The sequence below is a fragment of the Heterodontus francisci genome, chromosome 36 (assembly GCF_036365525.1).
Source record: "Heterodontus francisci isolate sHetFra1 chromosome 36, sHetFra1.hap1, whole genome shotgun sequence".
NCBI lineage: Eukaryota > Metazoa > Chordata > Chondrichthyes > Heterodontiformes > Heterodontidae > Heterodontus > Heterodontus francisci.
This window is the reverse complement of record NC_090406.1, coordinates 51,494,456-51,566,544: the sequence shown is the minus strand read 5'-3', so window position 1 is coordinate 51,566,544 and position 72,089 is coordinate 51,494,456. Positions and strand designations below refer to the sequence as shown.

The following is a 72,089-nucleotide window of genomic DNA, read 5'->3' as shown; positions in this document are numbered from 1 at the left end:
CCTTAAAATTATTCAATGACCCCGCCTCCACAACCTTCTGAAGCAGAGAGTTCCAAAATCGCACAACCCTCAGAGAGAAAACATTTCTCATCTCTATCCTAAAAGGGCGACCCCTAATTTTAAAACAGTGCCCCTTAGTTCTGGATTCAACCACAAGGGGAAACATCCTCTCCACATCCACCTTGTCGAGACCATTCAGGATCTTATATACTGCAATCAAGTCTCCCCTCACTCTTCTAAACTCCAGTGAAAACAAGCCCAGTCTGTCCAACCTTTCCTCATAAGACAACCCGCTCATTCCAGGTATCAATCGAGTAAACCTCCTCTGAACCGCCTCCAACACATTTACACCCTTCCTTAAATGAAGAGACCAAAACTTCACACAGTAACATAACTGAAGCATAACATCCTTACTTTTATTTTCAATACCTCTCATAATAAAGGATAGTATTTCATTAACCTCCTTTATTAGTTGCTGTACCTGCATACGAACTTTTTGTGACTCACGCACTCAAACACCTGGATCCCTCGGAATTCTGCAGTCGTTCTCCATTTAAGTAATACTCTGCTTTTTTTTATTCCTGCCAAAGTGAACAACTTCACATTTTCCCACTTCATACTCCTTCTGCCAGATTTTGCCCACTTACTCAACCTATCTATATCGGTCTGCAAGCTCCTTATGTCCTCTTTACAACATCCTTTCTTTGTGTCATTTGCAAAATTATCTACCATGCCATCGCCCCCCTCATCTAAGTCATTGATTTCTATTTCAAAGAGCTGGCATAGAGACGATGGGCCAATTTTTCTATTAACTGTCCATGGAATGTGAATATTGCTGAGATGGCCAACATTTATTGCCCATCCCTAGTTGCCATTGAGAAGGTGGTGGTGAGCTGCCTTCTTGAACCGCTGCAGTCCATGTGGTGCAGGTACACCCACAGTGCTGTTCGGGAGGAAGTTCCTGGATTTCACTCCAAGTTGCTGAAAATCTGATCTGTTCCAGCTTGGATTTCATTTTCCATCAAGTGAACAACCTGCCTTCTCCAGCCCCCCTTGTGGGTCTTCACCTTATGGATCTGCTTATTAGTCTGGTGGGAGAGCGTCTCCATTCTGGGCACAGGTAGATCGAACATGTGCTGTCTTGATAGCTGGGGCAGAGGCTGAGGGTGACCCAGCGAAGGTAAAGGAACAACAATATAGTTCCAAGTCAGGATGATGTGTGACTTGAAGGGGAACTTGCAGGTGGTGGTGTTACCACGCATCTGCTGCCCTTGTCCCTCTAGTTGGTAGAGGTCGCAGGTTTGAAAGGAGCTGTCGAAGGAGCCTTGGTGAGTTGCTGCGATGCATCTTGTAGATGGTACACACTGCTGTCACTGTGCGTCGATGGTGGAAGGAGTGAATGTTTGTGGATGGGGTGCCAATCAAGCGGGCTACTTTGTCCTGGATGGTGTTGTGCTTCTTGAGTGTTGTTGGAGCTGCACTCATCCAGGCAAGTGGAGAGTATTCCATCACACTCCTGACTTGTGCCTTGTAGTTGGTGGACAGGCACTGGGGAGTCAAGAGGTGAGTTACTCACCACAGAATTCCCAGCCTCTGACCTGCTTTTGTAGTCACAGTATTTATGCGGCTGGTCCAGTTCAGTTTCTGGTCAATGGTAACTCCCAGGATGTTGATAGTGGGGGATTCAGCGATGGTAATGCCATTGAATGTCAAGGGGAGATGGTTAGATTCTCTCTTGTTTGAAATGGTCATTGCCTGGCACTTGTGTGGTACGAATGTCACCTGCACTTACCAGCCCAAGCCTGGATATTCTCCAGGTCTTGCTGCATTTCTACATGGACTGCTTCAGTATCTGAGGAGTCATGAATGGTGCTGAACATTGTGCAATCATCAGCGAACCTCCCCACTTCTGATTTGTGATGGAGGGAAGGTTATTGATGAAGCAGCTGAAGATGGTTGGGCCTAGGACACTACCCTGAGAAACTCCTGCAGTGATGTCTGGGACTGAGATGATTGACCTCCAACAACCACAACCATCTTCCTTTGTGCTAGGTATGATTCCAACCAGCGGAGAGTTTTCCTCCTGATTCCTTTCGACTTCAGTTTTGAATCATAGAATCATAGAAAGTTTAAGGCACAGAAACAGGCCACTTGTCCCATCGTTTTTAATTTAAATCAATCAAATATAAAATAAGATTTGATCGAATCATTAGTATAGAAATTAAAAACTAAGGTGGATTTTATAACTTATAATACAGAGTGAGAAAGAGAAAACCAGCAAGGACTGTATTAGTTCAAATTAGGACAACTTAAAACATAAGCTGTATTTTTAGGGTTTATTTGTGTTCGTAAGGTTTACTAATCATGGTAAAGTTTGAGTATTGGCAAAGATTTATTAGCATTGGTAAGGTTTATTACCAGTAGAAAGGTTTACTTATCTGTATATTCAAGAAAAGTATAACTTTAGTTGTAGGTGTTACTAACATATAATAAACACAGTAAATTCAACTATACACAGGAATTATTCTATATTAATTAAGAAAGTAATTAAAGTATATTAATTAATCGCATAAGTAACAATGGCAGGACAGGTGTTATGTTGCAGCTGTGGTATGTGGGAGCTTTTGGATGCCAAGTGTAAGCAGCTAGAGGAATTCCGGATCAGGATTATTGATCTGGAAGCCAAACTGCAAACACTGCGTAACATAAAGAAGGGGGAGAAATACCTGGACACTCTGTTCTGGAAGACAGTCACACCTCTTAGAACAGGGTCATCTGTTTTGATCAGCAGTGAGGGACAGGAGGATGTGACCGTGAGTGAGGCAGGTAAAGGGACCGAGGAGACAGTAAAGGAGGAGCCTCAGGCTTTGCAATTGTCAAACAGGTTTGAGATGCACTCAAGCTGTGTGGACGAAAGTGAGGTCTGCAAGGTGGATGAGCAGACTGGCCATGGCACTGTGGTACAGGAAGCTATTCAAGTGGGGGGTGCAAAAAGGAATGTAGTGGTAGTAGGGGATAGTATAGTGAGGGGGATCAACACTATTCTGTGCAACCGAGATCGTGAGTCCAGAAGGTTGTGTTGCCTACTCAATGCCAGGGTTTGGGACATCTGCTCGGGGCTGGACAGGAACATGGGGTGGTGGGGGGGGAATCCAGTTGTCGTGGTCCATGTAGGTACCGACGAGATGGGTACAACTAGGAAAGAGGTTCTGCAGAGTCAGTATGAGGAGCTAGGCACCAAATTGAAGAGCAGAACACTCGAGGGTAATAATCTCTGGATTATTACCTGAGCCACGTGCCAATTGGCAGAGGGCACATAAGATTAGTGAAATGAATATGTGGCTCAAAGATTGGTGTGGGAGAACTGGGTTTTGGTTTGTTGGGCACTGGCACTGGGGAAAGTGGGGGTGGTCTGCACCTGAACTGTGCAAAACATCTACTGGTTCCCCTTCATCCACAGCACATGTAGAGTTTTCGGGATAATATCTTGGAACAATATGTTCTGGAGCCAACAAGAGAGCAGGCTATACTAGACCTGGTATTGTGCAACGAGATAGGATAATTAATGACCTCATAGTTAAGGCACCCTAGGTAGCAGTGATCATAATATGATTGAATTTTACATTCAGTTTGAGGGAGAGAAGAGTGGGTCCAAGACTAATATTTTAAACTTAAATAAGGGCAATTATGAAGGCATGAAAGCAGAGCTAGCTAAAGTGAACTGGCAAATCAGGTTAAGGGATAGGTCAATAGAGATGCAGTGGCAGACATTTAAGGGGATATTTCAGAATGCACAGAATAGATACATTTCAATGAGAAAGAAAAATTCCAAAGGTGGAATCCACCATCCGTGGGAAACAGTTAAAGATAGTATCAAACCTAAAGAAAAAGCCTATAATTGTGCAAAGATGGGAGGCAGGTCAGAAGATGGGACAGCATATAAAAAAACAGCAAAGAATGACTAAAAGATTGATAAGGAAGGCAAAATTAGAGTACAAGAGAAAGCTAGCTAGAAACATTCAGACAAATAGTAATAGTTCCTATAGATATTTTAAAAAGAAAACAGTTAACAAAGTCCGCGTTGGTCCTATAGAAAGGGAATCTGGGGAATTAATAATGGATAATAAGGAGATGGCAGATGAATTGAATAGATATTTTGCATTGGTCTTCACTATTGAGGATACAAATAACATCCCAGTATTAGCTGTAAGTCAGGAAATGGAAGTGAGGGAGGAAATCAAGAAAATTACAATCACCAGGGAAGTGGTACTGAACAATTTGCTGGAGCTGCGGGCTGACAAGTCCCCGGGTCCTGATGGACTTCATCCTAGGGTGTTAAAAGAAAGTGGCTAGTGAGATAGTTGATGTGTTAGTTTTAATTTTCCAAAATTCCCTAGATTCGGGGAAGGTTCCGTTAGATTGGAAAATAGCAAATGTAACTCCTTTATTCAAAAAGGGAGGGAATCAGAAAGTAGGAAACTACAGGCCTGTTAGCTTAACATCTGTCACAGGGAAAATGTTAGAAGCTATTATTAAAGACATTATAGCAGGGCATTTAGAAAAATTCAAGATAATCAGGCAGAGTCAACATGATATAATAAAAGCAAAGTACTGCCGATGCTGGAAATCTGAAACACAAACAAGGGCGGCACAGTGGCGCAGTGGTTAGCACTGCAGCCTCACAGCTCCAGCGACCCGGGTTCAATTCTGGGTACTGCCTGTGTGGAGTTTGCAAGTTCTCCCTCTGTCTGCGTGGGTTTTCTCCGGGTGCTCCGGTTTCCTCCCACAAGCCAAAAAGACTTGCAGGTTGGTAGGTAAATTGGCCGTTATAAATTGCCCCTAGTATAGGTAGGTGGTAGGGAAATATAGGGACAGGTGGGGATGTGGTAGGAATATGGGATTAGTGTAGGATTAGTATATATATGGGTGGTTAATGGTCGGCACAGACTCAGTGGGCCGAAGGGCCTGTTTCAGTGCTGTATCTCTAAACTAAACTAAACTAAATGCTGGAAATACTCAGCAGGTCTGGCAGCATCTGTGAGAGAGAAGCAGAGTTAACGTTTCAGGTCAGTGACCCTTCTTCAGAGAGTCTTGTGAGAGTCAACATGGTTTTGTGAAAGGGAAATCATGATTAATTAATTTATTGGCGTTCTTTGGGAGAGTTATATATGCTGTGGATAAAGGGGAACCCCTGGTGGATATGTTTAGTTTAGTTTAGTTTAGAGATACAACACTGAAACAGGCCCTTCGGCCCAACGAGTCTGTGCCGACCATCAACCACCCATTTATACTAATCCTACACTAATTCCATATTCCTACCACATCCCCACCTGTCCCTATATTTCCCTACCACCTACCTATACTAGGGGCAATTTATAATGGCCAATTAACCTATCAACCTGCAAGTCTTTGGCATGTGGGAGGAAACCGGAGCACCCGGAGGAAACCCACGCAGACACAGGGAGAACTTGCAAACTCCACACAGGCAGTACCCAGAATTGAACCCGGGTCGCTGGAGCTGTGAGGCTGCGGTGCTAACCAGTGCGCCACTATGCCGCCCCATATATTGTACTTAGATTTCCAGAAGGCATTTGATAAGGTGCCACATCAAAGGTTATTACAGAAAATAAAAGCTCATGGTGTAGGGGATAACATATTGGTGTGGATAGAAGATTGGTTAGCTAACAGGAAACAGAGAGTAGGCATAAATGGGTCATTTTCTGGTTGGCAAGATGTGATTAATGGTGTGCCACAGGGATCTGTGCTGGGGCCTCAACTTTTTACAATTTATATAAATGACTTGGATGAAGAGACCGAAGGTATGGTTACTAAATTTGCTGATGACACAAAGATAGGTAGGAAAGTAACTTGTGAAGAAGACATAAGGGGGCTATAAAGGGTATATAGATAGGTTAAGTGAGTGGACAAAGACCTGGCAAATGAAGTATGTATATAGATAGGTTAAGTGAGTGGACAAAGACCTGGCAAATGAAGTATAATGTGGGAAATGTGAAATTGTCCACTTTGGCAGGAAGAATAAAAAAGAAGCATATTATCTAAATGGTGAGAGATTGCAGAGCTCTGAGATGCAGCGGGATCTGGGTGTCCTAGTGCATGAATCACAAAAGGTTAGTATGCAGGTACAGCACGTAATTAGGAAAGCTAATGGAATGTTATCGTTTATCGCGAGGGGAATTGAATACAAAAGTAGGGAGGTTATGCTTCAGTTATACAGGGCATTGGTGAGACCACATCTGGAGTACTGTGTACAGTACTGGTCTTTTTATTTGAGGAAGGATGTAAATGCGTTGGAGGCAGTACAGAGAAGGTTTACTAGATTAATGCCTGGAATGGACGGGCCATGTTATGAGGAAAGATTGGACAGGCTAGGCTTGTATCCGCTGGAATTTAGACGAGTAAGAGGTGACCTGATTGAAACATACAAGATCCTGAGGGGTCTTGACAGGGTGGATGTGGAAAGGATGTTTCCCCTTATGGGAGAATCTAGAACTAGGGGTCACTATTTAAAAATAAGGGGTCACCCATTTAAGACAGAGATGTGGAAATTTTTTTTCTCTCAAAGGGTTGTGAGTCTTTGGAATTCTCTTCCTCAAAAGGTGGTGGAAGCAGAGTCTTTGAATATTTTTAAGGCAGAGGTAGATAGATTCTTGATAAGCAAGGGGGTGGAAGGTTATCGGGGGTAGGTGGGAATGTGGAGTAATCAGTTCAGCCATGAACTTAATGAATGGCGGAGCAGGCTCGAAGGGCCGAGTGGCCTACTCCTACTCCTAATGCTTATGTTATGTTCATATGTACTCCTCATCTAGGCTACCTCTGCCCTTCGATTTTTCTAGTCTATGTGTAGGTTAAGATCCCCCATAGTTATCGCTGTACCTTTCTGACAAACTGCCATTATTTCTTCCTTTATACACCATCCTACAGTGTGGTTAATGTTAGGTGGCCTGTACACCACTCCCACAAGTGACTTCTTGCTTTTATGATTTCTCATCTCTACTCAAACTGCTTCTACATTCTGATCTCCTGAACTTAGGTCACCCCACTCTATTGCACTTATAACGTCATTAATTAACAGAGCTACACCCCCACCTTTTCACAGTGTAGGACAAAGTGTACAAGAAGAAATATTGGGTGCTTGTGATAAAAGGACGGCAATAATCATGGGTGATTTTAATCTACATATAAACTGAAAAAATCAGATTGGCAATAGTAGCCTGGATGAGGAGTTCGTAGAATGCTTTCGAGATAGTTTCTTAGAGCAGCAAGTTCTGGATCCAAGCAGAGAGCAGGTTATATTAGAGTTGATTTTGTGTAATGTGACAGGATTAATTCATGACCTCAGAGTAAAGGCACCTCTGGCTAGCAGCGACCAAAATATGATCGAATTTTACATCCAGTTTGAAAGAGAGAAGAGTGGGTCTAAGACTAGTATTTTAAACTTAAATAAGGGCAACTATGCGGGCATGAAAGCTGAGCTAGATGATGTGAACTGGGTTACTAGGCTAGGAGATAGATCAATAGAGAAGCAGTGGCAGGCATTTAAGGGGATATTTCAGAATACTCAGAATAAGTATGAAGAAAAATTCTAAGGGGAGGACCCACCATCTGTGGTTAACTAAAAAAGTTAAGGAAAGCATCAAACTTAAGGAAAAAGCATATAATTGCGCAAAGGTGAGTGGCAGATTGGATAATTGGTCAGAATATAAAGAACAGCAGAGAATGACTAAAAGGTTGATCAGGAAAAAGAAATTAGAATATAAAAGGAAGCTCGCTAGAAATGTAAAAACAGATAGCAAGAGTTTCTACAGTATTTAAAAAGGAAAAGAGTAAGTAAAGTGAGTGTTGGTCCTCTAGAGAGTGAGAATGGGGAGTTAATAATAGATAACAAGGAAATGGCAGATGAACTGAACAAATATTTTGCATCTGTCTTCACTATAGAGGATATAAAATACATTCCAGTAATAGCTGTAAATCAGGAGGTGGAAGGAAGAGAGAAACTTGGTGAAATTACAATCACCAGGGAATCGGTACTGAGCAAACTGATGGAGCTGTGGGCTGACAAATCCCTGGGTCCTGATGGGCTTCATCCAAGGGTCTTAAAAGAGGTTTGCTAATGAGGTAATAGGTGTGTTGGTGTTAATTTTTCAAAATTCGCTGGATTCTGGAAAGGTTCCATCAGACTGGAAAATAGCAAATATAACCCCTCTATTCAAGAAGGGCGGGGGCGGCGCGGGAGAGACAGAAAACAGGTAACTATAAGCCAGTTAGCTTGATGTCTGTCGTGGGGCAGGTGTTAGAATTGATCATTAAGGAGGCTATAACTGGGCACTTAGAAAAACTCAAGGTAATCGGGAATAGTCAGCATGGTTTTGTGAAAGGAAAATCATGTTTAATCAATTTATTGGAGTTCTTTGAAGGAGAACCTGCGCTGTGGATAAAGGGGAGCCTGTTGAAGTACTGCACTTGGATTTCCAGAAGGCATTTGACAAGGTGCCACATTAAAGGTTACTGTGCAAAGTGAGAGCTCATGGTGTAGGGGGTAACATATTAACATGGATAGAAGATTGGCTGGCTGGCAGAAAACAGAGAGTATGCATAAATGGGCCCTTTTCTATTGGCAGGATGTGACGAATGGAGTCCCGCAGGGGTCTGTGCTGAGGTCTCAACTTTTTATATTTTATATCAATGACTTGGATGAGGAGAGTGAAGGCATGGTAGCTAAATTTGCAGATAGCACAAAGATAGGTAGGAAAGTATGTTGTAAAGAGGAGAAAAGGAGGTTGCAGACCGATATAGATAGGTAGAGTGAGTGGGCAAGAATCTGGCAGATGGAGTATAATGTGGAAAAATGTGAAGTTGTTTACTTTGACAGGAAGAATAAAAAAGCAGAGTACTACTTAAACGGAGAACGACTGCAGAATTCCGAGGTACAGAGGGATCTAGGTGTCCTAGTACAAGTCACAAAAAGTGAGAATGCAGGTACAGCAAGTAATAAAGAACGCTAATGGAATGTTATCCTTTATTACACGAGGAATTGAAAATAAAAGTAAGGATGTGATGCTTCAGTTATATAGGGCATTGGTGAGACCACATCTTAGTTTGTTCAGTTTGCTTACCCACTGTTTTTTTCAGGTTGTTTTTCTTCAGGTTTGCACTTGCTGCTGTTCAATATTCAGTATATTCACACCTAATCTGTACTAATGCTTTGTCTTTCAACACACCATTAACATATTGTTTGCCTTTGCTCCGTGACCTTTTGGTCAGCTATGTGGCCTGGTCCAATCTGCACCTTCTCCTTTGTTATCTCTTGCCCAACCCCCACCTCACTTGTTTATAATCTGTGACTTTTCTAATATTTGTCAGTTCCAAAGAAGGGTCACTGACCCGAAACGTTAACTCTGCTTCTCTTTCCACAGATGCTGCCAGACCTGCTGAGTGAATCCAGCATTTCTTGTTTTTGTCTCGAATACAGTGTGCAGTTTTGGTCTCCTTATTTAAGGAAGGATGTAAATGCTTTGGAGGCGGTTCAGAGGAGGTTTACTAGATTGATACCTGGAATGAGCGGGCTGTCCTATGAGGAAAGGTTGGACAGACTGGGCTTGTTTTCACTGGAGTTTAGAAGAGTGAGGGGAGACTTGATTGAAGTATATAAGATCCTGAATGGTCCTGAATCCTCTTGTGGGTGAGTCCAGAACTAGGGGACACGGTTTGAAAATTAGGGGCCGCCCTTTTCGGACAGAGATGAAGAGAAATTTTTTCTCTCAGTGGGTTGTGCGACTTTGGAATGCTCTGCCTCAGAATTTAGTGGAGGCGGGGTCATTGAATATTTTTAAGGCAGAGGTAGATAGATTCTTGTTAGGCAAGGGAATCAAAGGTTATTGGGAATAGATGGGTGTGTGAAATTTGAGACACAAACAGATCAGCTATAATCTTATTGGATGGCCTACTTCTGCTGCTAATTCATATGTTTGTATGTGTCTGTGCCGGCCGAAAAACAATCCACTCATTCTAATCCCATCTTCCAGCATTTGGTCCGTAGCCCTGCAGCTTACAGCACTTGAGGTGCATATTCGGTCTCCTTTTGAATGGGCTGAGGGTTTCTGCCTCAACTACCCTTTCAGGCAGTGAGTTCCAGACCATCACCACCCTCTGGGTGAAAAAGTTTTTCCTCATCTCCCCTCTAATCTTTCTACCTATCACTTTAAATCTATGCCCCTCGTCACTGACCTCCCTGCTAAAGTGAATTGACCCTTCACCTCCACTCTATCCAGGCCCCTCAAAATTTTGTACATTTCAATCAGATCTCCCCTCAGCCTTCTCTGTTCCAAGGAGAACAACCCCTGCCTATCCAATCATTCCTCATAGCTGCATTTTTCCAGCCCCAGCAACCTCCTCGTAAATCTCCTCTGTACCTTCTCAGGTACAATTACATCCTTTCTGCAACGAGGTGACCAGAACTGCACACAGTACTCAAGTTGTGGCCTAAACAATGAATTATACAGTTTTTAAAAAAATTCATTCATGGGATGTGGGCGACGCTGGCCAGGCCAGCATTTATTGCCCATCCCTAAGTGCCCTTGAGAAGGTGGTGGTGAGCTGCCTTCTTGAACCGCTGCAGTCCATTTGGGGTAGGTATACCCACAGTGCTGTTAGGAAGCGAGTTCCAGGATTTTGACCCAGCGACAGTGAAGGAACGGCGATATAGTTCCAAGTCAGGATGGTGTGTGACTTGGAGGGGAACTTGCAGGTGGTGGTGTTCCCATGCATTTGCTGCCCTTGTCCTTCTAGTTGGCAGGTCGCGGGTTTGGAAGGTGCTGTCTAAGGAGCCTTGGTGCATTGCTGCAGTGCATCTTGTAGTTGGTACACACTGCTGCCACTGTGCGTCGGTGGTGGAGGGAGTGAATGTTTGTAGATGGGGTGCCAATCAAGCGGGCTGCTTTGTCCTGGATGGTGTCGAGCTTCTTGAGTGTTGTTGGAGCTGCACCCATCCAGGAAAGTGGAGAGTATTCCATCACACTCTTGACTTGTGCCTTGTAGATGGTGAACAGGCTTTGGGAAGTCATGAGGTGAGTTACTCACCTCAGGATTCCTAGCCTCTGACCTGCTCTTGTAACCATGGTATTTATATGGCTACTCCAGTTCAGTTTCTGGTCAATGATACCCCTAGGATGTTGATAGTGGGGGATTCAGCGATGGTAATGCTGTTGAATGTCATGGGGAGATGGTTAGATTCTCTTTTGTTTGAGATGGTCATTGCCTGGCACTTGTGTGGCGTGAATGTTACTGTTCCAGCATAACCTCCCTGCTCTTACAGAGTTATACTGTATACTTATATTCTGTACCTTGGCTAATAAAGGAAAGGATTCCATGTGCCTCCTTAACCACTTTATCAACCTGTCCTGCTACCTTCGGGTCCCTTACATCCTCTACACTTCTCAGTATTTTCCCATTAATTGTGTATTCTTTTGCCTTGTTTGACCTCCCCAAATGCATCACTTCTCCAAGTTGAATTCCATTTGCCACTTTTCTGCCCATCTGACCAGACCATCAATATCTTCCTGCAGCCTACTGCTATCCTCCTCGTTATCTACCACACGGCTAACCTTTGTGTCATCTGCAATCTTCTTGATCATGCCCCTACATTTATGTCCAAATGGTTAATATACACCACAAAAAGTAGGGGACTCAGTACTAAGCCCTGCAGAATGCCACTGGAAACAGCCCTCCAGCAAAAACACCCGTCAACAATTACCCTTTGTTTCCTGCCACTTAGCCAATTTTGTATCCGCCTTGCTGCATTTCCCTGGATCCGATGGGATTTTATTTTTTTAACCAGTCTGTCATGTGGGACAAACAAGATCAAAAATCATTTGGTCAAACAAAATCTTCCCTTAACAAATCCATGCTGACTATCCTTGATTAACCTATCTAACTGACAGTTTATCCTGTCTCTCAGAATAAATTCCAATAATTTGCCCACTACTGAGGTTAGACTGACTGGCCTGTAATTTTTCGGTCTATCCCTTGCTCCCTTTATAAACAGAGGTACAATGTTAGCAGTTCTCCAATCCTCCAGCACCACACCTGTATCCAGTGAGGACTGGAAAATGATGGTCAGACCTTCTGCTATGTCCTCTCTTGCTTTTTTTGACAGCCTAGGGTACATTTCATTCAGCCCTGGTGATTTATCAACTTTCAAGGATGCTAATCCCATTAATACTTCCTCTCTCCCTACGTTCATCACATCCAATACTTCACACTCCTCCTCCTTAACTACAGTATCTACATCGTCCCCCTCTTTTATGAAGACAGACGCAAAGTATTCATTAAAAACAATATCAACATCTTCTGCCCTACATATAGATTACCTTTCTGGTCTTTTATGGGCCCTACTCTCTCCTTAGTTATCTTCTTACTCTTAATGTATTGATAAAACATCTTTGGGTTAACCTTGATAGGAAGCCTTGCTTTCAAGGGCTATCACTCTCATCTCACCTCCGGAATTCGGCTCTTTTACCCATGTTTGGATCAAGGCTGTAATGAAGTCAGGAGCTGAGTGGCCCTCGCAGAACCCAAACTGAGCATTGATGAGCAGGTGGTTGCTGTGTAAGTGCTGTTTGATAGCACTGTCGACAACACCTTCCATTGCTTTGTTGATGATTGATTGGAGACTGATGGACCATAATTGGCCTGATTGGTGCTCTATCATTCAATGATTCATTTGTCAAGGAGCACTTACCCTCCTCCGTGCCAGACACTTTGCATGATCTGTACAGAGTAATGTACCACAACAGCAGCCATGACTCCCACTAGAAATAGTTCTACATCATCACTTATGGAAAAAAGACTTGCATTTCTATAGCACCTTTTATGATCTCAGGACGCCCCAAATCTCTTTACAGCCAATTAAATACTTCTGAAGTATTGTCATGTTGTTAAGGAAATGAGGCAGCCAATTTGCACACAGCAAATTCCCGAATACAGCAATGACATCATCGGTTTTAGTGATTTTAGTTGAATGGTAAATATTGGCCAGGAGAACTCCCCTGCTCTTCTTCGAATAATGCCATGGGATCTTTTACATCCACTTGAAAGGGCAGACGAGGCCTCGGTTTAATGTCTCATCTGAAACACTGCCCCTCTGACAGTGCAGCATTCCCTCAGGACTGTACTGAAGCCAGTGACCTCCGTGTGAGTCTAGCGGTTGTGCTCAAATCTCTGCAATGGAACTTGAACCGACAACCTACTGAGAGTGCTACCCAACTGAGCCATGGCTGACACCTGTGGAAATGTCTCCCAGTCAGTCTAACTCCCTGGAATTATTGTACACAAACTCAGGCACAGCGAACACCATCAGCCAGAGTGGCTGGAGCATGCAGTGAGTTGTAGAGACTCTGCAATTGGTCCATTGGTAAACCTTTTACTGTGCTTCCAGCAAATGCCAGAGTTAAATTTGTGAGACACTGAAGCTTGTTCTAGTTATCTGCAGCTGCTAACTGTTGCGTAATTATTAGTACATCAAAATATCCTGTGAGCATTGTTTTAGTTTGTGTTTTTGAGTCTTGTTGATGGAGTAGATTTTATGAGCTGTTCCTGAAATCATTTGCTGCTGTTTTATAGCTACATCTGGTGCAACAGCAGTGGAAAAGGCCTAGAATTCACGTCTCGGCACAGGGCCTACTAGCAGAGATTGGCTCCCAGGCATGGAAGGAGAGGAGGCCTAAGCAGAAGGCAGTGCCTCCTCCAATTCCTTCTCCGCATTCGCAGCATCTCTCATTTCAGAGCCCAGTGGTCCTGTCCTTATTCCTTGTCCGCAGAGAGAAGAGGTCAATTTTTTTGATTACTGCAAAATTATAGAGCACACAGCAGCCACTGTGACTCCTGACACTGTTGCAGGACTGTACTACAGGGCCTATCCAGATTGCTCAAGCAGGACTTCAGCATTCCAATGGTTTGCTGAACTGGGATTCTTGTTGCACCAAATGCTTCATTGTCCCTATGCTCCTCAGAGTGGGGGCATTGGTACAGAGGGTCACCAAGCAACTAGCTGGACACCTGCCTCTGGTTCAATATTCCTGGGATAGTAGGCAGCAGAAAAGCAGCGTGGCAGCTTTCTTATCCCTGTATTCCCTTGAGTACAGAAGATTAAGGGTGGTCTAATCAAGGTGTTTAAAATGATTAAGGGAATCGAAGGGTAGATAGAGAGAAACTATTTCCTCTGGTGGGGAAATCCAGAATAAAGGTAGGGAGCGCATTATCTTAGAATTAGATCTTGGTCATTTAGGAGTGAAATCAGGAGGCACTTCTTCACAGACACAATCGTAGAAATCTAGAACTCTCCCCAAAAAAACTGAGAATGCTGGTCATGAATTGGAGCATTCAAGATTGAGAGCAATAGATTTTTGTTGGGTAAGGTATCAAGGGATAGATAAAAGGCAAGTAAATGGAGTTGAGGTGCAGATCAGTCATGACCTGGCTGAATGGTGAAATGGGCTCTTGGGGCTGAATAGCCAATTTCTGTTCCTATGGTAATGTGGCCAGCAACCCCGATGGACACTGAGGGATTGAAACCATTTGTGTTGATATAGTTCAGTGGGAATTCACATGGAGTCACATGGGTGCCATCAATGGCCACCTGGACCTGGTCAAATCCAACCACACTTTGCTTCACTGGATCCCTAGGCAAAAACGTACCTGCAAGGTCCACTCTCCCAAGGCATTATTCCCTGCTTGAGAGCACCACAGGCTGCTTCACGCTCCCTGTGGCAGCTGGTGGATACAGTGGCAAAACAATTCAAAGCAGTTATCACCTTTACAGCACTAACTGGGATGTAAACCTGGTTGATGGGCTCTAATTCAGAGGCAGCATTCAGTGTGTCTCAAAGATTGTGTCAGCTAGAAAGTGTAATCTCCTCAGACACTGCCTAACAGACATATTTAGTAAGGACTGCCTTACACCAGTTCAGTCTCTGGCATGACAACTGTGTCGAGAAACTAGGTGATGTCAAAAGTATCAGATTAAAACATCCATTGCTATTCCTCCTCACCACCATCCTAGCTCTCCCTCATTGCTGAGGAAATTCTGAGTGGAAACCCCATACTACTTGAATGTCTCCAATATATTTATACTTGAAGACAAGAGTGACTTGTAGTTATATAGGAAATTTCATGATCTCAGGATGCCCCAATGCACTTTACAATCGATGAAGTACTTCTGAAGTGTGGCCCTTGTTGTAATGTAGGAAATGTGGCAGCCAATTATGCATGCAGCAAACTCCCACAAACAGCAATGTGATAATGACCATATAATCTGTTTTAATGATGTTGGTTGAGGACATGGGGGTAAACTCCCCTGCCCTTTTTTGAAATAGTATCATGGGGTCTTTTACATCCACCTGAATTTAATATCTCATACAGGATACCTGCCTTTATTATTAGCCAAGGCATAGAATATAAAGCTGAGAGGTTATGTTGGAAATGTATAAAACACTAGTTAGGCCACAGCTGGAGGACTGTATGCAGTTCTGGTCACCACACTATACGAAAGATGTGATTGCATTAGAGATGGTATGGAGGAGATTTACAAGGATGTTGCCTGGGCTGGAGAATTTTAGTTATGATTAGAGATTGGATCGGCTCGGGTTGTTTTCTTTGGAACAGAGGAGGTTGAGGGGAGACCTAATTGAAGTGTATAAAATTATGAGGGGTCCAGATAGAGTGGATAGGAAGGACCTATTTCCCTTGGTTGAGGGGGATTCATAACTAGGAGACATAGATTTAGTGTCAGAGGTAGAAGCTTAGAGCAGATTTGAGGGGAACTTATTTTTATCCAGAGGGTGGTGGAGACAGAAGCCCTCATAACATTTAAAAACTACTTGGATATGCACTTGAAGTGCCATAACTTACAAGCTGCGGACCAAGAGCTGGAAATTGGGATTAGGCTGGATGGTGACTCGTCCACTAGTTCAGACATGACGGGTGAAATGGCCTCCTTCCATGCTGTAAATTTATATGATTTTATGATTCATCTGAAAGGTGGAACAAATGGTGTCTACCGTACCGGATAAGTTAAGGAAAAATGCAATTAGTACATAGAGAGAATTTAGGATCAAAGAATCATAAAATAGTTACAGCACAGGAGGCCTTTCAGCCCATCATGCTCACGCATCGACCCACTGCAAAAGGAACTCAGCTAGTCCCAATCCCCCGCCTTTTCCCTTAGCCCTGCAAATGTTTTCTCTTCAGATAATTATCCAGTTCTCTTTTGAAGTCCTCGATTGTATCTGCCTCCACCACACTCTCAGGCAGTGCATTCCAGATCCTAATCACTCACTGCGTAAAAACGTTTTTCCCTCATGTCGCTGTTGTATTTGTTTGCCATTCACCTTAAATCAGTGTCCTCTGTTTCTCAACCCATCCGCCAACAGGAGCAGTTTCTCCCGATCTATTCTGTCCAGACCCCTCATGATTTTCTATAAGGAAAACAATCCCAGCTTCTCCAATCTATCCATGTAACTGAAGTCTGTCATCCCTGGAACCACTCTCATAAATCTTTCCTGTACCCTCTCTAAAGCCTTCACATCCTTCCTAAGGCACCCAGAACTGAACACACTACTGCAGTTGAGGCTAACCAGACTTCTATAAAGGTTCATCATAACTTCCTTGCTTTCGAATCTATGCTTCTATTTATAAAGCCCAGGAACCCTTATGCCTTGTTAACCTTTCTCAACCTGCCCTGCCACCTTCAATGATTTGTGCACATATATACCCAGGTCCCTCTGCTTCTGCACCCCCTTTAGAATTGAACCCTTTATTTTAAATTGCATCTCCTCTTTCTTCCTATCAAAATGTATCACTTCACACTTCTTCCCATTAAATTTCATCTGCCAAGTGTCCGCCCATTCCACCAACCTGTCTATTTAAAGTCAATCTTAAAGTCAATCACTATTCTCATCACATTTCACAATTCTTCCAAGTTTTGTGTCATCTACAAATTCTGAAATCGTGCCCTGTACATCCAAGTCTATGTCATTAATATATATCAAGAAAAGCAGGGGTCCTAGCACTGACCCCTGGGGAACCCCACTCTATACCTTCCTCTAGTCTGAAAAACAACCGTTCACTACTACTCTGTTGCTTGTCACTCAGTCAACTTCGTATCTGTACTGCCAGTTGTTTTATTCCATAGGCTCTAACTTTGATGACAAGCCTGTTATGTGGCACTTTATTAAATGCCTTTTGGAAGTCCATGTTCACCATATCAACCACAGTACCCTCATCAACCCTCTGTTACCTCATTAGAAAACTCAAATCAAGTTTAGTTAAACATGATTTGCCCTTAACAAATCCATGCTGGCTTTCCTTAATTAATCCACATTTGTCCAAGTGACTGTTGATTTTGTACCAGATTATCGTTTCTAAAAGCTTTCCAACCACCAAAATTAAACTCAAATAAAAACAAGAAATGCTGGAACCACTCAGCAGCTCTGGCAGCATCTGTGGAAAGAGAAGCAGAGTTAACGTTTCGGGTCAGTGACCCTTCTGCGGAAGGTTCCAAAGAAGGGTCACTGACCCGAAACGTTAACTCTGCTTCTCTTTCCACAGATGCTGCCAGACCTGCTGAGTGGTTCCAGCATTTCTTGTTTTTATTTCAGATTTCCAGCATCCGCAGTATTTTGCTTTTATACCAAAGTTAAACTGACTGGCCTGTAGTTGCTGGGTTTACCCTGACACCCCTTTTTTGAACAAGGGTGCAACATTTGAAATTCTCCAAGTCTCTGGCACCACGCCTGGTCTAAGGTGGATTAAAAGATTACGGCCAGTACCTCCACGTTTTCCACCCTTACTTCCCTCAGTATCCTTGGATGCATCCCATTCGATCCTGGTGACATATCAAATTTAAATACTGACAGCCTTTCTAATACCTTCTCTTTATCAATTTTTAGTCCATCCAGTGTCTCAGCTATCTCCTCTTTCACTGGGGCTTTGACAGCATCTTCTTCCTTGATAAAGACAAATGCAAAGTACTCATTTAGTTCCTCAGCCATGCCCTCTGCCTCCATGCGTAGATCCCCATTTTGCTCCCTAATTGGCCCCACACCTCTCCTTTTTAAAGGTAGCCCATTGTTCCACTACAGTTTTGCTTGCCAATCATTAATTCCAATTTACCTGGGCCAGATTCAGATTTGTCATAGAACTACAGAATATTTGAAAACTGCGTTTAGAAAGTGAATCTGTAAAAGTTTACCAGGATCGCTTTAGAGCGATAGCTGTATGGAAGTGGTTCCAGATGATCCTGGCACATGGACTGTGCCATGGATTGTAGCTGTTTCACCTTTGAGCTATTCACTTTGTGCGGTTTAATGTTGTAGTGTAAAGGTGATGTGAACATGATCAAAAATACCATTTGGTCCTCTGATGTTTCACTACATTCAATGTGGGTGATGATAAATGACACAAAAAATATTTCAAACAAAATGGCTCTGTCAGTAAAGGGGAAAATCTCAAGTGGAAATAATCCTGTTTTGGTGATATGTTATCAGCAAAAGGAAGCTTATTAACTGTAACCGTTTAGAGAATGGGAAGGAGACATCGAGCGCCTGTGTTCTAATCTCTGTGAATGTTCCCACTATATTTCTGAAATCTATTTCTGATATTCCAATTACTCTCCTCGTTTTTGCTATACCATAACATTGTCTTTCTATTTGTTGTGTTCAGTCAGATGTAAAATCTAATGCACCTGTGCTGATAGCTCAAGCACATCAATTTCAGATATTGTGATAGGCTTCAGTTACTTTATTCCTACCACTGTGTGTTGGTGCTAATATACAATTCCTTTATTTTAATGCTGAACTGTACTGATGGTGGCATAGTGGTAATGTCATTGGACTAGTAACCTTGGCTAATACTCTGGGTTCAAATCCCAGGATGGCAGCTGGTGGAATTTAAATTCAACTAATTAATACATTCAATTAATAAATAAATCTTAAATTGAAAACTAGTCTCACTAATGGTGACCATGAGACTACGATCGATTGTTATAAAATCCCATCTGGTTCAGTAATGCCCTACAGGGAAGGAAATCTGCTGTCCTTACCTGGTCTGGCCTACATGTGACTCCAGATGCACAGCAATGTGGTTGACTCTTAACTGCCCTCTGAAATGACATAGCAAGTTGTACAAAACCGCTACACAAAAGTTGAAAAAGAATAAAGCTGGACAGAACACCCGGAATTGACCTAAGTACTGGGAATAGAAACATAGAAAATAGGAGCAGGCGTAGGCCATTCGGCCCTTCAGGCCTGCTCTGCCATTCGAAAAAAGATCATGGCTGATCGTCTAATTCAGTACCCTGTTCCTGCTTTCTCCCCATATCCCTTGATCCCTTTGGCATTAAGAAATATGTCTATCTCCTTCTTGAATATATATGTAATGACTCCACAGCCTTCTGTGGTAGAGAATTCCACAGGTTCACTACCCTCTGAGTGAAGATATTTCTCCTCATCTCGGTTCTAAATGGCATACCCCATATCCTGAGACTGTGACCCCTGATTCTGGACTCCCCAGCCATTGGGAACATCCTCCCAGCATCTAGCCTGTCTAGTCCTGTTATAATTTTATAGGTTTCTATGAGATCCTCTCTCATTCTTCTAAATTCTAGTGAATATAGGCTTAGTCGACCCAATCTCTCCTCATACATCAATCCTGCCATCCCAGGAATCAGCCTAATAAATCTTTTTTGCACTCCGTCCAAGGCAAGAACATCCTTCCTCAGATAAGGAGACCAAAACTGCACACAATACTCCAGATGTGGTCTCACCAAGGCCCTGTATAACTGCAGTAAGACATCCTTGCTCCTGTACTCTAATCCTCTTGCAATGAAGGGTAACATACCATTCGCCTTCCTAATTGCTTGCTGCACCTGAATGCTTGCTTTCAGCGACTGGTGTACAAGGCATACCCAGACCTGTCGACCCTGCAACATCCCCCTTACTAACATCTGGGGGGCTTGTGCCAAAATTGAGAGAGCTGTCCCACAGAACTAGTCAAGCAACAGCCTGACACAGTCATACTCATGTAAACATATCTTACATTCAATGTCCCAGTTACCACCATCACCATCCCTGGGTGTGTCCTGTTCCACCAGCAGGATAGACCCACCAGAGATGGTGGCACAGTGGTATACAGTCGGGAGGGAGTTGCCATGGGAGTCCTCAACATTGGTTCCGGACCCCATGAAGTCACATGGCATCAGGTCAAACATGGGCAAAGAAACCTCCTGCGGATTACCACCCCCCGCCCACCCCTTGGCTGATGAGTCAGTACTCCTCCATGTTGAACACCAATTGGAAGAAGTACTGAGGGCAGCAAGGGTGCAGAGTGGGTGGGGGACTTCAATGTCTATCATCAAGAGTGGCTCGGTAGCACCACTACTGATCGAGCTGGTCGGCTCCAAAAGGACATATCTGCAGCAGGTGGTGAGGGAAAAACCTACTGGAGGGAAAAACCTACTAGACCTTTTCCTCACTAATCTACCTGTTCCAGATGCATCTGTCCTTGACAGTATTGGTAGGAGTGATCACCTCACAATCCTTGTGAAAATGAAGTTCCGTCTTCACACTGAGAATATCCTCCAGCTTGTTGTGTGGCACTACCACCCTGCTAAATGGGATAGATTCAGAACAGATCTGGCAGCTCAAAACTGGGCATCCATGAGGCGCTGTGGGCCGTCAGCAGCAGCAGAATTGTATTCAACCACAATTTGTAACCTCATGGCTCGGCATATCCCCCACTCCAGCAATACGATCAAACTGGGGGACCAACCCTGGTTCAATGAAGAGTGCAGAGGGCATGCCAGGAGCAGCACCAGGCATACCTCAAAATGAGGTGTCAATCTGGTGAAGCTACGAAACAGGACTAATTGCATGCCAAATAGTGGAAGCAGCACGCGATAGACAGAGCTAAGCCATCCCATGACCAATGAATCAGATCAAAGTTCTGCAGTCCTGCCTCATTCAGTCGTGAATGGTAGTGGACAATTTAATAACTAACAGGAGCAGGAGGTGCCACAAATATCCCCATCCTCAATGATGGGGGAGCCCAGCACAAGCAAAAGAAAAGGCTGAAGCATTTGTGATAATTTTCAGCCAAGAGTGCCGAGTGAATGATCCATCTCAGCCTCCTCCTGAGGTCCCAGATGCCAGTCTTCAGCCAATTCAATTCACTCCACGTGATATTAAGAAATGGCTGAAGGTACTGGATACTGCAAAGGCTGTGGATCTTGACAACTCCCCGGCCGTAGTACTGAAGACTTGTGCTCCAGAACTAGCCGCGCCCCTAGCCAAGCTGTTTCAGTACAGCTACAACACTGACATCTAACTGGAAATGTGGAAAATTGCCCAGGTATGTCCTGTCCACAAAAAGCAGAACAAATCCAATCCAGCCAGTTACCACTCCATCAATCTACTCTTGATCATCAGCAAAGTGATGGAAGCTGTCGTTGACAGTGCTATCAAGTGCCACTTACACAGCGACAACCTGCTCACTGATGCTCAGTTTGGGTTCCTCCAGGGCCACTCAACTCCAGACCTCATTGCAGTCTTGATCCAAACATGGACAAAAAGCTGAATTCCAGAGGTGAGGAGACAGTGACTGCCCTTGATATCAAGGCAGCCCCAACAATACTCAGGAAGCTTGACACCATCCAGGACAAAGCAGCCTGCTTGATCAGCACCCCAACTACTACCTTAAACATCCACTCCCTGTACCACCAATGCACAGTGGCAGCAGTGTGTACCATCTACAAGATGCACTGCAGCAACTCGCCACGCCTCCTTCAACAGCACCTTCCAAACCTGCGACCTCTTCCACCCACAAGGACAAGGGCAGCTGATGTGTGAGAACACCACCACCCTCAAGTTCTCCTTCAAGCCACACACCATCCTGATTGGCCGTTCCTTCACTGTCACTGGATCAAAATCCTGGAACTCACTTCTTAACAGTGCTCTGGGTGTACCCGCACCAGATGGACTGCTGTGGTTCAAGAACCACCACCCATTCAAGGACAATTAGGGATGGGCAACAAATTCTGGCCTTGCCAGCGATGCCCGCATCCCATGAAATGAAAAAAAAATCCACTAATTGCTCGAATTTTAAAATTCGCATTCTTGTGTTCAAATCCCTCCATAGCCTCACTCTCTCCCTCTGTAAAATCCTCCAACTCTACAACCTTCTAAGATGTCTTTGTTCCTCCAACTCTGGCCTCTTGTGCATCCCTCACTTCTTTCACCCTACCATTGGCAGTCTTCAGCCATCTAGCATTCCCTCACATTCTAGTATTCCCTTGCTAAACCTCTCCACCTCTCTCTCCTCCTTTAACATGCTCATTAAAATCCACCTTTTTGACCAAGCTTTTGGTTGCCTGTCCTAATATCTCCTTTGGTTTGGTGTCAATTTTTGTCTGATTAAGTTCCTGTAAAGTACTATGGGATGTTTTAATATATTGAAGGCACTTTATAAATGCAAGATGTTCTTGCTGTTACAGGTGCTATTAAAAAAAGTTTTTAAAGGTACTATTATTGTTGCCGTGTCTGTCACTGTGATTATTCCTAGAGTTTAAGCTATCCATGACTCTAATAGAAAGGTTGCATTAAATACATCTAACACTAAGCAATCACTGCATGGACTGATTTATTTGAGGAACATAAACAGTGTTTCAAATTTTTTAAAAATTCATTCACGGGATGTGGGCGACGCTGGCCAGGCCAGCATTTATTGCCCATTCCTAATTGCCCTTGAGAAGGTGGTGGTGAGCTGCCTTCTTGAACCGCTGCAGTCCATGTGGGGTAGATACACCCACAGTGCTGTTAGGAAGGGAGTTGCAGGATTTTGACCCAGCGACAGTGAAGGAATGGCGATATAGTTCCAAGTCAGGATGGTGTGTGACATGGAGGGGAACTTGCAGGTGGTGGTGTTCCCATGTATTTGCTGCCCTTGTCCTTCTAGTTGGTAGAGGTCGCGGGTTTGGAAGGTGCTGTCTAAGGAGCCTTGGTGCATTGCTGCTGTGCATCTTGTAGATGGCACACACTGCTGCCACTGTGCGTCGGTGGTGGAGGGAGTGAATGTTTGTAGATGGGGTGCCAATCAAGCGGGCTGCTTTGTCCTGGATGGTGTCGAGTGTTTCAAATTGTCATAGTTACCCTCACCTTCCTTGCTAGTTTATGCTGCAAGGCACGATAAGAACTGTTGAGTGTATGGGCTGTTTCTCCCTTCAATGTTAGTAGACTCAGTCCTTCCAAAACAACAGTGGGAAAGGTTGCAGAGTGGTTGTCGACTGTGACTTTTACTGGTCTGGAACTAAGAGCACCGCTTGGTGTAATTTAGTAACTGAAAGCTGCAGACACTTTTATACCAGATGTTGCGACCGAGACGGGAGCAATGCACTGTCAATTTCGTCCCATCACTCCACAGGTCACAGCATATTATGAAAGTTTTCCCACCCAACCGGAAAACAGTCAAATTAAACACTCTAGTAACCCCTGGAATAAAACCGACCAAACTAGGTTTGGCAACAACAAATTAACTATTTATTAAAACTAAATCTTAAACACTATTAAGATAAACCTATGTCTAATGACTTTATAACTTCTTATTTTAACCTAACTCCCCCATTCACATACACACACTCAAAAATCACAGTTAACCCGTTTTAAAAAAAAAATGATGTTTAAAAAAATAAGCTATTTCTTAAGAATAAATAAATAACTGGGTTATAAGTCTTTGTGGGTTACGTTCCTGATGGGTGAGGTATCGTAGTGTTAAAATAATCAGATGCCACTCGAAATCTCCACATGGATTTGAGGAAACCGTCTTTTCTTGATAGGCATTCAAAGCACTTTGGCTGCAGCAGGCGTCAAACAGTTCTTTCAATGCGGGGTATAACAACAGATCAATGTTTGGATTTTAAAATTGGTAGATTTCAGTCGAAGCTTTACTGTGAATTCCAGAAAACACAATCAGTCAAGAGAGATTCAATCTTGAAGCAAAGACTCCTTAGATTGGAAGTAAGGAAAAAGGAATTTTGCTACCTCCAGCAATACAAATGTTTTCTTCAAAAGGGATTTTCTCTCCTTAGGCGATTAACACAGCCTGTGGCTCATTGTAGAATTTCTTTTGAGACAATTCTCTTCTTTCAAGGCAAGCAGGACGGATTGAGAGAGCAGTTAATAAAGCATACAGTATCCTAGGCTTTATTAATAGAGACATAGAGTACAAGAGCAAGGAGTTATGCTAAACTTGCATAAGACATTAATTTGGCCTCAGCTGGAGTATTGCAGCCAGTTCTGGGCGCTGCACTTTAGGAAAGATGTGAGGACATTGGAAAGAGTGCAGAAAAGATTCACGAGAATGGTTCCAGGGATGAGGAACTTCAGTTATGAAGATAGATTGAAGATGTTGGGACTGTTTTTCTTGAAGAGAAGGTTCAGAGGTGATTTGATAGAGGTATTGAAAATCATGACACATTCCTTCAAGGCACAAAAACCCCAAAAGTAAAGGCAGTCAACCATGGCTAACAAAGGAAGTTAAGGATTGTTTAAGATTAAAAAAGGCCTATAAAGTTGCCAGAAATAGTAGTAAACTTGAGGATTGGGAAGATTTTAGAATACAGCAAAGGAGGACCAAGAAACTGATAAAGAAAGGGAGAATAGAATATGAATGTAAACGAGCAAAAAACATAAAAACGGACTGAAAAGCTTTTATAGGTACGTAAAAAGAAAACGTTTAGCTCAGATGAATGTGGGTCCATTACAGGCAGTCAGGAAAATTTATAATGGGGAGTAGAGAAATGGCAGAGAAGCTAAATGATTACTTTGTGTCTGTCTTCACTGAGGTAGATACAAGAAATCTCCCAGAATTAGAGATCCAAGGGACAATGAGAAATTGAAGGAAATTAACATTAGTAAGAAGGTTGTATCGGAGAAATTAAGGGGGCTGAAGGTTGATAAGTCCCCAGGACCTGATATTCTACATCCCAGAGTGTTGGAAGAGGTAGCTATGGAGATAGTGGATGCATTGGTGATCATCTTCCAAAATTATGTAGATTCTGGAATGGTTCCTGCAGATTGGAAGGTAGCAAATGTCACCCCATTATTTAAGAAGGGAGGGAGAGAAAAAACAGGGAACTACAGACCTGATAGCCTTACATCAGTCGTCAGGTAAATGTTAGAATCTATTCTAAAGGATGTGATAAATGGACACTTGGATAATAATGATCTGATTGGCCATCGTCAACATGGATTTATGAATGGGAAGTCATGTTTGACGAACCTGTTGAGTTTTTTGTGGATGTTACTAACAGAATTGATAAAGGGGAGTGACTCGGTGGACATGGTATACTTGGATTTTCAGAAGGCTTTTGATAAAGTCCCCCACAGGAAGTTCGTTAGCATAATTAAAGCATATGGGATAGGAGGTAATATACTGGCATGGATTAAGCATTGGTTAACAGGAAGAAAGCAGAGAGTAGGAATAAATGGGTCATTCTCACATTCGCAGGCTGTATCTAGTGGGGTACCGCAGGGATCAGTACTTGGGCCCCAGCTGTTCACAATATATATCAATGATTTCGATGTGGGGAGCAAATGTAATATTTCCAAGTTCGCAGATGACACAAAACCAGGAAATGCCTGTTGTGAGGAAGATGCAAAGCAGCTTCAAGGGGATTTGGACAGACTTGGTGAATGGGCAAGAATGTGGCAGATGGAATATAATGTGGAAAAGGTTAGTCATTTTGGTAGAGGAATAGATGTGCAGAGTATTTCGTAAATGGTAAGAGATTAGAAAGTGTAGATGTACAAAGGGACCTGGGTGTCTTCATCAATAAGTCACTGAAAGCTAACATGTAGTGCAGCAAGCAATTAGGAAGGCGAATGGTACGTTAGCCTTTATCGCAAGAACATTTGAGTACAGGAGTAGTGAAGTACTTAGTGCAGTTTTGATCCCCTTAAGAAGGATATTATTGCCATAGAGGGAGTGCAACGAAGGTTCACCAGACTTGTTTGTGGGATGGCGTGACTGTCCGATAAAGAGAGATTGGGGAAACCAGGCCTGTATTCTCTAAAGTTTTGAAGAATGAGAGGTGATCTCATTGAAACCTACAAAATAATTAAAGGGATAGACGGGGTAGATGCTGCTAAGACGTTTCTCCTGGTTACAGAGTCTAAAACCAGGGGACACAATTTCAAAGTAAGGGGGAAGCCACTGAAGACAGAGATGAGGGTTGTGAATCTTTGGAATTCTGTACTGCAGAGGGCTGTGAAAGCTCAGTCATTGAGTATGTTTAAAGTAGAGATTGACAGATTTCTAAATACCAGAGACAAAGGGATATGGGGATCTTCTTCTTCTTCTTTGGCCTCCTTGTCTCGAGAGACAATGGGTAAGTGCCTGGAGGTGGTCAGTGGTTTGTGGAGCAGCGCCTGGAGTGGCTATAAAGGCCAATATTAGAGTGACAGACTCTTCTACAGGTGCTGCAGAAGAAATTGTTTGTCGGGGCTGTTACACAGTTGGCTCTCCCCTTGCGCTTCTGTCTTTTTTCCTGCCAACTGCTAAGTCTCTTCGACTCACCACACTTTAGCCCCGCCTTTATGGCTGCCTGCCAGCTCTGGCGATCGCTGGCAACTGACTCACACAACTTGTGATCAATGTCACAGGACTTCATGTCTGCGTTTGCAGACGTCTTTAAAGCGGAGACATGGACGGCCGGTGGGTCTGATACCAGTGGCGAGCTCACTGTACAATGTGTCTTTGGGGATCCTGCCATCTTCCATGCGGCTCACATGGCCAAGCCATCTCAAGCGCTGCTGACTCAGTAGTGTGTATAAGCTGGGGATGTTGGCCGCCTCGAGGACTTCTGTGTTGGAGATACGGTCCTGCCACCTGATGCCAAGGATTCTCTGGAGGCAGCGAAGATGGAATGAATTGAGACGTCGCTCTTGGCTGACATACGTTGTCCAGGCCTCGCTGCCATAGAGCAAGGTACTGAGGACACAGGCTTGATACACTCGGACTTTTGTGTTCCGTGCCAGTGCGCCATTTTCCCACACTCTCTTGGCCAGTCTGGACATAGCAGTGAAAGCCTTTCCCATGCGCTTGTTGATTTCTGCATCGAGAGACAGGTTACTGGTGATAGGTGAGCCGAGGTAGGTGAACTCTTGAACCACTTCCAGAACGTGGTCGCCGATATTGATGGATGGAGCATTTCTGACGTCCTGTCCCATGATGTTCATTTTCTTGAGGCTGATGGTTAGGCCAAATTCGTTGCAGGCAGCCGCAAACCTGTCGATGAGACTCTGCAGACACTCTTCAGTGTGAGAAGTTAATGCAGCATCGTCAGCAAAGAGGAGTTCCCTGATGAGAACTTTCCGTACTTTGGTCTTCACTCTTAGACGGGCAAGGTTGAACAATCTGCCCCCTGATCTTGTGTGGAGGAAAATTCCTTCTTCTGAAGACTTGAATGCATGTGAGAGCAGCAGGGAGAAGAAAATCCCAAACAGTGTGGGTGCGAGAACACAGCCCTGTTTCACACCACTCAGGATAGGAAAGGGGTCTGATGACGTGCCGCTATGCTGAATTGTGCCTTTCATATTGTCATGGAATGAGGTGATGATACTTAGTAGCTTTGGTGGATATCCGATCTTTTCTAGTAGTCTGAAGATATCATGTCTGCTGACGAGGTCAAAGGCTTTGGTGAGATCAATGAAAGCAACGTAGAGGGGCATTTGTTGTTCGCAGCATTTCTCCTGTATCTGACGAAGAGAGAACAGCATGTCAATGGTCGATCTCTCTGCACAAAAGCCACACTGTGCCTCAGGGTATACGCGCTTGGCCAGCTTCTGGAGCCTGTTTAAAGCGACTCGAGCAAAGACTTTCCCCACTATGCTGAGCAGGGAGATTCCACGGTCGTTGTTGCAGTCACCGCGGTCACCTTTGTTTTTATAGAGAGTGATGATATTGGCATCGCGCATGTCCTGAGGTACTGCTCCCTCGTCCCAGCACAGGCAAAGTAGTTCCTGGAGTGCTGAGAGTATAGCAGGCTTAGCACTCTTGATTATTTCAGGGGTAATGCTGTCCTTCCCAGGGGCTTTTCCGCTGGCTAGAGAATCAATGTCATCACTGAGTTCCGATTTTGTTGGCTGTACGTCCAGCTCATCCATGACTGGTAGAGGCTGGGCTGCATTGAGGGCAGTCTCAGTGACAACATTCTCCCTGGAGTACAGTTCTAGGTAGTGCTCAACCCAACGGTCCATTTGCTTGCGTTGGTCAGTGATTGTGTCCCCTGATTTAGATTTGAGGGGGGCAATCTTCTTGATGGTTGGCCCAAAAGCTCTCTTAATGCCATCATACATTCCGCTGATGTTTCCGGTGTCTGAGGCCAGCTGAATATGACTGCATAGGTGTTGCCAGTAGTCATTTGCGCAGCGCCTGGCTGTTCTTTGTGCAGTGCTTCTGGCTGCTTTAAGTGCTACGGATGTTAACTCGCTGGGGGCTTTCTTGTAGTTCAACAGTGCAATGCGCTTAGCGGCTATGACTGGTTCCAGCTCTTCAAAATTAGATTGAAACCAGTCTGCATTTCTCTTCGCACGTTTGCCATAGGTGGTCATTGCTGAGTCATAGATGGCGTCTCTGATGTGGGCCCACTTGGTCTCAGCATCCCCTGTGGGAGTGTTTTGAAGGGCTTTTATAAGTGAATTTAGAAATTTTTGTAACAGCTGTGGATAAGAAATTCTGCTCCTGTTGATGCGCGGGTGGCCCTTCTGCTTGGAGTGATGCAGCTTCTTTGGTTTGAGTCTAACCTTGCTGCACACCAGTGACTTGAACACTGTTTAATGAGGCTCGCCTTGTGACGATGAGGTCCAGCTGGTGCCAACGACGTGATCTTGGGTGCCTCCATGAAACCTGGTGACAGGGTTTAGTGTGAAAGAACGAGTTGGTGATGCAGAGGCAGTCTCTGTCCATTTTCATTCATCCTTCCAACACCATAGCGCCAAAGGCAGGAGGGCCATGAGTCATGGTCGGCCCCAACCCTGGCATTAAAGTCCCCCAGCAGGAACAGATGTTCAGTGTTGGGGATGCTACTAATGATATTATGGAGTTCCTCGTAGAACTGGTCTTTAGCTTCAGGTGGGGAGCAGAGTGTTGGAGCATAGATGCTGAGTAGGTGTACTGGACCAGAGGCGGTGAGCAGTCGGATGGACAGTATGCGTTCCGAGCCATTTGAGGGAGGCTCCATCATGCTGAGCAAGGAGTTTCTGATGGCGAAGCCCACTCCATGCTGTCTTGGTTCTTCAGGATCCCTACCCTGTCAGAAGAAGGTGTAGTCTTGCTCTGTTAGAGATCCACTCGCAGGGAGGCGTATCTCCTGAAGTGCTGCAATGTCCACATTGAATCTACTGAGCTCGTTGTTAATGATGGCGATCTTCCGAGAATCGTTGATTTCCGACAGGCCAGGACACATAGTTCTGACGTTCCAGCTTGCAAAACGAAGGGCTGGTACCTTCTTTCCTTTTCTCGTGCTGTTTGGTGCAGTGTTGCAGTCCACTTTTCGGGCAATGACCCTGAGCTCCAAGCACCCATTCAAGCAGGTGGACTGTGGCGGGAAAGAACCTTATTGACTGGGGACTTCCCGGTTTGAAGCGGGCGGTAGCTGTCCAGTGAGGTGCGATGACCTCTCCCATCGACAAAGGCAACCTGTGGCGCCTAATCTCTGCACCAACTGAGCTGGACTTATAACCCGTAACTGCTGCCTTCCGTGTTTGGTCGGTCGCTGTGAGGCGACTATGGAGTGACCTCTCCATGGCGCATGTATGGAGGTTGAGAGTTGCCCAAGCGTCAAAACCCCCCTCTCGGCCTTTCTGGTGGGGTCCAAAGGCGTGCAGAGCACGACGTGTGGCACCGGTATGGCTGCAGGAACTGCCGGAAACATGCCAAAGGTGACACATGACCGCCTACGGGGTTCCGCTCCGGATTTTCTGTTGGTGTTTACTCCCTTAGCCTTGGTCTTTCCCGAGATGCCCACAAGGCAGTGGGATAGTGGGCACAAGGATAGTGTGGGCAAAAGGCATTGAAGTGGATGATCAGCCCTGATCGTATTGCATGCAGGCTCAATGGGCTGAATGGCCTGCTCCTCCTATGAGGGGTCTGAACAGGACAGGGAGAAACTGTTCCCGCTTCGTGAAAGTGCTTAGAACAAGAAATGCACAGATTTAAAGTGATTGGCAAAAGCCACATGAGAAAAAAACTTCTTCATGCAGAGAGTGGTTCAGGTCAAGAATGTACTGCCTGAGAGTGTGATGAAGGCTGGTTCAACCGAAACATTCCAAAAGGAGAATTAGACTATGATACGAAAATGAAGAATGTGCAGGGTTACGGGGAGATGGGGGAAATGGCATTCGGAAAGCCAGTTCAGACGCAATGGCTTCCCTGGGCGCTGCGACAATCCTGTAATTCCCCTATGTTAACCTTTTTTTCCCTCTTTCCACCCCCTTCCGCCTTTCTAAAATGGCGGCCCTGTAACGGATCCTCCGCAGGCAGTTGGAATTGGCGGGTCGCCAGGCCGGAATTGTCCAATCACCGTGCACTATAACCTCTGATTGACGTGGGGTTCCTCCGATCGCCGGGGCTGGCGCGTGAATTTGTCCCGCTCTCCCTGACACCTCCTATCCAATCAGCATTGGGGCCGCTGTTTGATTGACAGGGTTCGGGCTCTATTTCCGGTTTTTGCTCCACGGCCCAGTCGGTGCGCGATTGACATGGAGCTCCACGTTTACTGTTTGGTTCGCCCAATCAGAAGTGGAGTAGGCAGGTCCGACCACGCCCCACGCTCGGCAACCTCCAATCGGCGACGCCGCTACCCTGTGATTGACGTGGCGCCATTTTGTCGGAGTATATGTTAGGAGGTCGGCTGCGAAAGCCGCGGTTTTTCTTTCTGCGCTCTCCGGTCTGCAATGGACGGGTAAGAGTTCCGGCTCCCCCTGGGGCTGCTTCACGGCTAGTGATGTGGCTCGAGGAGGGTTGAAAGCCGGAGGGAGGAAGGATGGAAGTGAAGATTTTGCTGGGCTCAGAGCGTCGCGTTCGGCTTCAAAGCCCCGTCAAAGTTGGGAGCGAACGGCGGTGGCGTGGGGGGAGGGGAACGAGGTTAGGCTCAGGCCTGCGCACGCGGCGTAGGCCCAGACTGCTCGCAGCAGCGCGGCGGTTGATGCCGTTTGAATTGTATTCGAGGCCTGGCGTGCGCTAGGATCCGGATCTGCCTGAACGACCACGGGTCCTGCGCTCCGTAGCGTAGTGGCGCCGGCCCGTCTTCTCAACCCGCCAATTTGGCACTGCAAAATGGCGGCGGCTGTGTGGGGGCCCAAGGCTGGGGAGGGGGCCGAATGTCTGCAGCATTGGAGGCGCGGGTCTTGCGGTGTGTTTGTCGGCTCCTCGGTGCCGTATGGAGGTTTATTCTCTGGGTGGCAGAGCCCGGTGCGGGGGGTAGGGAAGCTGGTTACTGGGCCTGCCGATTTAGGATAACGCCACCAGTCTTGCTCTGACTAGTGGCGGGAGGTGAACTCCGTGTCCACGTTAGTGGCCGATGGGCGGGCCTTGGCCACATGGCTGCCAGGGGAGTGCAGGGTGCCGCGAAACAATCTCGTCCCTGTTTAACTTTTAAACAGCTTCTCGTCTGCGCCACTTTGAACTAGTTTTTGCTTCGTGTGTGGGTGTTTTAGCTTCTGTTCCGAGGTTAGAAATGGATCTGAACTAATTAAATGAACACAACTTTTGTGACACCACCGCAATACAATGTCAATTTATTGTAGGATGTCCGGTAGAGTCGCATCCAGTGAAAAACTAATGCTTTGGGAAAATGATATCGATTGTATTGAGGCAATTTCTACAGCTGGGGGAGTGGCAGGATTGCAAATGAATTTTAATTGTATTGTCTACTCAGTCAGCTGATAGTGCATGCATTCTTGGCTCCACTTGTTTTTAATTGCTTTAGTTTTAGTGTTGTGGTTTGCTGAATGGGTCCTGTAGAAGGAGCATGCTACTGAACTCCAGCTGCAAACCGTTCAGATGTTCAGGGTTTGGTGAATTTAAATGCTTAATACTGGGAATCTTTTGAAGTTTGGATGTTTGTGGTCATGAGACTGAACAATCTATGAATGAGGAAATGAGCATTTAAAATGGTTCCACCCTCTTTATCTGTAAGTGCTTGTTTAAGGCCAGTTGCATAACCCTCAAGCATTCTTGTGCACCCATAAGTATGGGGACATTGTGTATGTGAGGTGGGGGGAAGATATAACTTTGTGGGTTTTCCTGGTAACTATCATGTGAATACAGACATAGTATTAGCAGCTCAATTATTGAGGGGGGTTGGATTGGAATTACAGCCCAGTGTAATGTCCACATGTTTGTGGTCTTCAGCAGGAGTGGGTGGCTGTTTTTCTTCCCCTTCTGTAATGCAGGGCACATAGGATGCTTGCTGCATTTTCCTTTGCATGTAGGGTCTGTCTTGCTGGATTTCGTGTTTCTTAATTGAACTGATTCTTTACATAGGGAAACTACCTACATTGCTGTGAAATTTGTTTTACTGGGCCTAAGTATGTGCTGATTCTATCACTATCTGACCTCTGCCTAAGGACATTTATTGCATGTTATCTCAAATTGCTCAATTCAAGTCACCATTCCTAAAGAATGGAATATTCAACAACTCAAATTAAAATGGCACTAAAGGGTGCATAATGTGAGAGTTCCAAACAGATGTAGACATTTTGGGTGATGCTCCGTGTACAAAATTTAGCATTCATCTAATGTGCAATTTAAGAGGGAATGTAGTTTTGTATTGTTACAAATTGTAGTCTGATCTTTTCTCTGCATTTTCCCTCTTTTGGTGCTTTGAGAACGTCTTGATTTTTTACTTTGCCTTAAACATTGCAGTTACCTTTTTCTGTGGCCTTTGTAAATCTTGAGTATATTTATTGGATTTAGCTTTCTTTGTGGGGGGCGGCAGTAATGGGAATGCAGTAAATTTTAAAAAAAAGTTTGCATGTCCATAACCTGAGTGAGCCCAAGTCTGATCCTTCCTTCCCCTTAAACTGCAAAATCATTTCGTGCAATGTTTCTTTGCTGTGCTCTTAGCTGGTCTAATATGTGATGAACTTGCTATCTAACTTTTTCTTTCTCTGTTCTTGTCTACAGCATTGTCCAAGATATAACAGTTGGTACAAAGGTAGGCTTCATTTCTGTAACTTTCATAACTCAGCCTATTAATGTTTCACTTCCAGTTACACTCTACTATAACTGGGGTTCACTTCCATAGATGTACCTCTTGCTTCGGTTTTGCATCTCTTGCCAGTTCAGGTTTTAGAAAGGTTCAATAGTTATACAACTTTTAAAAGTGGGAGTTTTAGATTTTTTTTTCCCCTCATGACTCGGGCCAAGCTGAAAGTGAGTAGCTTTTTAATTTGATCCCCGATCTATACTAAATTGGCTGTCAGCCAGGCTTGCAGTGGAGGTGCTCCAATTAGCCTCATTGTCTGGAGGGAGGAGAACATTATTTTCACTCCTGATGACACTCTTACTCCCAGTTGGGAGTATGTGTGTAAAGGAGTGGTAGGAATTGGTTGTGGTTTCCCTGGACACAACTCGATCCAAGGGTTGTATGTGAATAAAGGCCACTTTCTGGGCAGGTAAGCACTTGCTACTGAAGAAACCTCGAGGGTATGGAGCTCTGAATGAATGCTGACACTTCAACTCAAACTGAACACTAACCTGACCACTCATAGGTTCAAGAGGTGTAATCTCAGCAGTTTGTAGTTTATTGTATGGTGGGTCCTGAGCTTAAGCAGTGCATCTTGTGTGCATGTTCCTCATGAAGCCATTATTTCAGCTGAAGTGTCACATGCAAACAGGTAAGTGGGACAATTGATGCTCTTAGTCTTGTAGATAGTGGAGGACTGTGGAACCTATTCCATTACTGTTGAAATGAAGTATGGACAGCTAGCTACTGCCCTGTGAGCTACGTGGGTCTTGACCAATCTAATTTGGTTCACTTTTAAAGGGTTAAAGTTGGGCCAGGTTTACATATAAATATAAGCATAGCCTAAAATATGCCTTTCCAACTTAAGACACTGGTGTAAATTGGTATGACTTGACAAAACCCATTTGTGATGCAGCTTCCAAGTTCTAAGCAGGTCAGTAACTATTGTAAGAAGATTCCTGAGTCTGTATTCTATACCTGGTGTAATCTGATCTGTTGATTCTCCTTTGTCTTGCAAAGCAGTGCTGAACTGCCTCACAAAGCAGGAATTCTGCTGAAGTAATTGGCATAAGTACCCAGGTCTAAAACATATTTTCTGCCCTTCCAAAGTTCACTTTAATGCTTGTTTAGTATCGCAGAAATGCTACTGCAATACACTGAGACTCGGTGCCCTAAAATCTGCCCTTGTAGCTTTTCAGGTGCAATCACTGCAGTTATCTTGTGCATGTCTGTACAGGCTGGGAATGCAGTGTGGGTGAGTTGCATAGATTGCCTTCTGTCTACGCTGTCTGCAGAAGTGCAAGGGTGTGGAGACTATTTGCATAATGTGATTGCATTATAATGCAGTGCAAATGTTGGCACTCCTAAGATACTGTCTTCGTCTGCAAAGTTCTTTCTGAAATTCCTTTTTGGACCAGGTGTGATGGAAGGCAGTTTGTCTAGTACAAGTTTGAAAATGTGATTTTGATTTCAGGTTTGCTTTTTTTGGTTGATGCTTTTTTTTTTAATTGGAGGGTCCAATCTAGTGAACATTTTTGTAGAACTGGGTAGAGCCCTTGTTAGTAGAAATAAATTTTTCTGTTGTACTGTGGTTTCAGATTTTTTGGTGTTGGCTGCTTTTTATCTCATGAATCTGTGCCTATTAAATTTCCAGCTGGTATGTATGTGGTTCTAGAATATGGTTCACAGATCGTGGATTAGAATCCCTTGCTTTTTTTAAGTTTCCTTCAACAGAATGTTTGAATATTTTTCTTGTAGCCATGAATGATTTGACCTAGTAGTTTTTGGTTTGCATTTCTAAAACCTTCAGTGTTTTAGGGATCAACTCCGGAGATCTTGAACGTACTTTTTTTAAAATCCTTTTAGGATTGAATTTTTGGAGTAGACATGAGATTTCAGGTTAGGTAACGAAATAACTAAGTGGTGCTATCACTTTGAGCAGCAGCCTAATGTGGGATTTATAATCCAATGGGTTACTTGGAATGCTTGGTTTTACGATACTGATGCAGTATTTTCCTTGATTTATGAAACAAAATTGCAGAGCAGCAGGTTGAAAGGCATCTTGTCTTCAGCTATGGTTTCATCTGTTTAAATCTAGAGTTGGCATCCCACTATGGTCCCTGAATCTTTTTAATGTGGTCTTTGAGGAGTGCGTAGTTTTAGTACAATTGGCTCTGCAGTTGTGAAATGATCTCTAGTTACTATAATCAAAAGGTTGTAATCCAGTTTTGCCTGTGATGCCTTAGGAATGGAATTGACGTCTAACTTCTGATTAGAGTGGAATATGCTTCAAGAGCTAAGCTGTGATCCTGAAAGTGATATTCTGGGAGATGGAGCTGAGCTGTTATCTTGGGATGCCATTATAATTGAATATTCATGCTTTTAATAAATTATCCAAAGAACCAATACTGAGGCAGGAAGTCTGCTCTGATTTCAACTGCATATCTGAACTCCTTTAGTGCTGTTGCTAGAGCTTAAATTGCCATCAGAGCTGGCTGATCTCCAAATGGAGATTAATGCTTTGGCTAAACTCTGGATTTTAAGTGAGCATGGCATAGTGACACTACAATCTGCTCTTCCTCATTTCACTTTTTCCCCTGTTCCCAAACATGAGGTGGTTCCCGATCTATCCTTACTGTCATTTTAATGTACTGTATGATTTATTCCTTTGTACCCCACAGTCAAGTGTATTACCAATTATCTGTCCACTTGCATCCCATTGATAGCAATGAACACGTAGCTTCTCTTATCTCCTCTGATAGTTACAGCTGTATTGGTTGTGTTTTAATATCACTGTTCCCAAGCATAGTGCTTAGGATTTCATGACTGTGATCAAAAACTCTGTCTTTGAGATGAGCTGATTTTTGCCCCACCTTGTTGCACTTGAGCAATGTCAGTTACCTTTGCAAAGTTCAGATTCCACCATGTGTGTCTATATTGAGGGTGTGGTGAGCAAAAGGTTGGCATAAGCACGTCAGTGAAAAATGCGTAGAACATTTTGCAGCCGTTTATTCATGTCAGATTTGTTCTCCTACCCTTAGGGGAGTGAAGAAAAATCAACTTAATGACCCTTTTAAGCAAAGTTCCCATCAACCAAAGTTCATCTTTCTACTGGCTGATCAAATATCTTTTTTTGTAAACTGCAAAGGGCAAGGTGGGTGGAGAATTCCTAGAACTTAACCTGTTTCTAGCCTAATGAGGAACGAAGCAGTATTGGGTCAAGTTCTAGGGAATGAAGTCAGATAAGTGATATTTTACTGGGAGAGCATTTGGGTAATAGCGATCATATAATTAGGTTTAAAATATTCATTGAAAGGAATGAAGAATTAATCAAAAGGTGAAAATACCCAACTGGAAGATGGCCAGCTTCACTATTTTTTGAGATGGGATCCTAGTGCAGGTGGACTGGGAACAGATTGGCCAGGGAAATGAGAGACACAGCATGCCTTAAGGTGGAAATAGTTCAGGTACAAATGAGGCATATGCCTGTAAAGAGGCAAGATGGGGAATTGAATCCAAAGCTAGAGCCCCTTGGATGGTAAAGGAAATAGTTTAAAGTAGGTGATCAATGTCAGAGTGCAGGGGATTTGAATCTTGAGGACATGATTGAAGTATTTTCTGTCTGCCTTCAAGAGGATGATCTTGCATAGAGGAGGGGGAAGTGGTAATAATGGTTAAGGTAAAAATAATAGAAATGAGATGTTTGATGTAGCCTAGTCTGGATGAAATGTATCCTAGATTTCTGGGGGAAACTGGGATGTATAATCTTTTAATCATCCTTGGATAGTGGAATGATGCCACAGAACTGGAGGATTGCAAATATTAGACTCTGTTCCAAAAAAGTAGTAGGATAATAAAGTAACTCCAGGCCAAACAAGTCTCAGTGGTGGAAAAACTCCTAAGATCACTGTCAAGGGCAATATTACTTCTGAGAAATGAGTTAATGAGGGATAGCCAGCACAATTTTGTTCATGGTGCATCATGCCTGACTAACCTATGACTTCTTTTGAAGTATCAGGATTGATGAAGTGACAGTAGATGTATATATGAACTTTCATTAGACAGATTTATTCAGAAAATAGAAATGCATTGTACTGGAGGTGATAACTTAGGTATGTAATTGGCTGTGGGATAGACAATAGTAGTGAATGGATGTTTTATTGACTGGAGAAGTCTGCAGTGGGAATTGCTTTGTTTAAACGACTTGGATATTGGGAGTACAATTTTGAAGTTTGTAGATACAAAATTTGGCAATTTAGTAAATAGTGAGCAGAGTATAACTGACTTCAGGAGGACACAGACTAGTGAAATGGATGGACATGTGACGGGTGCAATTTAATATGGATACCTGTATTGATGCATTTTGGAAGGAACAGCATGGTGAGGCTATGTAGTCTTAAGTGGTACAATTCTGTTGGTTGTTGGGGTGTGGGGTAGTTGTGAAGTAGAGGGACCTGGGGATGTTCACAAATGGTGACAGGGCATGTTAAGGTGATTAAGAAAGCATGTGGGATGCTCAGATTTGTAAGTATTGAATACAAAAACACAAGTTATGTTAAAACTTTACAAATTGCTTGCTCGGCCACAGCTGGCATATTATAATTCTGGGCACCCCACTTTAGGTAGGATGTCATGGCCTTGTGGAGGATACAGACGGTTCATCAGGAAAGTTTTTTAAACATCTAAATGTTTCAGAGGAGAAACAGACACTGGGCAGTAGTAAAAAGGATGATAGAAATCATGGTCATGCAGATTTTTAGAGGACTTTTAAAAGCTGGAAGAGATGGCTGCAGGAGTTCCTCAGGGTAGAGTCCTAGACCCTGCCATCTTCAGCTGCTTCATCAGTGACCCCTCTGATCAGAAGTGGGGCTATTCACTGATTGCAGAGTGTTCAGTTCCATCCTCAGGTAATGAAACTGTCTGTGGCCACGTGCAACAAGTCCTGGACAAAATGCATGCTTGTGCTGAAGTGTGGTAAGTAACATTCTCTCCACACAAGTGGCAGGCATGATTGTCTCCAACGAGGTTCTAACTACCTTTCCTTGATGTTTGGCATTATTATTGAATACCCCACTATCAACATCCTGGGGGGATTCAAAGACTTCAGCTATGTGGAGAGATGGGTGAAGCTGGAGTTCTCTCTTCAGTGAGAAAATTGAGGGGAAACCTAATGGGTATTCAGAATTGAGTAAGTGGGGAGAAACTTTTCTCCAGCAAGTGAGTTGATAACCAGGGGTTGTAGATTTAGAATTGACAAAGGAACTTGGAGGCAGGTTGAATTTTTTTTTTTTTAAGTATAGGATTATTGAGCTCTGGAATACAACCTAAAGGTGTTAGAATCTGATTCCATGGGAACTTTGAAAAGGCAGTTAGGCATATACTTGGAGGACTAATCTGCAGGGTGATGTAGGCAAAGCTGGAATGTGGGACTAAGCAGGTGTGAAGGCTGTTATTGTCTGTGATGTAAGACTGAAGGAACAGTGTGTTGCTCTAGCTAATATTGAAATAGGAGCATCTGAATACAGACCAGGCTCTCGATGGACAAAATTGTATGCATGCTATGCATTCTCCTGCACAAATGGTTTAGCTTTTTCTTTTCCTTATAAGGTTATTTGTATTCATGTTGAAGTAGCTAGTCATGAAATGAATACTGTTTTTTTTTTTGTCATGCTGGTATTCTAAAATTGATTGAATCTGGTTTAAATGATTGAGGAAACATGCAGTGTTAGCTGTGTTTGTTCATTCTAACAATTACTGGTCCCTTTTTATGGGCCTGTGATGGCATTCATTCCTGGAATCCATGGTTCATGTATATTATATATGGTCTTTAAGGTAAAGAGGTCATTTCCCAGACTTTAAAGTTTACAAGCAGTTGCAACTGGCCTCAGAATTTTATAGACAACTCTAATTATCTTGTTTAATTGTAAAGACTGCTGACCTTAAGTCAGGGTAGCAGTTAACACTGCAACCATGGCGCAGACCAAAGATTACACAACATTAGGAGATCTATTGGTATTGTAAAAATCTATAAAGTTTGAAGAGATTGGCAATGTTTTCTGTTCTGGAGTCATTTATATGACTGAAAAGTTTTCCTGATGAGTAGGAATAGTTTGCTTTTTAGCTGTAGTATTTGCACTTGTGCAGGCAGCAGTCCTTTAATGAAAGGATTGCCTTTTTGCTGGTCTTTTTTAGCCCTCCCTTTCCACTAAGAAATTAATGACGTCAGGGCAGCATTTGATAGAGTTTGGCATCAAGGAATCCTAGCAAAACTGGAGTCATGCCTAGCACAAAGGAAGATGGTTGTAGTTGGTCAATCATCCGTCCCAGGACATCATGGCAGGAGTTCCTCAGGGTGGTGTCTTGGGCCCAACCATCTTCAGTTGTTTCATAATCATGGTTATACGGCACAGAAATGGGCCCTTTGGTCCATCATGTCTGTGCCAGCTATCGAGCACCTAACTTTTCTCTTTTTCTGTCTTCCAGCATTTGCCCTGTAGCCTTGTATGCTATGTTGTTTCAAGTGCTCATCTAAATACTTCAATGACCTTCCCTCCATCATAAGGTCAGAAGTGGGGATGATTGCTGCTGATTGTGCAATGTTCACTATTGGCGACTCAGATGTTGAAGTAGCCCATGTCCATATGCAGCAAGACCTGGACAACATTCAGGCTTGGGCTGATAAGTGACAAGTAACATTTGCACCACACAAGTGCCAGACATTGGCCATCTCAAAATTAGAAAATCTAACCATCTCCCCTTGATCAATGGCATTACCATTGCTGAATCCCCCACTATCAACATCCTGGGCGTTACCATTGACTTAAAAACTGAACTGGACCAGTCACATGCATGCTGTGGCTGCAAGAGCAGGTCAGAGGCTAGGGATTCTGTGGCGAGTAACTCTTCTCCTGTCCACCATCTACAAGGCACAAGTCACGTATGATGGAATTCCCCCCCCCCCCCCCCCCACTTGCCTGGATGGGTGCAGTTCCAACAGCACTCAAACTCAATGCCATCCAGGACCAAGCAGCCTGCTTGATTGGCACTCAATCCACCACTTTCAACATTCACTCCCTTCATTGATGCACAGTGGCAGCAGTATGTACCATCTTAAAGATGCACTGCAGCAACTCACTTTGTCAACACTCCTTTGACAGCGCCTTCCAAACCTGTGACCTCTACCACCTAGAAGGAAAGAGGCAGCAGATGCATGACATCACCTGCAAGTTCCCCTCCAAGCCACACACCATCCTGACTTGGAACTATATTGCCTTCCCTTCACTGGTCAAAATCCTGGCACTCCCTAACACCGCTGTGGGTGTACCTACACCACATAGACAGTGGCAGTTAACCACCACCTTCTCGAGGGCAATTAGGGATGGGCAATTAATGTTGGCCTAGCCAGCAACACCCACATCACATGAACAAATTTTTTTTAAAAAGCAAAGGTGCAGATTGCTGCATTTTTGTTCATTCTGTCCTGTAGTGTGAAAAGCTGTTTCAATGTAGGAGAAATGTTTTGCTGTAGCTTTTTGAAACACTTGTAACACATCAGATTCTCTGGGTCCCTGGTATTTGAATTGGTATAGTTCCTGTTCTGCACCAATGTGTCCAATTCTGACTTTCCTCCAGTGTTTTCTGGCAAATAAACATGAAGTAAACATTGAAGTTACTGGTCTCTGCAGCAGATTTTAATGCCCTTGTGTGAAATCAGTAACATTGCATTTTGTAATGCCCATGTTTCCTTTTTTTTCCAAGATGAGGAATTGGCTTTGAGTTCTAAGCGTTCATGTTCCTCTGTTCCCCTTTGAGCTCTGCATAGTATTTTCTTTAATGCTCAGTATATTTTTTTCTCTCCGCTTCTGGGTGCTAGCTTAGTTCATGATAGGAATTCTATTTCTGCTAAATTAGGATATTAAGTTCAGTTTGGATTTTTTTTGTAGTTCTGAAGCATGTGGCTAGAATTGTGCTACTGAGTAGGAAAAGTCTCAGTTGCTATATCCGTGGAACCTTGTGCTAGTGGCTGGTTCTGGCCAAACTCGCTAGCTACAATAACCTTGCTTGGGTCTCCTTGATTTCTATTCAGGTCTTGTTACTAGGTGATGAACCTAGTGAGTAATGCCTGTGGGGTGTCAATTAAGTAATTTGTTGTGATGACCCCATAGTTACTAATCCTGAACAGTGGCAAATAGCTGGGTTTAAAACTGAGCTTGAAGGCTATTTCAGTAATTGGTTCCTAACCTTTTGGGTGCTGGGTCCTTTTGTCTGATTGCCAAGTCACGTGCATTGATACATTTGAGATCAATTTATGGAAAAGTGAGCTCTGCTATTGGTATATTTCTATATCTAATGGTATGGAAGTATTGGGTTAGGATTGAAAGGACTGTTGGAATTTTGAAGATAAATACACCCTGTCACATTTAATAGGCTGAAGGATCTGACCTTTAGTAGATGTGTGAAACTGGCCAATCTGGTGAGTTGTTGAGACTTTTCCAAAGACATAAGCTTTATAAATTCCCCCAAATGTTGGATGCATTTGGGGCATTGATGTAACATCCTGTTATTGCAGCAGACTAATTTTATAGCTATTTCCTTTGACTATTCTATCACGATGCAGCTTTCCGCTGAGAGGAAGTGTAAAGAACAGGAATGTCTGTTTAAACTGATTAACTTTAATCCCCACCCCCTGTCTTCAGTAGGTATCAGTTGTCTGCAGTGAGTCTTTGAAGAGACTTTGTATTCTACATTAGTGCTTTGATGTCCTGAGTAAATAGGCAGTGGCTTTCCTGTAGAAACTAAACTAAGATGCTGTTAACTTTTACATTGGGGCAAAAGTTGTACTGTTAATTTTGCATTGTGGCTGAGGGTTATTTGGCTGGGCTAAGTTTCTATTCCTGAAATGAATTCCCCCTTTTTCTTTTAAGTATTTGTAGTGACTTTTCAGCAGAAACCTTGTAGATTTGGCATCGTTCATCTCTTCAAATACAGGGGTCCAAATTGGTTTAGAGTAAAAATCCATGTCTATGGTGAGCTTAATCTCGAAAGCTTTTCCTGTAATTGGACACTACTGGAGCTTTAGGGTAAAGTTTCAGTAAACAATAGACTCAAAGTCCATTGTCATAGCAACTCCTTTTGTGTGCTGATTTTTTTTGTTGCAATGCCTAGATGAGTACTGAAATAGCTTTAAGGGACAGAAAACTGCCATTTTTTTTTTTGAAAGCATGTGTTAGAGTTTTGATTCTTGGAGTGATTGGTAATGGTGATTCATATTTGAAGTGATTTTATTAACTGTCCCTAATATCTTTGGGAATGTGGTGGTGATGTACAGCCCTTTTTGTGCTTTGGAGACGTAGCTACATAACTACTTTTTTCTATAACCTATTTTACAGAGATTGTTGTTGGGATTAACTTAATTTTCCACTTATTTTTCCAAAGTAAACCTACACAGCATGGACCCCCATAAACTTCCTTCACGGTGCAGTTGATGCAAAAAACACTTTTTAAAAAAAGACATGCATGAAAGAATGCAGCTAGTGGACTGCGTATTAGCTTAGTCATTAGGGATGCTGTTTTGGAAGTGCATAACTTGACTTTAGACCAGAAATCATGCCACTTCTGCATCCATGTGCCTGAAATTACATTACTGTAAAACTGGCAGAGGTTGCTTATAACCTCCAGCGCATGCCCAATTCTGTTGGGTTATGAATGAACAATGTAAATTCAAGTGGTATTGCAACACTTTGTGAAGGCTTGAGTCCAGCCAGTGGCTGGCTGACAGGTGAGGGAGTTTCCTTATGTGCTGTGTCTTGCCTTGTTGGAAACAGGTGGTTTCTGTTCTAATGTGAAGCCCACTGTAAAATATAACCATTGAAAGGTCTGATAAGCTGATTAAAATTAGTGGGCCTCTTGTTTTGAACTGTGACTGGAATGTTTCTGTTCTGGCAGAAATTTAAGGCCTTTTTGAAGTACCCTGGCATCTTGATTTATAGAATGACCTCTGTCAGCTCTCCGGCTGGGTATGCCTGTTCAGTACGTGGAAGATGTGTTGGTTTCTGTTTGCAACTCCATGACTGCATTTCCTCTGTAAAACCAAAATCAGGTCTGTGACTTTTGAGACACAATCACCAAGTTTTGTTTTAACACAGTAATCTATCCAAATGAAGTAGATTTTCCAAAAGCAGTCGTACTGTTGGTCACCCTTGTAGCCAGAGGAAAACAGCGAAGTTCACAATTAATCCCATCTGGTTGGCTAAGTGATTATGCATGTGTTTGCTGGTGCTGTGGGTTCATTCACTTTATATTTATTGGACAGATTTCTACATCATGGTTAAGGCTAACAAACTTGCTCTTCAATGGTTGTTGTATACAAGGGGCATTAGTCTTTCAATGTGAGGTTGGTGTAACATTCCATCTGGAAAGCAGTAATAGGTCACCAAGCTCTCTACAACCCAGCTTCACATCGGCAGTGAAGTTTGAGATCGGGTGATGAACCTGGTTCTTATTTCATACCGATTAGGTTACACTATCTTTGTTCCTGGATTGAATGTTCGCCCTGTAATTCCAGGCATGTTTGCATCACCATATTTCATCCAGCAGCTAGAAAATGAACATTGACCCATGTTGAGAGTTGAGCAGTTTAAGGAAATGATGTGTACATTGCAACACATTTCTAAACTAGTTTGGATAATTTAATACATGCTCAGTTCAGCTTCAACTGAATTGTGTGGTGAACAGTGAGCTCAGATGGGTCATTTGAGACACATTGGACAATACAAGAGGTATAGTGTGGTTGGTGTCTTCAGTATCTAGTTATATAGAGGTCAGTTTAAATAATTGATTTTGACAATGTCACCTGATCTTGCCAGCTATTGTAGTCAGGTCTTTATGTATTTTTGCAGGGTTTTTTAGTGGAAGCATTGGAAGGTGTTGTGTTTCACACGAGCAGTGTTTATGAATGATTCAGTTGCAATTTTGCCATATTTTCTGCAGGATGCCATGCTACTTGTCACTGTCTTTGAACACACTGCCGCAGAACATTGGTTCAATTCAGTTAGTGGCCCCGCTTTCCTTTCATTTGGTTTGCCACTGATATCCATTAACCCAGGTTTCACAGTTGCCCTATAGTGTGAAGATTTTGGCCTCCGTCCCTGATTAAGTAACAACTGTAGTCGCTCAAATTACTATCTTGAGTTGGATCAGCCAACCTGGCACTGACCTGTTCTGAATCACTGGAATTTAATGACTTTGCCATTATATAGCCTTCAAATTGCATCCTTCGTAGTCAGGTGGCTTAGGAATCTCGCTTTTGCTGTACAGACAGGAAAGACTTGAATGGTGCTGGAAAGTTGGATAGTGATGCTCTTGGATTGCTGCTCTTTCTGCCTGACACTACCTAATCGAGATTTTCCTTGAACTCGAGCAATTTTCTAGATGGGTTTCCCATTGTTGAAGTTATAATTTTAGCTGTACTCTTGTGGATTGAGGGGAAGAGACTTAGCGATCTTGTTTAGTCCATTGTGTAAATAGTTCTCTGCACCCACTATGTTGTAGCCTTCTGTAATTTTAAATGTTTATCTTGAGCTGGGTCACTTCCGGAGGACAGGAAAACTGGACGATCCTTGTGCAACTCTGTTTATACAAAGGAATGTCTATGCATTCCACTGCAATGAGAGCATTATATGATTTGGTGCATTAATAAACCCCATTTCTTTGAGCTGAAGCTCCCTAATCTGTTTCCACTTAAAAAATCTTGAATATTTTGTTGAGCTAGAAAAGCCAATGGCTCTGTTGCTTCCTGCTGCATCTAATGTGGACCACTTGTACAAACAGGGAGGTGGTAGATTCATCTGAACTGTTGCCAGATATCTGACACATGTAACCTGAGAACACATTGGGCTCAAGTCATGATTCTAGGGAATGCAAGCCTACTTTAAGGTTTGGGGTGCTTCGGTTTTTAGAATTTTGAAAGAAATTGATAAGGTAGATAGAGATACTTTATGCTGGTGGAGTCTAGGGCAAGGGGACATAAACTTATAATCAGAAATGGGGAAATGCTTCTATAAAGACAATATTAGAAGTGTGTAACAAAGATCTGGCTCAATTAATCAATAGACTAGCTAGTCAAGAATATTAAAGGATATGGAGTTATGGTGTAGCCTTTATCAGTTAAAACTGGTGGATGCGATACCATGTCTTTCCACCCTACCCCAATGTTTCCTTACCAGTTCCATCTCTCATTGTGTCCCAAGCATCAGTGATGGGAGAATTTAACCACTGCTTGACAAGTGATAAACTTGATTTAGTGTGACTAGAGGATGAGCAGTACAGTTGAGCTCCTTTAATTGGAACTGAACCCATGATCATTGCGGCACTGTTGATCACGTGAACTAAAGTAGGCTCAGTGACTGTTTTACTCTGCCATCTCAGTGAAGGGATGCTATAGTGTGCAAGAGTGCAATTTGTATTAAACAATAAACAGTCTGTACAGCATCTATGGAGAGAAACTAGTTTCAGGAGAGGTTATTAGGTTGAACCATTAACTGTTATGTTTCCCCCTCAGCAGATGCTATTTGACCTGAGTTTCCAGCATTTTCTGTTTCTATTTTGTATGAGAGATACTTGCACTAGGAAAATTACTGAGTTATCTATCTTCTTTGCAGCGGGGATCTGACGAGCTTCTATCTGCTTGTGCTACTAACGGTCCCTTTATCATGAGCAACTCTGCTCCCTCTGCTGGTGAGTACAGTAAGTATCCCCTTTTTACATATTGTACTTTATCATAAACTTATACTGACCAGGAAAGAATTGGGAAGGGGGTATGGGGTGAGCTGTGAATAGTGAAAATGCACATCAGCTGAAATGTTTGGACTGTACTTCCATTTTATAGCACGTTAACTCTCCGACTGAGGTTCTAGCTGAAAAGAACTTTTTCACCTCTGTACATGGTGTTAATAAACTGTGTATTAAATATGCCATGCTTGAAGAATGCTAGTGCCTTCACATTGTGTTAAACTTTTCTAGCCAATGGCAATGACAGCAAAAAGTTCAAAGGAGAGAACAGAACTTCAGGAATAGGACCTTCCAGAGTCATTCATATCCGCAAACTTCCCAATGACGTCACTGAAGCAGAGGTCATCTCCCTGGGCTTGCCTTTCGGCAAAGTAACAAATCTTCTCATGTTAAAAGGCAAAAACCAGGTGTGTAACTCTTGACTCCTCTCTCCAAACAAGTGTCTGGCATTAATCAGGGTCAGAACTTGAGCTTGCGTTCCATCTTAGTGTTCAAATTAAGCGACAAATCCTTCCTATACATGTTTGTGTGGGTAAATCTTCAATTTGGATTATTGTCTTAAGGAAGAGTCAAACCCTTTTTCTGCTCATGCTGTCTGAAAAGTAAATTACTGGAAAACCTGTTAAATTCTTACTCCACTCAGTGTAGTGTTTACAGGCAGTGATGTGACAAGGCCGCTGTTATGATTCCCAGTTGTACAAGTGACATACTTAAGTGCTTCAATGTGTGCTCTGGCTAAACTGACAGCCTCTGCAAAACGGTAACATTTGGTACAGCTATTCTGTAGGATTAGTTGTGTTGTCCAAATTAAAGATTGTGATGCTGTTGAGGCACTTAACACCTGCACTATACTGGTCTCTTGTTGGATTTGCACCCACTTTGACATGTGAACAAAATTCTGATTTCACTCTACCTTATAAACCATACTTGGTTAAAAACTGAACATTTGATTGCTCTGAGCCTGATTTCATTTTAACAGTCTGTGCATCTCCTATTTACAGGCCTTTATAGAAATGAATAATGAAGAAGCTGCTAACACGATGGTGAGCTATTATAACACTGTCACTCCATACCTGAGAAGCCATCCTATCTACATTCAGTATTCTAACCATAAGGAATTGAAAACTGACAACTCTCCCAATCAGGCTGTGAGTACTTCATTATTTTTGTGCAACTAAGGGTGTACCTCCATTATTACTAACTAGCATCAAGAGGCTCCATCCCTGCTGACTTCTGAGGACACTTCCGACTTGAGCTGATTAGATCTTGTTCCAATGTCATTTCCTTTTTGTTTAACTGGGCATCAGTAAGTAGGGAGTGGCAGTTCCAACATAAGAACAGTGTATGGCTTTCAGGTCCCTTGAGCATTCTTCTGTAGAGTTGGATGTAGACCTGTTGTGCAATCATTGCTTTTTGCTTCTCCCCTCTTTCCAACCTTTTATGGTTGGGGAGATGCAGAGCACCAGAACTCTGCTAAGGGCAGGGTTTTTATTCAAGTCTGGTCAGTTGGGAGAGGCCAGTGATGTCCATGATTTTGGTTTAGTATGGACTGTGTTTGTACATAAATTAACAGAAAGCATATTACCCTTGTCAGCCATGTACACATTATTTAGAAAGTCGATGACTTCATTTCCTGTTTGATTTCTTTCCAGAGAGCACAAGCAGCTCTTCAGGCTGTAAATGCAGTGCAGACTGCTAACATGGCTATTGCTGGTACTGGTGTCCCAGATACTGCAGTCAATCTTTCTGGCCAGAGCCCTGTTCTTCGCATCATTGTGGAAAACCTCTTCTATCCTGTTACTCTAGACGTGTTACACCAGGTGTGTCTTAACTTTCAAGTTGACTGAGGTAAATTGTTCCCTTGGAAGGGTGAGGAGTGGGGGAATGTTCGTGTGGGGAGCCCCGTCTGGGAATTGCAACAGTGAAAGTAAGGAGTGAGATCCAGGGCTGCTGGAGGCATTGTGGGAACAAGGTTGGTGGCCCCAAGTTGTGAAAATACTGGGGAGTGGGTTGGGGCCACCTGGGAAGAGGGGGATTTTTGGTTTGGAGAATTGAGGCAGGTCCATGTTGGAGTGGATGTTTTGTAGCATCAAAAATAAATAAGTGCCCACTGATTACTCTTCACGTCTTCCCATATGGGATTGGGTTATATCAAGAATTCTAAATGTTCACCCTCCAGATCCATGGGGCAGGAGGTTTGAAAAGGGCTGTTGCGCAGTTGCTCCATTGGTGGATAAAATTTATACAAGAACAGCAAGATCTGTAATTTGAACGTCAGTTCCTGAGGCTCCATGTAGCCAGCAAACAACCTTCGTAGCCCTCCTTTCGAAGGCCCTTCAAACAAGAACAATTCCTAATTCTCTGCGCACCAAGTGCATTGAATTAAGTAGGCTATGCTGGGCGAAGACAAATCAAATGTATCTAGTTTGGACCAGAACTAGTGAGTAGTAAGAATAGGGCATGTTTAATTCCATGACTCATTTTGATTCAAGAATTATGCAGCTGACTATTTTATCATACTTCTAATATTGTTGGATTGCAGATTTTCTCCAAGTTTGGCACTGTGCTGAAGATCATTACTTTCACAAAGAATAACCAGTTCCAGGCCTTGCTCCAATATGCTGATGGCTCCAGTGCACAACATGCTAAACTGGTATGTTAAGATCGACTCTAATGAGTGGCAATAAAGTCTTTTTAAAGTATACTGGCTTAATGTATTTCAGTGAGCTTGTAATGGAAATAACTGTTCTACAGACACTGCCTGCTATGCAATGAGTTGGCCAATTTTACTGTAATATTGTGGAACTCACTTTCCTCTGCCTTTTGTACCCCTTCTTCTCCCCCCGCCCCCCCACCAACTCTGTCGTCTTCTGAACAGCGCCCTCCTCCCCCACCCTCAACTAAACCAAAAAGCCTAGTTATAGTTGTGAATGCTTCATTGTCTACCCTCCCCCAGTCTAGCCAAAAAAAGCAGTGGGCACTGAAGTTTGGTCTGTTACTGAGTAAAGCACACAATCACCCACCCACTCAAATGCAGGAATGCTAATAAATTTGTCCTTGATTTCAACCTCTCACCACTAATTGTTAACTTGGGTACTTTGAGTGAATAATTTCTTTAACCTCCACATATACCTCTTCCAGGCCCTGGATGGACAGAACATCTATAATGCCTGCTGCACTCTGCGTATTGACTTCTCCAAGTTGACTAGCCTTAATGTTAAATACAACAATGACAAAAGTAGAGACTACACCCGTCCTGACCTACCATCTGGTGACAATCAGCCAACCTTAGACCAAACCATGGCAGCCGCTTTTGGTAAGGAAGCCTCCCTACTAGGTAAATACACCTTCTGTGAGTTTTGCCGTGTGTGTGTGGGTTAACATTACAACAATAGGTTAAAATGAAATGAGCAAGTTTTGCAGTGTTTAAAAGTAGGTGGATTTCTAACCCAGTTAATGGAAATTGAATGCACTGTTAGTAACAGGAGCTCTGCATGGCTTGGGGTAGATTTTAAAATTAACCAGAGGTTTGGTGCAGGAGGTATAATGTTGGATATGAGGCAGGAGCAGAGGTAGGGGCATTTGGCTGTGTTCTTGATGTTACCTGAGAGTACTTTTTAGCTGCATCCTTATTGTGAAGGAGTCTGAAAGGATCTGGCTGAGAAGTCTTCAGTCCACAGGACTGGATCATCCTCTGGCCTTGGTAAGGAGGTGTTTACACATGGACAGACAGTGTTTTGTGCTAAACCATCCAAGAGTTGTCAGCCTGTTATTTTGATGACTCTTGTTATTGATTGACTTGGTTATTGCAGTCATAACTCCATTTAAAGCAGTTGGCTAATGCCTGAAAGCAATTGTCTGTGGGCTGCTGTTTTCCACAGGCAGTGCTAAGCCATTTGACTGGTGTTGCTGAGTTTTACCTTGCAGCCTAACTTCAATTGGCTTGTGCTTTAGAACAGAGCAACAACTGATTTTTGAAGGCAGTGTTTATAAAGGAAAAGTTATGGTGTGATTCCTCACTGGGGCTATCAGGTGTTCTTGTCTAGATAGTAGGGACCCTTTTTCTCTTCCTTCCCTATCATGGAGTCCAATTGTGGTATTGTACTGTTGTCCAAAGTGTGCTTGCCTCAGTGCTTAGCCACTAAGGTCTCTTTGATTCAGTTGTTCTGTGAAAACAATTTAGAGATGACTATACTATTCCCAGTTCCAGTCAAAATGGTTTTGTTGTATTTATTGTCCATTATGAAGATTCTCCTGCTTTGGCAGGAGTTTGGTTGACCAGTGATGAACTGAGTGCATTAATAAATCCAGTATTGGACTATATTTGACTACAGAGCCAATCATTGGATAGCACACATTTCACCTGTGTCAAAAGTAAAGACACTAATTCAATTGGTGTTGCCGTACAAACTCGAGATACTGCAATTGTAAACATTTAACCTGTTTGGTTCGCTATCTTTCTGTTCCCTTTTTACAGGTTGGAACTTTCCCAGCTTATAGTTTACATGTTAGTTTTGGCCCAATATTACCCAGTAATGTTTTAAATCCACAAGAATTTAATATAACCTGTGTGCATATAATTGCTTGGCTATGTAAACTCTGCTATGGAGATTTGGATTGTGACCAGAATACAGTATTGAATGGTAGTTTGCCCAACTGAGTTTAATTTTCCACACCTTTGAATCTGTAATTCTACTGCATGACTGGCATTTGACCCTGTGCTGTGAAAAGCCAAAATCTACCAACATGTACTTAACCAGAATTTTATTATACATTTGGAACTTTCACTCTACATTAATAGCCTTGCAGGAGTCCTTGCTTCACACCCTCTGCTGTAGGCACTGGAAATCAGCCTGTTAAGTGGCTGATTATCAGTGGAATCCTCTTGAAGCTTGTTGACACTGTTTGGCAGAAGGCAGGCAGAGAGATGAATTTTAAAGGCTGTTTTTGTTACTGAGGGTGCTTACTGACAGACTTGTTTTCTTGTCAGGTGCACCAGGTATCATCTCCTCGCCCTATGGAGGGGGAGCTGGTTTCCCTTCTAGTATTGCCTTCCAGCAAGCTGGTGAGTTGCTAATGCAGGAATTTTACTTTTAAACTGTCTTGTGTATTGACAGTCTTCTGTATTTAGGGCTAATGTTTTTGAATAGTCTGAGGTGGGTCTGGAGAACTATGAATAACCATGGAAGTTTTGGGTTCAATATTCTGGCGATAAATTTTTTTGGGACCCAGTGAGTGTTTAGCTGCTTGTCAAAAGTAATTTGCTTCTGTCCTTATCCATGATAAGGGCTTGTTGCATCCACCTGTAATGCTTGAGCCGGTGGCGAGCTAAATCTAGTTTTGGGAAAGCTACACATTCAGACCTAAGTTTACATTTCCCCAGTGCTTATGTATTTTGCACAGTTAACTCAGGAAGGTGATTTTTTTTAAGTATAAACTTCAACAGCCATGGCGCCTCTTTAATTTGAAGTTGCTTATATTTTGAAAACTTGTGTCTCTACAGACTTCCTCCAACATCCATCAGATTACTGTATGTACACTGCTCATAGACTCAGATTACTGTATGTACACTGCTCATAGACTCAGATTACTGTATGTACACTGCTAATAGACTGTAAGCCTTATTACCAATGTGCCCTTCTGCCATGGCATACTGTAACTTGGGAACATTTTATACTAACAGCTTTGTTTACAGTGGCATTTGTGCTGCTCAGGTTTGTACTAACAAATTTACAAAGTACTTATAGTTGCAAATATTTATAAGATTAAATGTGGTTGAGTGAGTCATTTGTGGCATTTAAGGGCAAAGTGTGGAGTAACTAGGTTCATTGAAGGGGTTATTACTGTGCTAGAGGATGTTTTGTTTGTTCATTGGTATCTAATAGGAATGGTACAATTTACTTAAATTATTTAGATGGCTGAGCCATCTCCCCATTGATCGGTTTCTTGTAGCTTGCTGTAGTGAATAGACTTAAAGGCTTCGTGCCTGTTTCCACTTGCAATGGGCAGGATTATACTAAAGCTCTCCTTCACTACAGTGGGCAAAAATTGTCTGGGCTGTAGCAGTCAGGCTTCAGTCCATCTGTTGATGCTTTTTGATCTTAACGTGGGTCGATTTAGGCATTATGAATTCTTTTCAATGTGCCAAGTGAATTACTGGGCCTGTGTTCCACATTGTCCATCTAATTACACTGCATACAGCCAAACTACTGCATTTAAATTTGTTAACCAATGAGATATTTGTGTATTTTGTCTAATGGTTTTAGTTTCTCATCTGTAGGTTTGTCGGTCCCAGGGGTTCATGGGGCCTTGGCTCCACTCGGCATGCCATCAGCAGCTGCAGCAGCTGCAGCCGCAGCTAGTCGTATTGGTATTCCGGGGTTTGCCTCTGCAGCCAACGCTGTCCTGCTGATTAGCAATCTGAATCCTGAGGTTAGTGTGGTATCTCCTAGTTTTGTGCTACATGTCTGCATAAGCACAGTTCCCTTTCATTAATCTGTTAACTGAAATTCTCCAGTTCTCATTCTTGAGAGCTTGAGGTGAGAATTATAACTTGAAGACATTTATTACTCTGGCTATCTCTCCACCCAATTTAAATTACTGTCAAAATATATCCCCACACAATATTTGGATTGTTTTACCCCAATTTAACCCCCCGCCACCTCCCATGTTCAGCTTTGCCTATAACTCTCCAACTTCATGAGTGTGGATTTTTAAGAAGGAAATGTGCATTCTGACTAGTCACTAACTCCTTTCCTTTCCCTCACCCCATGACAAACTTCTGGCCTTGCCAGAAGTGCACAGTTGGTATTCAGTAGAAATTTGATTCTCTTATTCTGCTTTAACACATTATAGATCTATAAGACTGCATAGTCCAGGTTTCCAATGCTTTTATGGTGTGCAGGTGCATCTATACTTTCCTGCCCAGTCCTGAAATGCGATGTAATCTCCACACATAGTATTACAGTAATATGATCCCAGTGTAAACAAGATGTAGGTAGCTCTTCAGCTAGGCACTTTGGAGTGATTTTGCATGCCAATGTTTCTAACTTGGTTAATTTCAGAAGAAATTGTAGTAGAAGTGTAACACAGCTTTGATTTCACTTGAGTGTACAATGTTGAATCTAATTGCTACCCTTTGTGTTGCATGTATTAATTTAACTTTCCACTGAGAAAAAGCCAAAGCCTTTTAGTTTATTGCTCCTTCCAGTACTTGGGTGGCTTTCAGTAAACTTCCTAACCTGTCACTGACCAACTCTTCTAATTTAGAGAGGCTGCAGCGCCTACTCTGGGATCTGGAAGTTCTACTGTGGCTGATCACGCAAGTTTTGTAAATCTCATTTACGTTACATGTGCCAGTGCAGCAAACATCAGTACAATTTTAGTCTTACACTATCTCCCCCTTTTTTTTTTGCTAAACAGTGCCTCACTAGTCCATCACTACCCACCCAAGCTGTCAGCACTGGTATCCCTACTGTTGTGATTTAGTTAACTCAGCACAGTGAAGTCTCAACTGTTGTCCAAAAAGTCTACAATTTGAAGCAAGTTGTATTCAAGCTAGCCCTGGAGCTCTGGGAAGTTTTTAGGTTTTAAACAATCGTTAGCATGTAATCCTGCAATACTTAAGTGATCCATGCAGCTGGACTTCCATTCTGTGCTGACTTTGCTTTACAAGGTTTCTGAAGGGTTTCCTGCTTCATCCCTCTCCTTTGTCCTAGAGTTTATCTCCAGTTGTCTTATCAGTTCTTAGTTGTAACTTTATCACTATCTTGCCATACAGTGTGTTCTTTTAGAAGGTAGCTTGGGACAAAGTGAACAGTTTCTGGTTGCAGAAACTTTGTGACTGGCTTCTCTTTGAACCTGTGTTCAATCCACTTGGTAGTGGGTCGTAAGAGTTTCAAGAAATAGTCAGCTTGACCTGGCAATTCCCATAACTTAGTTGAACTTGCTCCTAAACTTGAAATTTATCCTTAACTACTTGGTTTTACTTTGTTAAATGAGCTCTGTTCCAAAATAAATTTTCTTGGCACAGATGAGATTAAATAGAGCACTTAACTGCCACTTTCATCAGTGGGTGGAGCAGTGGCAAGTTCAGGTCCGAATAAGATTTTGGAAGGGCCCTGAAAGATGGGGAATAGTACGTTTTCAAGGCTCGTTGCTATTGGTAACTTCTGAACTGTGTTGCAAGTGGCCATCTCGTGGCAATGGTTTGAGCATTGAATGTTCACATTGAAGTAGATTCATGTGCTATTCCACAACTTTCTATTCCCCTCTTGCTGTTTCTCAGTACTCCCAGTATTGTGCTTCAACTATTCCATCCAACTTATATTTGAGCTAGAGATTGTTACTTGAGTGCTGTTGACTTGCATACACTACTGTGCATGTGATAGTTTCCTATTTTGAGACTCTCATCACATGACAACTCCAAGGTTTTTGTTTTAAAGCTGTTCAGTTATCTGCAAGATGTCAACTATTGTATGTTCAAGGAAGCCTTAACTTGCTAATGGACCTTTGCTAGGGCGGTGAAGGCAGTTGTTTTGTGATCAGGCAGTAATGCCTATGGGGTTTGGGGTTAAATTCTACTCCAGAATGATGAGTTAGCTGAATCTAGCATGGACAGCAGATTTTCTTGAATTTGGAAGTATCTGAATATTATAACTTGGTACTGTGCATTGATAAAAGGATCTCAAATGTTTCATTGAATCCAACATTATGCTGGTAACACTTAAAACTCATGGCTTTATATAAAGTAGTTACTATTGCTGGTCTTGAATGTGGATGGGTGTAAGATCTCAATGAAAGGAAAAGGTGCTGAATCTTATGCACACTTTAGATTTTGAGATGGCTTTAATCTGCAGCCTTTGAGTAAAAGGATAGTCTCTTTTTTTTTAAATCTTTATTTTAATCCCTTTTCCTTTAGCATGTGTTCCTCCTAGGTGAAGTCATACAGCCTTTTATTTTGTGAAGTAATGGAAGAGAATGCATTGATCAACCAGATGGAACACTACATATTTCTCAAGTGTACTGACCTGTTTTATGCTACTTTTTTCTTTCCTTCCCCTCCCCATCCCTTTCTCCCTTCCTTCCCAAACTTGATGCGGATTCCTTTGTGAACTGACTGCACGGTCCCCATGCTTCCTGTGCTTCAACAATGCTCTTCGGACCAACCTGCCCCTCAATTAACCATCTTGAACCATGATCCATGAACCAATTCACCATTCTGTGGGAACCACCCTTCGTTGTGGATGATTCGTTCCATCTTCGTTCTCCCTCGATTCCTTTCCTCTTCCTGTCTTCCGCTGCCTTGCTCTGCTGTCCTTCTAAAGAGAGTTACGCCCCAATGCCTCTTTATTCTTTTCGGTATGTTATCCTTAGCACTTTATTATCTGTTTTTATTATTTCTTGTTTAAAACTTTATATTTGAAGTTTGCAGTTTGCTATTTCAATGCATAATTTCAGTTCAACTATAATTTGCATTAGTTTGATTCTTTGATTTGCATACATTGCTCAGTAATGCATGTTTGGGTGCTTTGCATGCCTTTGTAAATCTTTAAACTTGTATAGATGGCCTCATAGTAATTTCTTCAGCTTTTAATTTAGTCTGACACTGAATTTCATTCTCCTGAGTGCTATGATTTTCGTAGCATCCTAATTCTGAATTTTGTTAACTAGGAGAAAATTGATACATTGATTTTTGAAACTTTGGGTTGCGATTGCATTGCATATTGGCTCATGGTATAGAATAGATGGGCAGCGCCTGTTAACTTCCTGTGTCTTCTGTTAAGGAGTGTATGGTGATGTGCAGCGTGTGAAGATACTTTTCAACAAGAAAGAAAATGCCTTGGTTCAAATGTTTGACTGTACCCAAGCTCAACTGGGTAAGTCTGCAGTCAGATCAGTCCAAGAAAGCTTTAGCAATTGATGCTTGCGAAAAGTTTAGTTTAGTGATACAGCACTGAAACAGGCCCTTCGGCCCACCGAGTCTGTGCCGACCATCAACCACCCATTTATACTAATCCTACACTAATTCCATATTCCTACCACATCCCCACCTGTCTATATCTCCCTACCACCTACCTATACTAGGGGCAATTTATAATGGCCAATTTACCTATCGACCTGTAAGTCTTTGGCATGTGGGAGGAAACCGGAGCACCCGGAGGAAACCCACGCAGACACAGGGAGAACTTGCAAACTCCACACAGGCAGTACCCAGAATTGAACCTGGGTCTCTGGAGCTGTGAGGCTACGGTGCTAACCACTGCGCCACTGTGCCGCCCTGGGTGGTATAATGGTGCTTTATATTCAAGTTGGTAATGTCCACTGCCTTTTCTTTGATACGTGTGCTCAAAATTTAACTGGATTAGCAGCTGTGTAACCAGTTCTAATTTGTGTCTAATTATTCAATACTCATCTTTTCTGTTTCTCCCGTCCCCAATTTTTCAAAATGTGCACAGGTTACAGTGCAGAAGGTGGCCATTCAGCACATTGGATCAGTAGCAGGTCTTTGCAAAAGCAGCTCATAGTCCCACTCCTCTGCCCTTTCCCATAGCCTTGCAGTTATTTTCTCGTGCTTATCCAATTCCATTTTGAAAGCCAAGATTGAATCTACTTCCACCACACAACACAGGAAGTGCATTCCAGACTAACTGCTCGTGTTTTTATAAAAGTTTTCACTTGTGTCACCATTGGTTCTTCCAATTACTTCACCTTGGTGTCTTCTGGTTTTTGACCCTTCTGCCAATGGGATCAGTTTCTAAAGTGTAATGCCCAGAATTGAACACTATACTTGGCAATTGAGGCCGAATCAATGTTCTATAAAAATTGATTAATACACCTTTTGTATGCTAAGTCTCTATAAAGCCCAGGATCCTATTTGCCTTTTTAACCACTTTCTCAACCTGCCCTTTGATTTGTGCACATGCACATTGTGTTTTCTGGAGAGTCGAGCCTTTGGCTATTCCTGAGACGAAGAGGAGTTGTACAGAATCTGCAAGTCTGCAATTATCCTGCAGCTGTCCCTTTTGAACTTCAGGTGTCACTATAGCTAGTGGAAGAGGATTAACCTTTTTCTTTTGTCCTCTTTTCTTTCCTAGAACCCTCTCTCTTCCCATGACCCACCCTAAATATTTATTGCTTTGTGGTCCTGAAGAAAACTCAACCTTCTTAGAACACAGATTCTCAGCATTATTTTTCACATATATACAGAGAACACCCAGATGTTCCTCACCACATCTCTCAACTCATCCACTGTTGCTAAACCATGAGACTGCTTATTTGGCATCCCCCTCTGTGCCAACAGTCGGAGACTAAATCAGTCTGTGTTTGACGCAGAGGTGAGCTTCTGACCACATTCGCAGTCACAAGAATGCCTGTCTCCACCTCTAACATCACCCAACTGTCCTGTCTCTGCTCACTTGCTGAAACCCTCATTCATGTCTTTGTTAACCTTTAGACCATTGTAATGCACTTCTGGCTGGCCCCTCTCATTCTACCGTCTAAACTTGAGGTCGTCCAAAACTCTGCTGCCCATGTCTTGCAGCAACTCCTGTTCCCCTATCACCCCTGTGCTCACTGATTTGCATTGACTCCCAGTCAAACAGCATCTTGATTTTAAAATTCTCACCCTTGTTTTTAAATCCCTCCATAGCCTTTCTCATTAACAAAGGTGGCCTTGAGGATGAGTTCATAGTGTGTATTTGGGACTGTTTCTTGGAACAGTACATTCTGGAAGCAAACCAAACAGGATATTTTGGACCTGGTAATGTGTAATGAGACAGGATTAATTTCATAAAGGATCCTCTTGGCAAGAGTGATCATAATATTGAATTCAGTTTGAGGGTGAGAAACTTGAGTCTGAAACATTGGTCGCTTGGAGGATGAGACTGGGAATTAAACGAGGAATGGTAGCCTTTGAACAAGTATTTTGAATCTTCACAAGACACAAAAATCCCAAGAATAGTAGAAATTCAAGGGACAAAGTGGGGGAAAACGTACAAGGAAAACTAATTGGAGCAAAGGGTGACAAGACCTCTGGACCTGATGGCCTGCATCCTAGGGTCTTAAAAGAAGTGGATGCATTGATTAATTTTCCAAAATTCCTTCTTCTGGAAAGGCCCAGCAGATTGGGAAAACTGCAAATGTAACTCATGCAGGAGAGGAGGGAAACAGTGGGACACTATAGGCCAGTTAACCTAACACCTGTCAGAAAATGCTGGAATCCATTATTAAGGGCGTTGTAGCAGGTCATTTAGAAAATCACAATCCAGCACAGTCAGTGGTTTTGTGAAAGGGAAGTCATCTTTGACATATGTTAGTTTGAGGATGTAACGAGCAGGCTAGATAAGGCGATCAATAGATGTAGTGCATTTGAATTTCCAAAAGACTTTTGATAAGGTGCCACAAAAAAAGTTATTACTGGACCAGATAGGAGCTCATGGTGTTGGGGCAATAGATTAACATGGATAGAGGATTGGCTAACTGGAAACAGTTGGGAGTAAATGGGTCATTTTCAGATTGGCTAACTAGTGGGGCACCAAAGGGATCAGTGCTGAGGTCTCAACTACTTACAATCTATTAATGACTTGGATGAAGGGACTGAGTGTATTGTAGCCAAATTTGTAGACTATGCAAAGATGGGAAAGAAAGCAAGTTACGAGGAGGGTAGGTTGTGAGTGGGCAAAAATTTGGCAGATGGAGAATACTGTGGGGAAATTGCGAGGTAGTCTACTTTGGGAAGAAGAGAAAAGCAGAATATTTAAATAGAGAGACTGCAGAATGTTACAATATAGAAGGATTTGGGTGTCCTCTTGAAGAATCACTAGGGATTAGCGTGCAGATACAGCAAGTAATTAAGGCACATGGCCTTGCAAGGGGGACGGAGTCTAAGTGTTGCTAAGACCACTGAGTACTGTGGACAGTTTTGGTCTCATTTAAGGTGGGATATACTTGCATAGGCAGTTCAGAGAAGTTTCACTAGGTTGATTCCTAGATGAAGGGGTTGTCTTGAGGAAATGTTGAGCAGGTTGGGCCTCTACTTATTGGAGCTCAGAAGAATGAGAAGTGATCTTGGGGGGGCTTGACAGGGTAGATGCTGAGCTGTTTCCCTTTGTGTGGGAATCTAGAAGTAGGGGGCACAGTTTCAAAATAATTTCCTCAGGGTTGTTAATTGTTGGAATTCTGTACCCCAGAGCAGTGGAGGCTGGGTGATTGAATATATTCAAGGCTGAGTTAGATTTTTGACCAGGAAGTAAAGGTTTTAAGGGTGGGGGGGGGGGGTGGGTGGTGCGCGTGGTGGCAGGCAGGAAAGTGACGTTAATTGAATAATGGAGCAGGCTGAAGGACCAAATTTCCCTATCTGTGTAATCTCCAGCCCCACAACCCTCCATGTCTGTACTCACCCTTGGAACCAGTGATTATTTATTCGTTCAGAACCACAAATCTGCAGTCCATCAAGCAATTTGTTTATTTGACTAATTGAATATAATGCTGATCTTTCCAAGTGTCTTCACGAGAGTCTTTGTTCTCTAACCTAGATGCATTGATGCCAATTGTACCAATGCTACTTCTAAGATTGACTCTCCTGTTCTTTTCCCTAGCTATGAGCCATTTGAATGGTCAGAGGCTTCATGGGAAGACAATGCGTGTGACCATGTCCAAGCACCAGACTGTGCAGCTTCCCCGTGAGGGCCAGGAGGACCAGGGCCTGACCAAAGACTACAGCAGTTCACCACTGCATCGCTTCAAGAAACCTGGATCGAAAAACTTCCAGAACATCTTCCCTCCTTCTGCCACCCTGCATTTATCCAATATTCCGTAAGTGACCATTTTACAAGCTGGCACTGAATAATGGTATGCAGCTGAAATTCATGGAACTTATCAGCTCCAATTATTTGCAGCCATATTAAGCAAACCAGAAGCTACCAGAATGCTTGCATATATAGATTGCTACAGATAATTGGGAAAGGGGAACAGTTTGAACAGTGGGATATTCTCCTGCTTTGAATCGCTAAACAAAATGCACGTTCCTGTCTTGAGCACAAGGGCTTTACTTGGAACTTTGCATTTGGATCTAATGATGGGATCACAGTAGAAATGTTCTTTCGTTTCTGGGTACTAATGGATCTACGAAGCCTTGCAGCAAGGTTTAAGTTAATTTCAGATTCCCTGCAATTCTGCATTTTTTTATTCAAATGGGTTGCATGGACTGAACTTTATATATTGAGGCTGAGGTCCCCAGCTGTAATACTGAATGGCCTGAATAAGCCAGGCATTTACCTTCTAAATCACATTTCCTGCAGAAGGCATGAGAGGTTATTTGAAAAAGAAACTTGGTGGTTTTATATAGTGTCTTTTATATCCTCCTGCACTTTAAAAGTACTTCATTGGCTTTGAAGTGTAGTCACTATTGTAATGTAGGAAACGTGCAGCCAATTTATGCACTGCAAAATCCCACCAACTGCAGTGAGGTAATGACCAGATTTAGGTGTTGGTTGGTGATTAATATTGGTCAGGAGGACTCTACTTTTTGAATAGTGCCCTGGGATCTTTAAGTCCACCTGAAGGGCAAATGGGGCCTTGGTTTAATATCTGAAGATAGTTGACTTTCAGTTCTCTCCTGCCCTCCTTTTATTAGGTGAATATACCGGAGTCCTGCAGCTTTTCTGCCATCTCCTTTTGGAAGGAGAGCTGCAGTGCACACGTTTGGCTAGTAATAGGCAAGTATGCCATATTGAATGGACTGAGTATTGAACTGATCTTATAGGCCAGCTGCAAGGATTTATAATGGCCTGTTTTATTCCAGACCTTCTATTACTGAAGAAGATCTGAAGTTGCTGTTCTCGAGCACAAGTGGCATGGTCAAAGCATTCAAGTTCTTTCAGTAAGTTTCATATTCTGATCTGACTTTTATATCTCATGCTTGAGATTGTGACCCTTCTCCTTTTGGATACTGAGTGGAGTTTAGCTCAGTCTTTAATATTGAAATCTCTACTTGTAACTTTAGGAAGGATCGCAAGATGGCCCTCATCCAGATGAGTTCAGTGGAAGAAGCAATCCAGGCTCTCATTGATCTTCATAATCACGACCTTGGAGAAAACCATCACCTCAGGGTCTCCTTCTCCAAGTCAACCATTTAAAGCTCTGACATGGACTTCCAGCCATTCTCTGGAGTCCAACTTAGCTTATGGGCACAATGATTATCTTATTCCAGAGACACCACTAGACCTCAAAGCAGCTACATAGCTGAAATACCCAAAAGTGACCAGTTTTTAAGAAAAGCAAACTTTTGACGTTTACTGCAATGACATCCTGTTTTATAGTGGCGATGCTGCCCGTCTCAATCAGTTTATCACAGATTGGCTTGTGCTAGTGTTCAGCATTTGAAATTCTTAAGTTTACAGGTTGCAAATATTTCTCTTGGATCACCCAAGCCTGTGCACCTAATATCAGGTCTTATAAGCCTTTTAAATCTTTTCCCCTTTGGGTATCCATACCACTATAATACAGAAGTGTGGATAATTTAAGCATATGCTCTACTTTCATTTAAATGATTATCCCGTGCCTTATGTCTTTATAATGAAACAGGGGCCATTTTATAATTGTAAGTCTGTTTCTGGTTATGTACTTTACGGTTTGTTTCAAGCAATGTTTTGTTGCTTGTTTGCTCTCAGATGTTGCTTGCCCAAATTGCAGGAGGTGTATTTGGGGAGGGTGGGAGGTGGCTAGTGGAGGCACTGGGGGAACTGAAGGGAATTGGCCTGTAGTATCCTTAAGTTAACCATTTTATCCAAGTTACTAATTTGCAGCTCTACCCATCCATAACCTCAGGTTTTGGTTATATGGGTCATTGTACCACGACTCTCTGGTAGCAAGCTTTCTGGATGCCAGTTTGTTTTTACTCACCCCATTCCTTTTGATTTCTCCTCCTTGCACCCTCTCCCCTTCCCACTGTTTGGGAGTGAATAACTATTTATCATCAACTGCCTGGTGACCTCACCTTTTAATCTGTAACTTTCAACCAGTGCAAAACCAGGCTGTTGAATTTCATTTAAGCAATTGAAGCAGTGTACATGTGAAGGTTGCGGCAACCTAACAGCTGGTATAGTTGTAATGTACCAGTGTTTAATTTCAGCTGGCTAGCTGTCACTTTAGGGTTGTACTGTCTTTTTTGTACTGTCTCTTTATTAAAAAAAAAATCCTATCTGCCAGTTATGTTGGGTGCCACTGAATCAAACTAGATTAAGGCAATTAATTGCATGGATATAAATGGGTTGCAATTTTATCCACCTCATGCACCTCCAGGCCTAGTCTACAGGTGTCTTTTGTAATGAAACATGAATCTGTTCAGCCTCGATCCAGAAGGGCCCTAGTCACCCCAGTAATCCTAGTTAGTGATTTGGTCTTATCCTCGGGAGGAAGCTATTCTGCCTTTACAAAGGAAAATGCAGTTGTCTGGTAACCAGGAACAGTCCCAATTTTAAATGGCTTGGGCTTTCTGCCTCTATATTCAATATCTCTTGTATGTATTTTATAGTTGGGGTGTGTTTTATTATTTTATAGAGTCCATAGAATGTGTATTTTCTACCTGTATTTTGTTTAGTATGATTTTGATTTTAATCAATTTTTGAGCTGAAACTTCTGCTCTGTACACCTGCATTAAGTGAGAGCCTGGCCTCATGGCAGTGACCAGTGGCATGGTGTGCAGTTATGTTTTTTATGCTGTCTTTGGTAATTTGTTTTCAGTTTACTTTTGATTTTGTATATTCCTTCTGGGTTCAAATGAGAGCAGATGTCCTGTCAATCTGTCTCTTTGCCACCTAGTATTTCCATTTTTACCCTGCCTTGTTCCCTTATGCATGAGTACAGCATTGACAAAGAGGTTCCTACAGTATTAAGTGCTCATTATAGTTCTTGATGAAACTTCTGCCTTTGTACAAAGTGGCTGATTTGGCTGCTTTAAGCCTTTTAAGCATTGGATGTTGGCCCCATATAAAAGTACTATATTGATTCACTTAACACAGTAAAGGCATTAGTTATGAGTACAATCAAACTCTCAACCTGTTACCAGAGTTTCCTTTGAGTATGATTCAACAGATTAACAGGAGTACAGTGGGGATTGGGGGGGGGGGGGGAGGGGAGAAGTAGTGCTTTTCCTGAAAGGTAGAAGTCTGCATGGTGATGTGGAATGGATAGAAGAATGTTCCATTTGTTGAGAGTAAATACCTGGGTAGTCCAGTGGTCTCCAAATGAACAAAGAGTTCTCAAGCTACCTGTAAGATAACTGATTTTACTCTGGAGAAAGTTATTTTTGCTTAGATGTGGCTTTCACAGTCTGCTCTGTAAATACAGGCCTGTACAAGTCCCTGTGGGGTTGAATCTGTAGACCTTGCCATAGCACTATAATGAAGTAGTGGTCTTACTGCATTTTTCCTTTTGGACAGATAAGGACATTTCCACTTTAGTTGTGTAGCACAGCAAATTGACATGGAAGAATGGGTTTTGTAGCACTTTCAAACCCTTCTGGAATCTACTGAGTCCCAACACCTTTTTGAAACCGTTAATACTCTTGTTATCCACTACTGCAAAAGAAGTTGACACTTTGATTAAACAAATCTTTGCTAACAATTCATGGTTTCCCTATTGTCCAAATGTAACCAATCCCCTTTTCCTTCAGATTAGTGAAAAGATACTTCAAATCCACTTCCCAAACATTCCATAGTTTGGGCTAAATGCTGGAGTTATAATGAACATTTATACACTTTTGACTGATCCTGTGTATGAGTGCTTATTAGTGACCATGTTAATGATCCTGTGCCTAAACTAATTAATGAGCAATAGTTTACTTTTAAGAACAGAATGTTCAGGTTGACGCATGTCAACTGCTTAATGGATTTTTAGGTTTTTTTTTTCAGGGTTTCATGGACCAAAGTTGTTGTGCCTTCTGAAGTCTTAGTTCTTCACATTTTACTATTCCTCTTATAGCCCTCAGATGTGATTTGTAATGCATCGTGAACCGAGTGATTGGCAGTTGTATGTTTAGGGGATTCACTGCTGGATTCAATCTGTGTTCCTTTAAAACTGGGAGGTGCTGCCTACTTAATGTATGCAGTTTTCATACCAGAATACAACTCTGCCTCTATTTTTGTCCTTGGTTTCTTTAAAGAAATATTCCCTCTTTTCAGCTGTAAAGAATGTTTGGAAAAAAGGTGTAAATATTCATAACTTTTTTACCTAGAGAGGCTAAGGGGAACAAAACCGGTTTTTATATGGAAGCATTGTCTTGTATATTTTGATTAAAAAAAAACAGCTGTCAGGTTTCATATGTAAAAGGGTTTTTCAGAAAACAATTCCTCTTCTATTGAGAAGAATGTTTGTAATGCAAAGAGAAGATTAAAATAATTTTCTAACGAATTTGTAGCTGTATGAATACATTCACCAATGTACCACCATTTCAAATTATGCAATTTTCCTTTTGCAACCATTAACAGCTCTGGCCAATGTAGTACTTGCACCTTCAATAAACTGCTTCATTCTTTATTTTCTGTCCTTTTTTGTGTCTGATTGCTGTTCCTTTTATCTAAATGTTTCAGCTTGTCTACTATTATAACTGTCATCACGGCTACTAAGGGCTTGTTTTAACTGCCCCATCATGGAAGGAAATGCATTGCTGTTTCTGTTTACAGTTTTCTGTTTTCACTTGATTGCTATTCTTTTTAATTCAGTCCTACTTGATCTAAAGCATCAATGTTCTTATATAATGAAACACTTTGACCTTTTCTCTCCTCCCACCCCCAGCATCTCATGCACACTACATAATTAGCCCTCACTCTACATATGCACACCATGCTGGCTAGTTAAAGCCAGCTCAGTGTAAACTGTTTCTAGTTGGTTGCTTGCTAAGTGGCATCAGCCAGTGACCCAGCTGAACTGCAAAATGGGTACAAGTTTAAGAACTGCTTACTGGTGTGTCAAACTAATCTTTGGTCCCACCTTGCTGTTTATTGAATAGCGAACTCTGCATCTCCCACTATTTGTTCAAAATTTAGTTGCAAAGTGACTTGGGGCCAGAGCACAAAGTGCTCCCATTTGCCTCTTTTATTTTGCTCCATCTCCCTAACAAGCCAGGCATTTAATGCAGTGAGCAGCATTAATGCGTTCCCCATTGATGAACAAAACCAGTTAAATGCAGAGGTGATAATGAATAACCAAGTAAACTTAGTGGCTGCATTGTTATCCTGAGCTGTAAAACATCTGTAATCCACTTCATTGATTTGTTGTCTTTAATTCTGCCTGCAGTGCTACTAAAGACAGTGCTTGTTTGCGTTCACTCCTCACCTTGGTAACATGGGTGTGTATCCATTCTGTTCATTTCTGTAATTGTGTTCTAATCAGAGATGAATTATTGCACTTAAGCTGATAGCTGTCAGCTGATCTGATCACCCACTCTGTCAAAACATTTTTTAACTTCATTTCTAGCTGTTTAGCTTACATTCCTCAGTCTGAATTTGCAACATAAGCATTGTTGATATTTAAGTTTGATCTTAATTATGTAATAGCTAAAAGCAGTACAGTGCCATACAGCCCATGGAGATCCTAGTCAGTGACCAGTGCTGGAGAGCATAGTTGAGTTTGACCTGCACACTGTCTACACTTGCCTATGAAGCTCAGGTGTTGCCCATACTTGTCCTGGTCCTGAGTCCATCTGGTTTTGGGTGGTGGACAAGTGATGAACATCCCTTCTCTGTTCTAATTTGAATATATTGAATAATGAACACAACTAGCATGGATATTGGCACACTACTGTTAAAGCTGCCTGGAATTGCCCTATTCTGAGCCCTACATCTATCAATTAGCAGTTCCATCTGGGTCATGCAAAGCCATGTTGTGTCTAAATTAACCCTTGATGCATTTGCAGAGCACAGAAGTGCAACAATTTGATCTGAAAGGGGTTGTAGAACTATCCTATTAAACAATGTTTGTCGAGATGCCTATGTTGTACTTGCACCTATTTAATCTTGACTGGTTCAAATCACCCCTACTCTAATTGCCAGGGCCTCCAACTTAAGTGCTGTGTGCAGTTTTGGTCCATTACAGAAAGGATATAATTACACTGGAGAGGGTACAGAGGAGATTTGAGTATGTTTCTGGGACTGGAAAAATGCAGCTATGAGGAAAGATTGGATAGCCTGGGGTTCTTGGAACAGAGGAGACGATGAGAAAAGCAAAATACTGTAGATGCTGGAAATCTGAAATAAAAACAAGAAATGCTGGAAATACTTGGGTCTGGCAGCATCTGGAGAGAGCAGCAGAGTTAACATTTCAAGTCAGTGACCCTTCAGAACCAGTTCTGAAGAAGGGTCACTGACCTGCAACGTTAAGACTGAGGGGAAGTCTGATTGAAATGTACAAAATTATGAGGGGCTTGGATAGAGTACAGGTGAAGGGCCTATTCACCACCTTAGCAGAGAGGTCAGTGACTAGGGGGCATCAGTTTAAAGTGATGGGTAGAAAAATTAAAGGGGAGCTGAGGAAAAACTTTCACTTGGGTGGTGGTTCTGGAATTCACTGCTAGGGTAGTTGAGGCAGAAAGCCCCCAACTTGTTGAAAAGGAGTCTGGATATGCACCTCCAGTGCTGTAATCTGCAGGGCTATGGACCTAATGCTGGAAGGTGGGATTAGAATAGGTGGGTTGTTTTTTGGCTGGTGCACACGATGGGCCAAATGACTACTTTCTGATTCTCAGTGTACTGATGCTTTTGGAACCTTAACCATGTCAAATTAAACTAACATTCGCGGTGGGTTAAATGTTTTCTGCAAGGGAAAAATTGGGTCATTTTCACAATGATAACCAGACAAACCTCTGACCTGTTGCACATTGTACCTCTTGCTGAAACTAATCCATTCAGTAGAATAGTTGAAGGGGTTCAGATGTTTCACTTCTATTAACAATTGCCAAGTGTATTATTCATAAGTGTACAACTCCTTTGTGTATTTTTTCTGTGGAACGTTTAGTTACCAGAAAACAGTTGGAATGAACTGTGATGCAATGCATGACAAATTGACAGATTTATATTGCCTTATTCAATCTGTCAGCTTCTGCAGTGTACAAAGTATTACATAGTATAGAATCATTATTAGTGGCATGAGAGGATTCTAATACATTGATTTAACAAAAGTGGCAGTGGAGAGCAGGGCCATTTTTAACTTCGACATGTTGTGCAAAGCAGGGTCTGGTTATAGCAAGAGATTCAAAACCGGAAAGATATCTGATGGAGCAGGGCAACTTGTTCATTGGGAGTGCAGTGTGATAAAACCTATTTAACAGCACTGCCTAAGAAGGAATGCCAAATATGCAGCAGAAAGATTAATGAGCTGAGTGGGGAAATGCTCCAGTGTTAGATGTTTGTGGCGAATTGAAAGGTGATCAGTTGAGTGGAGGATGGGGTGTAAAGTGAGGACAGTGTCTCTCCTTCCATAGTTTTGGGAGGGAGAAAAGGGTTCTGCCTCGATTCTGTCAACCACAGTGGAAGGGAATCCTCGATTTAATTTAAACTGCATACATACTGGGAGCTCTGGCATTGTGGAAAACGGGGCAGGTTTCCCTCCCCTCCACTTTCTGAAGAGACTGTTCCCTTCGTGATGCCCTGTCCACTGTCGTGATCATCACCTTAAGCAAACACCTACTATTTCACCACCTATAACACCTAGGACTGCCAACTGAGGTTTGACCATGTACCATCCTGACCATGTAACATCTGTTCATGTGACATCTGTAAATGTTCTTGTATTTACATTGTAGGACCCCTGTAGTAGAGTAGTTTTCCTCATGGTTTGCTCTTGTGCAACAAGGTGAGAATCGGGAGGCTACCAGAATGTGAAGAAGGAAAAGCGATAACCCACTGATGCCCTGCAATTACAGCAAGAATCCTCCTGCACTGAAATGTGATATTGGGGGCTCAACTATTCATTAATAACTCATAGCAATAGAGAGCTGTATCTCCGAGTTTGCCAATGATGGTTGGTATAAGTAATGTAGTTGGAACTGTAAAATTAGACACATTGATTAATTGAGTTGGTGAAGCTGGCAGGTGGATTTCAGTGCAGGTTGAGGTCATCCATTTTGGGGGGGAAAATGAGTAAGTGTTGAATGCTAGGTACAGTGGCGGTCTAGAGAAATTTAGGGGTCTATACAGATCATTATATTTTGTACCTACTACATTGATGAGCTAAAATATAATGGGGAAGGTTTTTGCTATGAAAGCTCGAGTTAGACCACATCTGGAGCACGTTAAGCTATATTGGCCTTGGAAGGAGTGCAGCACAGATTCACCAGAATGTTACCAATGTTCCAAGGGTTAGATTGTGAGGAGAGATTACAAAAACTAGGCTTGTATTCACAGGAATAGAGAAGTTTAAGGGGTGATTTGATTGAGGTTTTCAAGAACTTTTAAGATTTGATAAGGTAGATAGACTGCCCCACCAGAAGAAAAAAAAACTGCGACAAGGGGACCTGATCATTCAGGAGAGGTTAGGAAATACTTAATGCAAAGGGTGGTAGAAGTGTGGGAAACTGAAAGCAGATGCCAGCTCAATTCGTAACTAAAGCTGAAGTTGATTATTTTTGTTAGTCGGGCGTATTAAGGGATATGGAGTTAAGATGAAAATAAACCATGATCTATTGAATGGTGGAACAGGCTCAAGGGGCTGAATGGCCTCCTGTTCCTGTGTTCCACTGCAAAATGCAGTAAAGCTCCCTATACGGTGGCACTTTCAAAAGCTCTCCCTATTTCCTTGGGCACAAGTTCTGTGAAATGTGAACATCAGACCGTGCTAATCTGTGCCGTAGACCAACCCCACCCAAACCAAAAGTTCGCATTGGGCAGTGGACTTGGTGTGTGGGGTAACTCCTAGGGCACATCATACGAAACTCATCTCTGCACCAACATTTCGAAGCCCCTCCCTGGGCTCGGACTCGATAAAGGCGAATTTCCAGAGGATGATAGAAATTACAGCATACAGGAAGCCATTCTGCCCCGTGCTCATACCGGTGCTGGTGTTTGTTCGGCAAGGTCCTTTTTATATTTTCAAATAGTTTTCCTATTTCCGTGGCGCAGTGGTTAGCACCGCAGCCTCACAGCTCCAGCGACCCGGGTTCAATTCTGGGTACTGCCTGTGTGGAGTTTGCAAGTTCTCCGTGTTTGTGTGGGTTTCCTCCCACATGCCAAAGACTTGCAGGTTGATAGGTAAATTGGCCATTATAAATTGCCCCTAGTTTAGGTAGGTGGTAGGGAAGTAGAGGGACAGGTGGGGATGTGGTAGGAATATGGAATTAGTGTAGAATTAGTATAAATGGGTGGTTGATGGTCGGCACAGACTCGGTGGCTGAAGGGCCTGTTTCAGTGCTGTATCATTTATTTTTTTTTATTTAAAGACTTGCCTCGTTTCAATAACCACTTGTGATTTATCTCATCATGCAATAGTTCAAAAGCCTTCCTTTTGCCTTCCCCATTGATTCTGCCAGTGGGGAGTGCTCAGTAAGGTGCCTGGGTTTTACTCACCAGTTTTACTCTCTCTGGTCCCCAGTCACATACTCTCTCTCGCGCTTTCTCTCTGTCCCTCTCATGTTCGTTCGTTCATTGTTCTCTTACCCACCCCCACCCCCTGCCCTCACTGTCGCTTTCCCCCTCTCGGGTTGCACCTGAATTGGAACGGGATCAACATCCGGGCTGGGAGGTTTGCTACCGCTGTTGGTGGGGGGGGCGGGTTAAACTAATTTGGCAGGGGGATGGGATATGGAGTGGAGGTACATTAGGGGGTGATGGACAGTCAAATATAGAAGAGAAACAGTCAGTCTTGAAAACAGCAATTGTAGACCTGTTGAGGCACAAGTGAAAAATGCAAGGCTGGATTAACACATGGCATTATGATATTGCTATCACAGAGACATGGTTGAGAGAGGGACAGCTCAATATTCCAGGTATAGAATCTTCAGGCTGACTGGAGGGGAGTAAAAGAGGAGGTGGCATTGCATTGTTGATCAAGGAGTCAATTACTGCAGTAAGGAGGGATGATATCTTAGAAGTTTCTTCAAATGAGGCCATATGGGTAGAACTTAAAAAGCAAAAAGGCCTCCAAACAGTCAGGGAGAGATAGAGGAGCAGATATGTAGGCAAATCTCCGGTGTAAAAATAATAGGGGATTTAAACTTCCCCAATATCAACTGGATAGTCAGTGCACAAGGCTTAAAGGGGGCGGAATCTTAAAATGCATCCAGGAGAGCTTTTGAGCCAGCACATAGAAAGTCCTACAAGAGAAGGCAGTACTGGACCTAATCCTAAGGAATGAAACCAGACAAGTGGTAGAAGTGTCAGTGGGGCAACATTTTGGGGATAGTGACCATAACTCTGCAAGATTTAAGGTCCTTATGGAAAAGGACAAAGATGGACTGGAAATAAAGGTACTGAATTGGGGAAGTACGAATTTAATATGATAAAACGGGATCTGGCCAAAGTGGACTGGGAGCAGCTACTTGTAGGAAAGTCCACATCAGATCGGTGGGAGTCATTCAAAGAGGAAATGGTGAGAATTCAGAGCCAACATTCACCCATTAAGGTGAAAGGTAGGACCATTGATTCAGGGAACTCTGGATGTCGTGGGATATAGAGGATTGGATCAGTTTCTTTTTTAAAAAGGAGGCTTATGGCAGATTGAGTGCTGCAAACAGCTGAGGCATTAGAGTATAGAAAGTGTAGAGGGGTACTTTTATTTTAAAAAAAAGTAATTAGGAGAGCGAAGAAGGGACATGAAAAAACACTGGCGGACAAGATAAAGGAAAATCCTACGACATTTTATAAGTATATTAAGGGTAAGATGATAACCAGGGAAAGAGTGGGGCCCATTAGGGACCAAAGTGGCAATCTGTGTGTGGAGCCAGAGGACATAGGTGAGGTTTTAATGATTGCTTTTCATCTGTGTTCATTATGGAGAAGGACGATGTAGGTGTAGAGATCAGGGAGGGGATTGTGATATACTTGAACATATTAGCATTGAAAGGGAGGAAGTATTAGCTGTTTTAGCGGCTTAGAAGTGGATAAATCCCAGGCCCAGACGAGATGTATCCAGGCTGTTACATGTGAGGCAAGGGAGGAGATAGCAGGGCCTCTGACACAAATTTTCCAATCCCCTCTCGCCACACGAGAGGTACCAGAGAACTAGAGGATAGCGAATGTGGCACATTATTTAAGCAGGGTAGTTGGGATAAACCAGGCTGTTGAGTCTAACATCAGTGGTTGGAAAAGATTCTGAGGGATAGGATTAATCTCCACTTGGAGAGTAGGGATTAATCAGGGATAGTCAGCATAGCTTTGTCAGGGGGAGATCCTGTCTGAATTACTTGATTGAATTTTTTGAGGCAGTGACTAGATGTGTAGATGAGGGTAAAGCAGTTGATGTAGTCTACATGGACTTCAGTAAGGCTTTTGATAGGTCCCGCATGGGAGATTGGTTAAGAAGGTAAGAGCCCATGGGATCCAGGGCAATTTGGCAAATTGGATCCAAAATTAGTTTAGTGCACAAGGCAGAGGTTGAGGGTTGCTGTTGCGAGTGGAAGCCTGTGACCAGTGGTGGGATCGGTGCTGGGAGCCTTGCTGTTTGTAATGTACATTAATTTAGACGTGAATATAGGAGGTATGATCAGTAAGTTCACAGATGACACGAAAATGGGTGGTGTCATAAATAGTGAGGAGAAAAGCCTGAGATTACAGGATGATCAAGATGGGCGCAGCAGTGTCAAATGGAATTTAATCCTGAGAAGTGTGAGGTGATGCATTTTGGGAGGACCAACAAGGCAAGGGACTATATAATGGGTGGTAGGACCCTAGGGAGTACAGAGGGACCTTATCCATAGATCACTAAAGGCAGCAGCACAGGTAGATAAGGTGGTTAGGAAGGCATATGGGATACTTGCCTTTATTAGCCGAGCATAGAA

General features: G+C 42.8%; 1 protein-coding gene across 9 annotated transcripts; it reads left to right on the top strand.

Moving 5' to 3' along the window:
- The first annotated feature begins 30,948 nt into the window (after nucleotides 1-30,948).
- Nucleotides 30,949-64,639, top strand: LOC137351820 (polypyrimidine tract-binding protein 1-like). 9 transcript variants are annotated; one of them, XM_068016685.1, is made up of 16 exons: nucleotides 30,949-31,027; nucleotides 33,253-33,283; nucleotides 45,973-46,057; nucleotides 46,334-46,509; nucleotides 47,104-47,250; nucleotides 47,755-47,922; nucleotides 48,645-48,755; nucleotides 49,244-49,418; nucleotides 51,093-51,167; nucleotides 51,606-51,632; nucleotides 52,383-52,534; nucleotides 55,429-55,462; nucleotides 55,888-55,980; nucleotides 59,701-59,917; nucleotides 60,906-60,983; nucleotides 61,107-64,639. In XM_068016685.1, exons 1-16 carry the CDS (start codon nucleotides 31,020-31,022, stop codon nucleotides 61,237-61,239), a joined length of 1,710 nt encoding a protein of 569 aa, XP_067872786.1. In that variant the 5' UTR covers nucleotides 30,949-31,019; the 3' UTR covers nucleotides 61,240-64,639. The 9 variants fall into 9 exon arrangements, with proteins under 9 accessions (XP_067872786.1, XP_067872785.1, XP_067872791.1 ...); XM_068016684.1 differs by having other exon boundaries at nucleotides 49,244-49,439; XM_068016690.1 differs by lacking the exon at nucleotides 51,093-51,167.
- Nucleotides 64,640-72,089: the final 7,450 nt, after the last annotated feature.

Excerpts from the sequence above, each read along its gene's own strand:
- LOC137351820 (XM_068016684.1), top strand. Across the intron at positions 52,535-55,428 it reads TTAGCAATCTGAATCCTGAG|AGAGTTACGCCCCAATGCCT; the intron begins GTTAGTGTGGTA and ends GTCCTTCTAAAG. Across the intron at positions 59,918-60,905 it reads CTGCATTTATCCAATATTCC|ACCTTCTATTACTGAAGAAG; the intron begins GTAAGTGACCAT and ends GTTTTATTCCAG.